Source organism: Polypterus senegalus, chromosome 1 (assembly GCF_016835505.1).
Source record: "Polypterus senegalus isolate Bchr_013 chromosome 1, ASM1683550v1, whole genome shotgun sequence".
NCBI classification, from domain to species: Eukaryota; Metazoa; Chordata; class Cladistia; order Polypteriformes; family Polypteridae; genus Polypterus; species Polypterus senegalus.
In genome coordinates, this window is record NC_053154.1 from 197,310,175 (window position 1) to 197,382,263 (window position 72,089).

At 37.8% G+C, this 72,089-nt stretch overlaps 1 protein-coding gene across 1 annotated transcript; it reads left to right on the top strand.

Annotated features, from left to right (window-relative positions):
• Positions 1 to 3,976: 3,976 nt before the first annotated feature.
• eif2b5 (eukaryotic translation initiation factor 2B, subunit 5 epsilon) lies at positions 3,977 to 49,364 on the top strand. Its single transcript, XM_039766454.1, has 16 exons — positions 3,977 to 4,177; positions 8,951 to 9,075; positions 15,287 to 15,472; positions 23,519 to 23,696; positions 24,653 to 24,733; positions 26,539 to 26,616; positions 27,479 to 27,791; positions 27,962 to 28,107; positions 32,550 to 32,694; positions 35,143 to 35,244; positions 35,539 to 35,646; positions 41,498 to 41,588; positions 41,909 to 42,032; positions 47,455 to 47,580; positions 47,903 to 48,013; positions 48,994 to 49,364. Exons 1-16 carry the CDS (start codon positions 4,013 to 4,015, stop codon positions 49,054 to 49,056), a joined length of 2,142 nt encoding a protein of 713 aa, XP_039622388.1. The 5' UTR covers positions 3,977 to 4,012; the 3' UTR covers positions 49,057 to 49,364.
• Positions 49,365 to 72,089: the final 22,725 nt, after the last annotated feature.

Genomic DNA, 72,089 nt, shown 5'->3' on the forward strand with positions numbered 1-72,089 from the left:
TAGTCGCATGTGCATGACAATATTTAAAAATGTCCGATGGATATGCCTGGAGATCATGACCAGAATCCCAAGGGTTGATTTCTAGACCCCTAAAAAAAGGCCTGCACATAGTCAATTGACTCTCTTACCAGGGAAACTGCATTAACTGATGTCGGACATGCAGCAAATGTGTGGCAGAAATTTTACTTTGAATGTCCAATGAATATGAGCCCATGAATACTTGTGTTTGGTGGTTAATGGGTGTAACATCCCCAAGAGCTATCAGGAGGAAATGTTTCCTGAAAAGTGACCTCCCCAGGAAAAAAGTATAAATGGCAGGTCACTGGAAAGGGAAAGAGGGTAATCTGCTGTCCATGCTCCTTGGCAAAATAATTGTATAGTATGACCCAGGAGGAGCATCCAATAACTTTGTTTTTGTCTTTATTTCTATTTTAGTAAAATTGTTTTCCTATAATAAAAACATTATTTTTATATAACTATTGATCTAACATATTTGGCTTATAATCCTACACCTTTCCAGGAGGTGGTGCTGTGCCAATAAAGTACACTCAGAACAAAGTACTGAATAATGATGCATGTTTGCATTTGATATCTTTTGATCAAGAAAAGACTCAATGGAAATTCCACATCAGATCAATGCATTTTAAAAATAGTCAGGTGAGTTAGGTATTTTGTTAAATTTGTTATTTGCCAGGTGTCACTAGGATTTTGAAATTATTGGTTTTGCCTTCCCTCAGTAAATCAAGCAAATTGAAGTATTTGGAGAGACTCCATATATTTTAAGGAGTTGTGTGAAAAATCTATCTCTACTGTAGCCAGCAGCTACACCACTTGCACTTTAGAACAGGTCATCCACCTGAAGTGAAGCATTGTCAGGACAGACCAGCTGTGAAAACCTAAGGTTACTGCTGGAAGAAGTACTTGTGAGGCCATCAGGGATTGCTCTTCTTGTGGTCTGTGTGTGGATCCCAATGCCCCAGTGCAGTGATGGGGAAACTGTGCTGTAAATATGGCGCCAACCTTTAGAAGAGACGACACCAAGGTCCTGACTCTGTGTGTTCATTAAAGATCCCAGGGTGACTCTCTGTGGTCATTAACGATCCCATATATCTTTTGAAAAGACTAACGTTTATCCTGATGTCATGGCTAAATTGCCCAGTACAGCCTTTTCCATTTTGGCCCACTTGGCACCCTCACCCCCCTTCCCCCATTGCCAAACTTTGTCTCTCACCCCTTCACCATCTATTAGTGTGGTAAGCATACTGAAACAATAATGTCCGCAGTTGCATCATCCAGGTGGGTGCTACTTACTCATTGGTGGTGTTTGAAGTGGTTCCCCTCTCTCTGTGAAGGGCTTTGAGTAGCAAGACAAGTCCCTGATTTTCTCACCCTTTTTGTAGAAGTGTCCACTTCCTATTTTGTGTTCACATAGTAAGTCATAACGGAGCAAGTGTTCACTCATATGTCTGGGTCTGCTGAAAGGTGTGCTCAAAATAAAGTTAAAGAAAAAAATACTTCTGCCTGGTTATAAATATCTATCGTATGCAAGAAATTAGGTAAAGAGTAATGAGGTAATGAGATGCTGAAAAAGGAAAGATATTTTGTCACCATATCTACTGTAGATTTATAACCTCATCAGTATTTGCCCTGTTATGATTAGTTTTATTTTATCACATTCGTTTCAGCCCTTATTACTTAAAATGTTAGCATAATATTTTAATGTTCTGCATATTACTGAATAAGACCTCTACTTTGTTAATTGTTCCATGGGATTTCATTGTAATTTAATTTTCAAAAATAAAAACAAACATTTTCAAGTATTTTCATTCATTTATAATTTTTCAAGAAGCCAGTATAGATTCTTAAAAACAAATAAATTATAGGCAAACAGAAAATGTGTCTTGTTTTTTCTTCGAGTAAAGGTTTAATGTCATAGCAAATCATGCAAAAGAAGGCCTACAGCCATAAAACAGAAGAAAAAGCAACAATAATCAGTTTAACTTTGTTCTTTTGTAAATCAAGAAGAGTTAAATGAACATCTTCAAGGACAATAATTATTCTACATCACCACAACACAGTTAATGATTAAACAATGTCAGAAATAGTTTACACAGCAATATTTCTTAAATAGTCAGCACCAAATTTACATACGATTTGAGCTTTCCACTTAGTTTTTATTTTAGGCACTTTTTGGTTCATGATAGTACTTCATTCCTATAAAAACACAGCATGTTATTTGGATTATTTGTCTGCATCTGCAGTGTCCTCTAATAAAATTCATTGTTAAAAAATGTTAAAACTAAACATGTAATTCCTTTATCCTGCATTTGCAAAAGCAGTAATTTGAAATTTACATTCATTAGAAATTTTTGCCAACATTTTAAGTTCTCAACTATTTCAATTTGTAATTGTTTTTTTTTTCTGTGGAGTTTGTGCCTTTAATTGTATTTGAAAAGAGAAAATCTACAAATTTTGGAAATATCTTAAATGGCAGAATGAGAACATTAACGCTTTACAGCATGAAGACTCTGGTATGTGTCCTGAGTGCCCCCTGTGCAGAGTTTACATGTTTTCCTCGTGTTCACGTGGGTTTCCTTCGGGTGCTCCAGTTTACTTCCACAGTTCAAAGACATGACAGTCAGGTGGACTGGTGTTGCTAAATTGTCCAAGTGTGTGTGTGTTCACCCTGTGATGGACTGTCAGGTGTTGGTCCTGCGTTGTGTCCAGTGATTATTAGGATATGCTCCAGCTGCCCTGTGACCCTGCCCTTGATAAGCGGGTTGTGAAGATGGAAGATGGGTGGATGGAGAATATTAATAAGCCATCCAACTAAATAATGGGATTCTTTACCAATGAGAAGTGGCTTCTAATTAAGCTGGGTGTGGCAAAATGGCAGCCCACTAGGTACTGAGTTTGGGGATTCTGAGTTAGGTCATCTGTTAACCTCACTTTGCATCTGGCTACTTTTTAAGTAAAAATTTTGGATTGTAAATCTTTCAATCAAGTAATTCCAATTAAGGCAATAAATGATGTTCAGGTATCAGCAGAATTTGGATACTATATGAAGAAACTGGCTGGAAAAAAATCCTGTAGCTCTCTAGAATCTGAGTTTGACATCCTTGCTGCTGAACATCTTTTCAAAGCATCAGGTTTGCTGATGAAATTTAATAAGAATGAAGTTTTTCGATTGTGAGTTTACATTTGGGGATTGTTTTTTCCCCTCAATAAATATTGTTTGCCCCTATAATTGAGAAGATTTAAAGGTAATTGAACTTGTGGATCCGGAGAGATTTGACCATACAATGCAGAATTCTGGTAACTAAAGCAGAGCATTTCAACTCTTACCCATTCAGCATTACCATTTGATGTCAGTTATTTAGTTATTAATATTTACAAGACGATATATAATTTTGTTTAGAAGAATGAAGCTCATTTTAACAAAATTGACCAAATGAGTTTAAGGGTTTAATTTTCTTGATTTTGGTACACTTAAAATTACATTTAAGTATACAAATCTTGATTATGTCATTTATTTGTAATTCAACGTGTCAATTGAATTATACACTAAACCACATTTTTTCGAAAGATCTGATGTTTGATTACTTTGCAAATATTATATCAACACAATTCCTGTCAACGTTATCCTGCATTTATAAATAATTTTTGCATCGTAATTTTCTCCTCCCATGCATCTGGTATAAAATATTGGGTCAGTAAAATTTTTAATTCAGAAGAATGGGGCTGAGTTTTTTTTTGTTTCACATTGTCAGAAAACGTTGTCTCAATTTCCATTTCAGCAAAATTAGAATGCTACAAAAGATCACATTGTCAGAAAACATCGTCTCAATATCCAGTTCAGCAAAATTAGAATGCTACGAAAGCTTCGAATCGTGAGTTTCTAGTTCTCGCTTTAGAATTAGTCCCTTCTCGCATGCCGTAGCAGGTCGTGCTAGTACGCATGCTCACTCGACGAATATTCGCGCACACACATAGTAACACATAGTGTGTGAATATGGCTGCTAGAGCGGCTAAGTCCAACCGTCCAACTCCCGGTGCGGGAGCTGCGTCAAAGCGGGGTATAGGTGGTCAGGAAGAAGAGGAACAGACTGTGCAAGCGGTTCTCATCGCTGACAGCTTCAACCGCAGGTTTTTCCCGATATCTAAGGACCAACCGAGGGTTAGTTGCGTTGAGAATACTAATGTGCTGGTTGACAGCAGTTAAAGACAAGGGATCTAGTGAACATGTGGCTTATTACATCAGAGCATCTAACTTGTTACATTCGTTGACTTTGGCATGTAAGCGTATCTTTAGGTTTGAAGATGTTTTCTAGATGTAATGTCCGTTTGGCCAAGCAGACTATTTTATGGGTAGATTTGGCGTTAAGTAACGATTGCAGGCTGATGTTTTCTGATTAGAACTATGGGGTAGTCCACGAAGCGCGCTTAGCAAGTAAGATTCGCATAAATCGACAAGCCGGATTGACTTTTGTCGGTTTTCAGAGCTACCAAAGAGGATTATAGCATGTCGTGCTCGATAGCCGATTCAGCTGAGTTCCATCTATTGCCTGCACCGTACCAAGTTAAAGATTATTAAAGTTTTAACTATCAATATATCATGTTCGTTAGGCTTCTCAGGCATCAGTCATGTCCGAGTGACGGCACCAACACGCACATTAGAGGTTGACTTTTCAAAATACATATCGTTCCATAACATTAGTAGACAGAAGTGTTTTAAATGACATTAACATGTGTCGGTTGTATTGATCAGTTTTTGGACCCCTTCCCAGAGGCAGAATTCTAGTAATTCTGAAGTATGCTGCTGTATATAATTTTCACTTGTTTTAAAGTGTGACATTCACAATTTAATTTACAAATACACTGAGCAATTAAAATTAATATTTTTAAAATTTCAATAATGCTAACGTTTAATTCAAATGCAGTTCACAAATTCAGAACAATAATGTATTTGTCTTATACAGAAATGGCTGCAGGAGTTACCATGGACAAACATATTCTAAAATGTGCAGATGACTCTGTCTTTAGAAGTCTTCTACAAGATAAGAAGGATAGCTAGCCTTGATGAGTTTGTTCAATGGTGTGATCCTTTCCTTTTTACAGCTAAATATCACTAAGACAAAGGATATTGCTTTAGATCTTAGGTGCCCCCTCCCACAGTATCAACATCAATTAAAGCAGAGACAACAGACATGGCGAAGCACTACAAATATCCAATGGTATTCATTTATAACAGGCTACACATTGATCTTAAAATAGATCTAGTTTTTAAAGGGGGCAGAAATAGAAAAACGGTTCTGAAGCAAAGTCATCATCCATCTTCTGCTGCAGGGGCAGCTCCCTGAGGAAAGATGTTCAGAAGTCCTTTTTCCCTGCACCCTCCTTCAGCTCCTCTGCTGAGATACCACAGCATCAACATGACTGCTGATTATATCTCTCAGTTGTCTCTTAGTTCTGCTCCAAGATTTTCCCTTGGTTAGACATACTTAAAACACCTCCCCAGTGGCCGTGTCCAGGAAATATCCTAATCAGGTGCTGGAAAAACATCCAAGTGAAGCAATTTTGTTTTTAATTAAAAAAAAAAGACCTTCATGTTCTTCTGATTTAAAATGGAGGTGATGTGACTGGGGCCCAGTCGTGAAAACAAAAAACCTTAAACCTTACTAAATACAACCATTTGTTTTAAGAAAGTGGACCTTTCCTCATTTATGAGTCATGCTTGTGATGATAAAAGGGTACTGGAAGTAATACATTTTATCACATTTTCTTGGTAGTATTTTCTTAAGGTCAGGATACATCTTTTCCAGTTTATGTTTCTGATTGCAGTGGCCATTGTGGGTGGAGTTTTGAAATATCCCACAGGTGCACAACCAATTTGCCAAATTTGCATAGCTTCAGGCTGCATATTTTATTTCATTTGTCTGTGCAGTTCTGTGTCTTCAAAAGTTATTTCTCTTATGACTTGTCACAAATGATGCGCAGCTCAAAAGTGTGACAAGTATCTGATACAGTGGCAGATCTGTCATAAATGCCAGTGGTACACTATATGCACACTCGAATCCTATTATTTTTGAATGAATCATATTTTTTATAAGCAATTTTGGCACACATACAGTATCCCATGCAGATACTGATTTAAGCACATGAAAACTTGTTTTCATAAATGGAGCCTACTTTTTGACACATCACATTTTGGTTTGTTATTTTACATAGCCTATGTAGCAATATTCCTGCTGAGTTAAAGCATGGTGCATGCTGGTGAAGCGTACACTTAACAGTAACTACTCGCACTGCACTACATTGCATTTTTATCACAGCTGCAGATTTTTTGAAAAAGCCCAAGCCACCTGCATGTCAACATGAAATTCACAGGGCCATTCAACACTCACCACCACTATGTGCTTTCTGTGATGTGTGTACATTAAATAAAAAAAGGATAAAAAGGATGGTTATGCAATGCAGCCAAACCACAATGAAATAAATTAAAGCACCACGAAACAATTCCTGAATTTTATTGATGATCGTGAGCACCCCTTGCTAAGAATACAGTAAATAAAAGAACTGAGGACAACATTTATGGGTAATTAAGTATAATTAGTACTCTTCACAGTTTCTTCTTGGTAGACATTTACTGAAGGCCATTATATGATGAAATAGTTCTTTGTAGCAATTGTAAATCCACTTTTAATTAATATTGTCACATGTAGTGAAGACTGTGTATGATTGCAAGTGTAAAATGTATTTTCAGTGTTCATTGTATATTTGTCTATGGAACAAAGACAGCAGCTCACATGTAGGCATCAACATTCAATAACGTCAGTAACAGTGCCTGGAGATGACTTTTCAAAGTGAAATCATGCACCTGGTGTTGACAATTTGCAAGGAAGATGACCGGCAGATAGGTGAAGTGCTCTGCCAGTCTCCTTTTAAATAGGCATAATCTCTCAAATATGTTCGTCATTTTACGTTTTTCTTCCTAAAATGGCCTCATACGTGCTGTTTTGTAATGTGTATAATGTCCAGAAGCAAATGAGTACACTCTTGATTTGAAAAATTCATGCTTTGTGTACATTTTAAGGGTTTGAACCCCTGCTCCATCACCCCCATTTTAAAATGTAAGAACTGGCTAGGTTTTTTTAATTTATTAAAATTCTTCCCTTTAAAACACAATTTTATGTGGCAAATTAATATATATCATGATTGAGAAGAAATAATGTCAACTTAAAAAATTCCAACCTTATGTTTAAATGTACTAAAGGATACATCTGTAGATGTTGTACTCTGCTCTGTAGTTTTTGAATCATGACAGGTATTTACAGCCATCGTTTCTTGTAACTGCTTAAATATCACAAGTGCACAAATGATCATGAATTCCGTTAGCGTGTGTTGGGTCGAAGAATATAACTTTGTGTTTGTGGAACAATTTAATCCTCGATTGTAGGACAGGTCTTATTCAGGCAGGACTTGCTTGGCTAACTCTTTAATGAGCATTTAATGAGCATGCTTTGTGGAATTCCCTCCTGATCTTTGCTGCCACATATGTTCATAGGGTCAATATTCATTGTTCACGACTTTTTATTTATAACTAAGTTAATAGCAAGAGCAGATGAAGATCAATATAACTTGTCAATTCCTATTCACTCAGGGGTTCTTAAATCCAGTCAGCATTTGAAATTTCCTAAAATTTTAATTTCAGCCACATTATTATTAGTACCATTTACTATATTTATTTTTTATCAGAATTTTTTATGTGTGTATATGTATAAATATATATAATATGTGAGTGTATCAGATTTTTTCTTCCTGCTTCCTCTCACTGAGCTTCTTTTTTGCCTGCTTCTCCAGGTAACGCAGTGCAGTCATTCCAGCTTCACAATGTCTAGGTCTGCTTGAGTTTTACATGTTTGTCCCATATTTTTAGAAATCGATTGGTATGAGTAAGTTTCAGTGTATTTTCTCAATCAAAAACATGTGTCCTAAGTTCTTTTATGAACATGTCCTCGGCAAGAGTGACTCATCTGCATTTAAGAGTCAATAATTGGTTTGTGGTGCTTCAGTCTGCTTCTATATTGCACCTTTTGCCACTTTTCATTTTTATAGTATTTTTGTTTTAATTCAACATGTATGCAATACACCACAGAAGCTACAATGTGTGGGTGGCTCAGCTCTTTCAAAATTCTAAGACTTATTATAAATACAATGCAGAGTAATCAGTTCACTTTAAATTAACTGTTTTTTGTACAAAGTACGATAAAATGATGGATGATCATGTTAGCAGCAATTAGGTCCTTTTATGTTTTAAATCAAAATTTTCTGTATTAATCATAGGCCATATTTGATTACCTGAATGAGATAATTTGAGAGCAAAACAATGAAATCAGTTTTACATTAATTCTGACATAAATGATGTTAAAGAAAGGGAGGATTTTCAGAAAATATAAGTTTTACTGAACTGATTATTCAGCTAATGTTTCCTGCGTTGGAAAAGTTGTGTTAGAAAAGCAGCTTTAAAGAGTTGTTTCAAAAGAAATCTCCCGAGTAATCAGATTTTACTGAATCACATGACTTTGATACTATTGATTCATCATTTGTTTCAAGAAAAAGTCATTTTTTGGAAAAGTTCACACAATAAGATAAATTAAGCAGTCTGTGATGATCAGTACACCATTCTTTTAAAATCTGTGCTGAAATACCCTATCAATCAAAGTTTATGAATCCAATACATTTTGTTCTGTTATTTTAGGGTGGAGGGGTATGGTCTGCTAGTTTTCTCTCTATGGTCTTAAAACCTTGGAAAGAAAATTTTCAGTATCCATCCGTAAAATGTTTTACAGAAGGAAGCCGAAATCTGTAATTTAGTACAAGAACACAAGTAATTTAATACAAGTTTAAAGCAACTTGTAGTGAAAGTTTATTTTTGACCTCTATTTCCCAGGCACTTCTTCCTTTGGCTAATGTGGCAATGATTGATTATACCCTGGAGTTCCTGACAGCCACTGGTGTACAGGAGACCTTTGTATTTTGTTGTTGGATGTCCAATAAGATTAAAGAGCACTTACAGTAAGTAGTGATTTTTTTTTATTTTTTAACCAGGGTCACTAATAGTTATAGGTCCTTTATTGTCTAACCTCTCTTTAAATTACATCAGTTCAGTTCAGTAGCACACAAGCATGACTCATCCCCGCGACCTTATAACTACAAAATTAATTCTGACAGTGGATGGCGGGATATGTCTTTGTTAATGTCCCATGTCATTTTGCACATGTGAATTGCTGTTTAGCAGTTCTGCAGAGTAATGTGGATGATTTGCTGTTTGATCTTCACAAAAAACATTGAAACATTAGCTCATCATTCTTATTATCTTTTGGGGAAAAAGTAGCTAAATATATTAAGTGTGTAATGCATTGCTCCACATTCAGTTTCAATTTCACCAGAAAAAAATTAAAGATTTAAACATACAGTGTTGCAGGTAAACCCTTGTGCCTCTTCTTCAGTATATTGCATGTTTGCCCGATTACTGATCAAGCTTTGTCAGTCTTCTCTTTTAACCTTCACTGTTTATTAATTGATACACTAGCTTTACTTGCCTGGAGTGATGTGACAATGGGTGGTATTATTTTAAGGAAAAAAATAAATAAAAAGCCAGTAGTGAGATGCCCGTTTCAGGAAAATCCTATACACATTTTATAAAGGAATGTTCTCTATATTGAAAGAGAAGAAATAGAGATTTTTTCCTTGAAAAAGACATCCGAGAAACATTATGTAGATGGAGATCACACTTCAATATACTTAAAGAATAATTTCAGTGTTTTTCAAGTTGAAGTTATTTCTGTGGAATAAGTGGATAATTAAGTGGATATAGTACTTTGGGTGTACTTCAAGATCACCTCCGATGCATCTCCTAGCTGGTAGAGTCATTCGATCTTGATGCATAGCTGGGGGGAAGAGTTGCATACGTGTAGCCTCTGACCTCAAGTGCGTGGAGTGAGGTGGAGCTGGGTGGCGTGCATGAGTGGGCAGAAGTGCAAAGCAGCTAATAGTGCACTGAAATTCTGAAATATTTTTTTGCTTTACTGAAGCTTATAAGCGATCGTATGTGTGACTTTTTCTGTTACTATTGCCTAGTTGTCTAAAGAACACAGAAATCAATTCACATATGTACATTAGCATTCAGTAATGAGCTCTTGGTGATGATGTTTCAAGATGAATCCACCCCCTTGGCCCAGAAAGATGCTGCAGAGAAAGACAATTAACAGAGAAAAATGCACAGGTGATCTCCTCCTAACATTTTGCTTTGTGATTAGTTTTTTCCTTCTTAGGAACAATATACAGTGGTGTGAAAAACTATTTGCCCGCTTCCTGATTTCATTTCATTTCATATTGTCACACAAAATGTTTCTGATCATCAAACACATTTAACCATTAGTCAAATATAACACAAGTAAACATAAAATGCAGTTTTTAAATGATGGTTTTTATTATTTAGGGAGAAAAAAAATCCAAACCTACATGGCCCTGTGTGAAAAAGTAATTGCCCCCTTGTTAAAAAATAACAATAAGTATCACACCTGAGTTCAATTTCCGTAGCCACCCCTAGGCCTGATTACTGCCACACCTGTTTCAATCAAGAAATCACTTAAATAGGAGCTGCCTGACACAGAGAAGTAGACCAAAAGCACCTCAAAAGCTAGACATCATGCCAAGATCCAAAGAAATTCAGGAACAAATGAGAACAGAAGTAATTGAGATCTATCAGTCTGGTAAAGGTTATAAAGCCATTTCTAAAGCTTTGGGACTCCAGCGAACCACAGTGAGAGCCATTATCCACAAATGGCAAAAACATGGAACAGTGGTGAACCTTCCCAGGAGTGGCCGGCCGACCAAAATTACCCCAAGAGCGCAGAGATGACTCATTCGAGAGGTCACAAAAGACCCCAGGACAACGTCTAAAGAACTGCAGGCCTCACTTGCCTCAATTAAGGTCAGTGTTCACGACTCCACCATAAGAAAGAGACTGGGCAAAACGGCCTGCATGGCAGATTCCAAGACGCAAACCACTGTTAAGCAAAAAGAACATTAGGGCTCGTCGCAATTTTGCTAAGAAACATCTCAATGATTGCCAAAACTTTTGGGAAAATACCTTGTGGACTGATGAGACAAAAGTTGAACTTTTGGGAAGGCAAATGTCCCGTTACATATGGCGTAAAAGGAACACAGCATTTCAGAAAAAGAACATCATACCAACAGTAAAATATGGTGGTGGTAGTGTGATGGTCTGAGGTTGTTTTGCTGCTTCAGGACCTGGAAGGCTTGCTGTGATAGATGGAACCATGAATTCTACTGTCTACCAAAAAATCCTGAAGGAGAATGTCCGGCCATCTGTTCGTCAACTCAAGCTGAAGCGATCTTGGGTGCTGCAACAGGACAATGACCCAAAACACACCAGCAAATCCACCTCTAAATGGCTGAAGAAAAACAAAATGAAGACTTTGAAGTGGCCTAGTCAAAGTCCTGACCTGAATCCAATTGAGATGCTATGGCATGACCTTAAAAAGGCGGTTCATGCTAGAAAACCCTCAAATAAAGCTGAATTACAACAATTCTGCAAAGATGAGTGTGCCAAAATTCCTCCAGAGCGCTGTAAAAGACTCATTGCAAGTTATCACAAACGCTTGATTGCAGTTATTGCTGCTAAGGGTGGCCCAACCAGTTATTAGGTTCAGGGGGCAATTACTTATTAATTACTTCACTTTATGTGAATTTCCCCTTGGGATTAATAAAGTATCTATCTATCTATCTATCTATCTATCTATCTATCTATCTATCTATCTATCTATCTATCTATCTATCTATCTATCTATCTATTTTTTCACACAGGGCCATGTAGGTTTGGATTTTTTTTTTCTCCCTAAATAATAAAAACCATCATTTAAAAACTGCATTTTGTGATTACTTGTGTTATATTTGACTAATGGTTAAATGTGTTTGATGATCAGAAACATTTTGTGTGACAAACATGCAAAAGAATAAGAAATCAGGATGGGGACAAATAGTTTTTCACAACACTGTAGATATACTTCTTTTGCAATGTGTATGTAATCTGAAGATGTGGATCAATCCTTGATAATATTTTTACCTTGAAAAATGGCTGTATTCAGTCAATTTTAAAGGCTTTTCTATTACCTATGGACCCATATACCCTAAAGCCCCATTATAAACTGCATGAACAGACAAGGCATTTATAAAACATATTAAAAATGCTTCAGCTTAGAACATAATTTCAAGTGGCAAAATAAGGTTATATTTGAATATAGCAATTTTAGCCATTTAAAAGAACAATGACAAGAGGCTTCGCAGTAAGCCGTTCATCTATCATACTAGTTTTTGATAAGAAACAGTTCACCATCTGGTGGATAATTTTAGAACTACAAATAAATATTTGAAAAAATAGAAGCCAAGACTTTTGGGTAGGGGCAGTGGTGGTTATGTGTTGCTTTGGTTTAAGAGGACTTCATAAATTAATTTAAAAAATATAAAAAATTGCGTAACTTTCTCCAAATTGTTTATGGGAAGGCCTCCATTTCAGATCTTAACAGTTTTTTTTAATTAGCCAATCCTTGCCCTCAATGAAACATATTACAATACTTAATTTTATGACTAATTGTTTTAATTTTTCTAAATTGTTTTAACTTGAACTGAGAAAAGTCATTATTTATTTACAAATAAATGTCATCAGCCTGAACAACTGGATTTCTTTATGTTTAGAAAATATTCAACGTAAGGATTAGATATACTCTTGTACTCTGTGACTTATTCTGTGACTCACTGACCAGAGACAACAAATGCACATTTATGCAAATGCATATTTTGGAACCATTAAAGTGATGTAAACAATAAAAAACACACAAATATTACAACCTGTGATTCGTGAGGTGATGAATTAACATATAGTGGAAACTGAAAATTTAATAAGAGAGACATAACATAAAAATGGCTGAAAAAACATATTGTCTATGAAAATTATTTTGATGAGTGGCTGTTTTTGAAATTGTTTTGGGGGCAAAAACCTTTACTTTGATAATATTTAATATTATTAATGAGAAAATATACTAGGTTTATTGTATATATTGTGCTTCAGTCTTTAAGGCACTTTGAGAAGATATTAAGATGTATTGTAATGTGTGGGTCATAGACTAGCAAAGAGAGAAGAAGGTCAGTCCAGATTTCTTAAGAAAGATCAGTTTTATTGTCATATCAGGAGCCGTCTCTTCAGCACTCTTAGAAACCCCAGTATGTATGCAGTGGGGCTGTCGTTATCTTGCAGTTGCTCCCTTCCTAGATTAAATGAGTAGATGGACTTGAAGCACAATTGAAAAAACAGCAAGTGAACACTTTGCCAAGTCAGCGGCCGGTTTTAAATGTTCTCCACATCAACTAACTTGAGACATACGTGTTACACGGCAAGCCTCTGAACTTGAAGTTGTGGCAGTCAGGCAGTCCCTGCCTATGTTAACAGAGTTTTGGCGCACAGAGCAGTTTAGGGGTTGTTGGGGCCTCAAAAATCTCACAATATTGAATGCTGCAGTTTTGTTTAAAATAATTGAAGTATCCTTCAAGTCCTTATCGCTCAGCCCAAGGTCAAATTCATTTTAAGGAGCATTTAACCATTCTGAAGAATAAGTCTTTTATTTTTTCCTTAGATGAAAGGAGTTACTGTTTTTGTTCTTTCATTTACAAGGAGAGGAGTAGTGAAATACTGTTTCTTAAAGGAAAAATGTTTACTGCAAATAAGCTACTGTACAATACTCTGTCCTGCCTTATTTTTACATTTGCTTTCAAACTACATGGTTGCTCGCCAGATGTTCTGGCCATTGTAGTCTGAAAGTAGCTTGGTCTGTGATGGTTGTTTAGTACCCTTTTTATATCTTCAGCTTAATGTGCATTATTATTATTTTTGATGAGATGGAGTCATTTAGTCTCTGCTCAGTAAAAAAAAAAGCACTGATTCAATACAGTCCTCTTTATCAACCTGGATTGAACAGACAATACAATAATTACATGTAACTGGTATAGTCATGTGCTCCATTGTTGGTTTGCAAGTTGGTTGTGGAGGGTCAGCTGAGCCAGTGTTTATCAACAACTGGGTCACAACCCAGGTTGCTGCCGATTGATCTCGAATTGCTCTTGTTGGATAATGAGTGGATTGTGGTGGATCCCCTTAGCAATCGGTAGCGCTGCAAGAAATGTTTCCCTGTTTCTAAGTGAGCTTATTTCATAAATGGGGTCCCCAGTCGTGCTTGTTTCAGCAAGCAGGTGCTTTTCAGTTGCTGCTAGTTGGTTGTCTGTGAACTTAAAAAGGCAAACCTGGGTCACAGGACCATAAAGATTGAGAAACACTGGTGTAAGGGAGGGCATTTTGGGCTGACTACCACGTGGAGCGGCGCTGATCAAAACAAACCTTAAAGGGCCCCTCCAAGAGTCAGAAACCTTGCGAGACACTGTGAAATAATATTGATAATAACAAAAAACATACTACTGCGGCTGGTGTTGGTATTATTAATAAACTTTTTTCTATGGGCCTTGCCATAAATACAAATTGCATTATCTCATTTGGATTTACAGTATATTGGTGCATGACTGTATTTGGTTTCAAAAAAATTAACCTCTTTTTTTATAGTTCTGTTTAGAAACATTAATTTTTCAGATTAGTTATTCTAGTGTTCATTGCTTTAGATACAGAATATAATTAGTAATTAGTATTAAAATAAAAAAAACAATTTTAAGTATATTCTCCAGCTTGCAAACCTACTAGCTCTGCTTTATGTATAATACATTATAGATATTTTTTTTCAAGCTGTGTGGCATGCTTTCAACATTGCTTACCTCCTTCCACATATCTGTGACTCCATATTAGAATGTTTTTAAAATACTGGCATATACAATATTTGTGATGCTGAGTGAGGTTTTCTTCTGTCGTAATTTAACTTGATAAAGCTAAAAATCACATTCTGTTTCCTTTAAGGTTTACTCACTGTTTAAGTCGTAAAGGTAGCCTCATTTTTTTATGAATTTTAATTGTACTTTAGTTGCCACAAGCCTAGACATACTTTAAGCAACTATTTTTTTTATGAATTTTAATTGTACTTTAGTTGTCTCAAGCCTAGACATACTTTGAGCAACTAATTTTTTTATGAATTTTAATTGTACTTTAGTTGTCTCAAGCCTAGACATACTGTTTATGTATTTTTTTTTACATTTTTGTTTTAAACAGGAAATCAAAATGGTGTCGGCCTACCTCCCCGAACACAGTGCATATTATTACATCTGATATGTATAGGTCTCTGGGCGATGTGCTACGTGATGTTGATGCTAAAGCTCTCGTTCGTTCTGATTTTCTCCTTGTCTATGGAGATGTTGTATCAAATATTGATATCACACAAGCTCTTAATGAACACAGGTGAGTCTTTTAGTCTTCATTTAAGAAGTCCTATTTATGTAAGTTTAATTAGAAAGCATTTAGAGAATACTTTCTATATTAGAAGTCTTTACCTGTACTTCCTGATGATTATGCTTTGTCTTCCACTAGCAGGCCAGATCAGCATCGCCACTGATGTGTGACTTCAGTATTTTAAAGTATCAACAAAAATATCCCCTGTAAATTCCTAATATGATTTAAACATTACTGCCCATCCCTGAGTGTTCATTAACTTAAGCTGTGAATATTAAATTACCTGCTGTAAATATTTCCTCATAACTTGTACCCCATAGTTATGGCATACGTTTAGTAGCTATTTTCTTTACTTTTTTCAGTCATTCTATTGTAATATGAAGAACATACCTGTACACTGTATTTAAAATTAGCCTCACAGGTGGGCTGTACTGCTCATAGGCTGTGTTATACATCATAATAGTAGGTGCTTGCATTAGCGTGGATGCAACCTAAACATAAGATAAAAAGGCTTCTCTTGGAAATGTTGTGTGAACATAAAATGTGGAACTACAACCCAATTCCAGATAATTTAGGGTAGCATTGAAAATGGTAATAAAAACTAAAAGGAGTGATTTGTAAATTCTGTTCACCTTGTACTATATTGAAAACACTACAGCTACACATTACTGATGTTTTACCTTGTGAATTTAATTGTGTTTTGAAAATATACACTCATATCAAAGCTGACTACAACAAGCTTCAAAAAAGTTGAGACAGTCAAGCGTTTATCAATGTGCATTAGGGATGCCACAAGAACTGATATTTCAGTACTAATTTGGTACCAAAGTTGTGAAAACAGTTACCAGCTCTTTTACAATATCAATCGTATTGAGAATGTTGCTAATGTACTCATGCATGACTGCAAGTAAACAAACTGCTTCGGAAAGCACAGAAAAATCTGAGGAAAAACTGCATAATGTATAAAAAATATCTCACAGTAGTAATGCTACAGCACCACATGTTGAAAAGAAAAACAACAGTGCAGGAGAAATTCAAGCATTTCAGTGCAGGAATTGTACTTGTAACTGGAAAAAAAGCAAAACATACACACAGAGGCTCACATTATTGCCACTTTAACCCCATTATGGAATTAGTTCAGAAACAGGTTAGTGCTTGCTTTGAGAGTGACATGACATTACCGATCAAATGAGGTGTAATTGTTTAACTTATACTGTCATGCATTTGTAAGAGGAGATGAAAAAATAACAAGATTAATCGATTTTAATAGTGTCCTGTGCGGTTCCAATGTCTGAACAGAGGCTTTACATTCATTATGTGATTGTAATGAGCTTATCCATCCATTTTGTAGCCAATACAGTTCAGGGTTGCTGAGGAGAGAGACCGCACACACATCCACAGTCACATATGTAGAGAAATTTGGGATATGGGAGCATTGGCAGCACTTAACATTTGTTACAAGTAAACACTGAGGCAAGACTCAAACGAAGTGGCTACTTGGCTTGCCTACACTGGCGGTGACATAAGTTTCTCCATCTGTTAATACTAAAACAAAATTTACTTAGTGTTTCAATGCTTTGAAGGAAGAGAAACATCTCTATTAATATGGCATGTACTTAAAATCCCTGCTTTCTAAGAGCCAACACACCATGTCCTACAGATAGTGTCTGTCTTACATGGCTGCTGGTTTCACACATAATCCCTGAAACAATGAGATATAATAAAAATATCCAGGCCCCCTGCATTAAAGTATTTCTGCATCTATAAAGGAGAAAAAAGTAGACAGATTTGTGTGTATCCTGACTTGACGCTGTTACGATCCGGTAAGCTATATAGAAGCCGCCTTTCTGGGTAAGCCTACAGCTGTTTATTGGCTTTTTATTCTGAATACTGTGATATTAACTTTACCCTGCTGCTGTCCATTAGGCACCTCCAGAATAATGAAACAAGCCCACCTTTGATCAGCCTGCCTCTTGCCTGCTTTTTATTTTACCTCACTCCCATATCCCAACCTGTTGTGGTCTTACTAACTGACCTGTATTCCCAGTGATCCTTGTTAGGACAGTCAGCTATAAAAGCAGCCGTGAAAAAGAACATATGCTCTTACATGAGATGTGTGCTGGCACCACGCTGTGCTGTATTGAGTACTTATTTGTTCTTTTTCACTTGTGACACCTCTGCAAATCACAGAGGGTTCATACCAGTATTGTGTGGGTCTTGTAGAACTCAGCTGGAGACCCTGAGCTGCAAACGTATAGTGACATGTATTTACACAGCAGTTGCCTGAATACTGCAAGGGTTTTATTTTTAGTCGGTATAATGTGTTCTTGCTCTGTGACCATTCCTTTAGTAATAAAATATAAAGAAAAAAATGTACATGTATAATACATATAATCATTGGTTCAGTGGCAATTGGGTGACAGTCAACTTGGCGAAAGACAATTCGTCGAAGATACAATTTGGTGAAATACAACTCGCCGACATCCTTTACCAGTTAGGTAATAGTTAGGTTCAAAGAGAATTTTTAATTATATTTAAGTGACAACATGATTTAAAATGTTGAAAATAAATTTATATAATTGACGAACAAGCTTTATTCTGCATATGGAGCAAACTGTATCTTGTATTATCTTCTGCAACCCGAACTGCTAATCCTTTATATAAATTGTATTGATTGTAATAGTATGATAACATTATTTAGAATACAAAAGGTGACCTGCGAGTATGGCTTAAGGAATATCTTTACTCTCAACGTATTGGGTCTCTCATAAAGCAGGTGATTCTGTGGATTTTCTGTCACCCTACGTTGTCATTTAAATATCATTAAAAAAGCACATGATCTCTATGTCAGCACTACAAGTAGAACTAAAGTATTTGTCTATTTGAGTGAGCAGTTTTTTGGTGGAGATTTGCACATTTTAACTTTTACTGGGCACTACTTAAAATATTTAACTATAGTGTAATTTGGTGAATGTTTTTATTACAATGTCTGCAAATATTAAGATTGTTTTAAAGAATAGTTTATTTCCAGAATGAAAATTTGCTTTTATTTACTTTATGAATTATGGTTTTTTGGTTGGTTAAATTTTGAAATACTGGTGAAATTTTGAAAGTTTGCAATATAGTAGACCCCCTTGAAGACGTGGTTCCTGGTTTGCGGCCTCAGTTGTTTGCAGATTTTTCCTTAGAACCTAACTAATAATTGTTAGCGGAAACCGCAAATATCCTCTGCAATTTTTTGTAGCTTTTTTCATGGCACTGCACTGTAGAGAGAACAGGAAGCAACCGTAGAGGAAAACACGGCTTGGGATGGTGAAAGTAGCCAATCTGAGAGCGCACTCTACTAGAATTTGAAACTGTAACTCCCAGTAGTCCCTGCAGTGGCTCCGATTGATCTTCTGCTGAGGGTTCAGGGGCTGTTGGGGTCAAAGGATGTCAGTGTTGCTTTTAAAAAGGGGACCAGTGACCAAAAGAAAAAAAAAGATTTTGTAATTTGTGTTTCCTGTTCTCTCCCTGCCTTCTGTTGGGTTACCTGTACTTATTCATTTTGTCCTGGATTGTTTCATGGTTGGGGTTCGGATTGTAAGTGGATTCATTGCTATCTTGCACAGAAAGGATCGCTCCTGAACCTGTCCACCCGTCTTTACCATTTCAGGAACTACCGGTAGGACTTTCTTTACATTCCCATTCAACATGCGGATCTCTGGACTGTCTATCTTCATCATTACATTTCATCCGTCACTGTTTTTCATGGACTTTACTGTGTGTGTTTTGTTTGTGCTTTGTTGTATTTAATGTATAATCGCTGTAAGGGGAACAGTGGCGGTATCGTTGTTTTCATTACATTCTTTATTTGCTGTTTGGTTACCGGATTGCTTTGTTTTTGTCTCTGTTTGTGAATGTGCGCAGGTCGGGTCAAGGCTGGGTGTGTCCCTGGATTCTCCACCATAAAAATAAATCAATCATCGTCTTCTCGACGGTGTGAATCTTAGTGGCACTGAATCACTACAGCGTTATTCATTTCTCCTTGCTGCTGATTGACTGCTGTGACGCATCTCCAGCTGAGTGTTCTCCTGTTTTCTGTTTTGTTCTTCTTAATCCTTAAACCGCCACAACCGGCTATAGTTTTTTCCCAGTGCCATTTGCCAGCACGTAGGAGCCGAGTATATTCGGCGACATATATTCATTGAACGCTACAACCGCCTATTGTCGGTTCCCAGTGCAATTTACCAGCCCGCCGGAGCTGATCAGTCAGTGATATATATTCGTTGAGCAGTCACCTCATGAGCACTGCCGGCCCCTGCGGCCTCACTGTCTCTGGGATTGAGCCGCTGCACTAGACTAGCCTGCAATCATCAGTGTTTACCTCTGTGTGCTTGTGTGCAGCCAATAATCAAGCGCAGTTTGCTTGATGATTTACTGCATTTCATCAATGGCATCAGTTGCACCTTGTACATATTGTTCCGGTAGTTCTTTATATACTTTTTACAGTTCATTAGAAGTGTGTAAAATGATCAATATTGCAGTAATTGTGATGCTCTTTGCATGAAAAAAATGTGTTCCATTAAAATTTCACTTTTTCTTTGTGAATTGTGACTTTTACTTAATAAGTGCAGCAAAAACGTATTTGGCGTCCAGGGGTGCATTAACCCCTAAGTATGTGGCGGTTTAAGGGTTAAAGCCCAAAGATGCCTTTGAAACGCCCTGCACCTTATAAGGCTTCTGGCAATTAAATGCACGTTCATGAATTAGAGTACATATAGCGGTAACATCGGTATTTTACATTCTAGCACGGCAGGTGACATATCAGTGCAGTACTGTACAGTATACGGGTTTACCTTTACATTCTTTTTTTAGGTAATGTATTAAGCTTAGGTTGAAATGAAATTAAAGTGTTTTGGGGGCATGTTTAGGGTTTAAACTATAAAAATAGGCATTTTTTTAACCACATCCATAATTCGCGGTTTTTCACAATTTGTGGGTGCTCTAGGAATGTAACCCCCGCGAATTTTGGGGGTGTACTGTATACCTTTTTGAAATAGTTTACTGATGGCTAGGGAAGCACAATATTATTATCTTTATTAACATATATTTAAATATTGATGAATAGTGTTATATCTATTGTGGAACTTGACACAGACAGGCAGACACGTTAGAATCACCCCACACACATTTATTTTGGTGCTCCATATTTACAAATAGTGATCTCAAGTCCCCAAATTCCTGGCCAACACAACACAATGCCTTCTTCCTTCAGGCCGCCTTGTTGCCTCCTCCCAGACCTCGTCTCTCACTCTCCCGACTCCAGTCATCTTACTAAGGGAGGCGGCCCCTTTTATTGCCACCCGGATGTGCTCCAGGTGCTTTCCGGCAATCTCCCACCAAGACTTCCCAGTGTGGCGGAAGTGCCGGCTGCGTACCCGGAAGCACTCTGGGTGTCCCCAGTCTTCTCCCACCACCCAAGCACTTCTGGGTGTGGCGGAAGTGCTGAGGTCCAGGGCTCCAAAGGCCTAGGTGCGCCCCCTGGTGGTGACCACGGGCCCCTACAGGGTTTAACTTCCAAGTTCCCTACCTGTGGTCCCCAAAGCAACCAAGGCGGTCACCCCCACATGGTCTGGGGAAGGTGCAAGCCCTCCTTCGGTCCTCCTGGGCGTCTCCGTCACTATATAACTATTGTGATACTGAATTTTGTCAGTTTCACACGGCACTAGGGACAGATTAGGAAAATTTAAGCACCATGAGTTTCTGCCATTTGCATTTTGAATTAAAGTGACTCATCTGTTCAATATTACTCTTTAGTAACATTAATTAACCAGCTAATGATACAAATATAAAATCATGCGAAAAAAAATGTTACAAACCTAATGGACTGTCTCACTGACAGACCAGATTGTAAAATCATGTTGTTACAGAAAAAAGTACTTTAAATAGTTTGTTTAAATGGAAACATCCAGATTTATCTTTGAAGTCGCTTATTCAACATACAGATATACTAATGGTTGAATTTTAATATTTAGTATGGGGTTTAGGCAGAGAATACATTTAAAATGTGCACATGCTAAGAACATATTAAATTCAAGCCTTGCATTTTATTTTGATATTTATGAATGTCAATACTTGTTTACTTTAGTAATAGTTGTAGTAATTACTTGAAGGATATAGCAGTATTTTAACACTGTTGTGAGTGTTAAATTGTATATATTTTGTGTTGTATTACAGAAAAAGGCACTATTTTCCTGACAGAATTAACCATTTATGCATTGTTGGCAATTGGTCTTTGCAGTACTCCTTTGCTGCACTCAGATATTTAAACCAAGTTTAAGATAATAGTGGCTATGCTGCATTTCGTTTCATTTGATAGGACACACTCACAGTGTGATGTATACCATAACATAAGAATTTGTACTTAGTCCATTCCCTTATGTAATGAACAGTCAATAAGATTTTTAAGCAGTTTTCATGGATGAGTAGGAAATTAGATAAATAGAGATTTGGTTTATGGCCTAAATTATTTCAGAAAATTGCTTGACTGGCATCTGGGTTCTTTTCTGTGTTTACTCTTGTTTTGGGGACACAATTTTAGAAATAAATATTTATATATGTATCGTATTCAGGTAAGAATCTATTTTTAAAATTGCTAGATCAATATAAAAAAATAACACAAGCTAGATTCATGAAAATCAGCACGCATGTAAAAATCATTATCCCAAGTGTGGATGAGCACACTATATGTGAATTGCAAGCAATATCACAAGTGTTAAAACAAAGGTTGTCAAGGATGCAAACTGTATTGTAGTAATAAGTGTGTTATCTTGAAGATAAGGGGTGCAGACTAGTAAATTGACAGTGAATTGACTAAGCGTTACACCAATTTGTGCATTCCACTAATCCCTGGAACATTACATTTTGCAAGCTCAGAAGGGTTTTCAAAGACAGGTGGAGATTCTTAGGGCTTTGGATAAATAGAGCATCAAAGAAGATAAGGAAGGGTTATAAAGAGAGGCAGGCTATGGCAAAGTGGAAGACGACTGGGACACTGGAAGAATTGATGCAAAATTCACAAACAGTACAAGAATAGCAGTAGGTAGTTTCTGTAACTGTTGATTTATGAGGTGTTTCCTGTGGTTATAACAGTAAAAAGGTGATTCATCTGAAGATAAGGCTGAGGATTATCCATTGATTTTTTTAAAAATCACTTTATCCTGAGCAGGGTCATGGGGAAGCAGGTGCTTATCATAGCAAGCATTGGGCACAATGCAGGAACATTATCTAGAGTGTTTATTGTTAAATAAACACGCCTAATTTTGTGCTCATCTATCATTTGGTCAGTGTGTGTATGTTGGTCTTCATTACAGTATTATTCTTGATGTTTTTGCAGAATGGCAACTTTTACTTGCAGCTTAGAACAATATCCTACATTATAAAGTTTCCTTCTTCTTCTGCTGCTGCTTTGAATATTATTGTTATATTTGTGGTGCAGCTTAGCTTTAGTATAAAAAAACTACAAAACACCATCATGAGTAACAATTTGTATCACAGGTATTGTGAAGTCATGACATCTTTTATTATCAAACAGGAACTCTCACTCCTAGCTGGGAATAAGTGTAGGACACTTCCTAAATACTTCCTATGTAGGACAAAGTCTTATCTTAATGTTTTTAGTGCAGTTCCTTGGAGTGATTTTGAGACACTTGTTAAAAATTGGTCCCAGGTCTTTAAAATTCTAAAAGGCACTGATAAAGTAGATCCAGCAGAATTCTTCTAATGTAAAGATGAATCATGAACCCGAGAAGACCAGAGAAAATTAAAAAGAGGTACATTTGGGACTTAAGCCAGGAATTACTTTTTTTCTCAAAGAGTTATGGGAATCTGGAACAAACTACATTCAGTTGAAGCAGAAACCTTGACAACCTTTAAGAGGTATCTGGATGAGATATTGTGATCACTTAGCTATTCGTTAAACAAATGAGCCTGGTGGACATAACTGTTTTCTCTTGTTTGTCAGATTTTGTATCCTTTTTCTTTATACCCAGTTGACTCCCCTCTGTCTTGTAGGATGCGACGAAAAAATGAAAAGAATGTCTCCGTTATGACAATGATCTTTAAGGAGTCTGCACCAGGTCATAAGTCTCGATGTCAAGAAGATGATACCATCATTGCTGTAGATAGCAAGACCAAACGGGTTCTTCACTATCAGAAGACACATGGTCTGAAAAAGCTTAAATTTCCAATGGTAAGCATTCATTTAAGAGTTAACATTTGTAGTAAATATATCATATGTTATATGACTACCTGTACCATGTTAAACTCTTTGCATCTTTTGCTATTGCTAATTATTTTAATTGGCTCTCTTGTGTGTCTGTATATACTTGGGTTAAAATTGCACTATAGCCACTGTACAGTAATCCCTCGCTATATCGCGCTTCGACTTTCGCGGCTTCACTCTATCGCGGATTTTAAATGTAAGCACATCTAAATATATATCACGGATTTTTCGCTGGTTCGCCGCTTTCTGCGGACAATGTGTCTTTTAATTTATACTACATGCTTCCTCAGTTTGTTAGCCCAGTTGATTTCATACAAGAGACGCTATTGGCGGATGGCTTAGAAGCTACCCAATCAGAGCATGTATTACATATTAACTAAAACTCCTCAATGCTAAAAGATATGCTTCCCGAGTGGCGCTTGTTTTGTTTGCTTCTCTCTGTCTCTCTCACTCTCTCTGCCTGACGGAGGGGGTGTGAGCAGAGGGGGCTGTTTACACAGTAGCTGTTTGCCTAGAAGATAGGACGCTCCTCTACAAAATGCCGCTTTATCGTGGTGCTTCTGTATACTTAAAAGTACGTATTGATTTTTTGATTGTGCTCCTTTGAAGATAAGATATGTTTGCATTCTTTTAATTGTGAGAAAGAACTGCCATCTCTGTCTTGTAATGAAGCACAGTTTAAACGTTTGACTAAAGGGTGTTATTTCATGTCTAGAGGGCTCTAATAATGTTAACAGTGTGGGAGAGTTTACAAGGGCTTAAAATATATAAAAATAACCATACAAACATATGGTTTCTACTTCGCGGAAATTCATTTATTGTGGCAGAGTCTGGAACGGATTAACCGCGATAAACGAGGGTCGACTGTACTGGCCTTTGGATTTCAGCTGACTTGTTTTCTTCTGCTGTGTCCTCAATTTTAGAACATTTTCCACGGTGGAAGCCAAGAGATTGAAATTCGTCATGATCTTCTTGACTGCCACATCAGTATCTGTTCTCCACAGGTGGGTTCAAGTTTTGATTTATGTTGCTGATGTGTGGTTCTGCCAATGCATGTGATTTTTCAGTATGGTCAAGTGTACATATGCAGAACCATTATGTTGCATTGAATTAATTTAAATTGATATTTACACTACCCAGAATAGCATCACTTTAGCTGAGTAAAATCAGGGGTGTGGAAATCAAATTTTTTCTACTTGTCCACGGACAAGTAAATTTAGAAAATCCACTTGTCCGGCAGTTAAATTCACTTGCCCATAAACAAATAACAAAAGTGAAAAATAGTTTATTTTTTCTGATCTCTTTTATTGATGCCAAAACTGCCTTCCATTTTAAAAAAGTTCTTTCAGGGAGTAGTATTTTGCCACCTTGCTCTAGAACATTATATAAATGATTCCCTTATCAATTTAACTCACTAATAAACAATGCCTTCATTATAGCTACACTAGTTCTGTTTCACATATTACAGTTACATAACAGAACACTGTCCTGATTAATTTTCTGCCATGTTCTTCAGCTTTTGTCTTGCATCATCTCCCCCAAGAATCTTTACCATCTCAGACAGCATGGGCTGAATGCTGCTCATTTCTGCTTGTGCTGAACTGCATGGTTCCTGGTACTGATACTGACGGCAAATTTGGCAAAAAACGGAGTCAGCGTCGTCAGCATTTACCCACTGAAACTCTTTGAGCCATTGGGATTGAATAGACCGTTTTTTATCATACTCACGGTCCCTTTCAGCTTTTGTATTTCTTTTCTTGTCCTCATTGTCAGTTTTTTCAGGACCTGTTTTGCCAGTTTTAATTAAGAAACAATCCATTTCTCATCCGAGATGCTACTTGCTTCAGTTTCAGCAACATGCAAATAGCGAGAAGAACGTGCTTATCATTATCATTATGAGTTACACAGGTAATTGTAATGACATATTCGAAATTCCGCAAGATGGTACATTTCCAAAGAAGTAAATATTACCGATGTTGTCAGCAAAACATAATTGCGTCTAAGTGAAGATTTTTATAGATATTTCATAACATTTGGAAACCGTTAGAATGTTTTCTTCTTTACTTTTAATAAACTGACAGTGCGAAACCAACTTGTTTTATATGAAAAATTCTCTAATCAAAAACGATCTATAGACAGCTCATCAGAATTGTTGTCATGCAATAAATTTCTTAACTCCTCAATATATCACAACCTACGTGAAATCACAAATTTCAGGAAAGATTAACTGCCTAACAAGCTTTGTTATCTGGTGAAAACATTTGCATTGTAAGTAAAATGACCGCATTTTATGTAGAAACTGAATTTTATCAATAATATATAAAAGTTATCGATTATAATGAAAAAATCATCAGATTATATCGTAATGTCGGCATGAAAAAAAATGACCGCATCTCCAAGCGTGTAAATAGTAGGGTAAAATACTTATGTAAGACCCTAAGAGTGCTTCTCCTTTGAAAAATCAGCCGTCATTTTGTAAACAATATTGAAGACCAATCTGAGACATGAAGAACATACCTAAGTAGACTGTTTCCGCATGAAGTTCGTAGCCTACCCAAATGTTTAACATTTGAAAGTAGTGGTAAAAATGTGCCCTGCACAGCACATATAATTGTTTTTTCTCCAGAAAATTGCACTTGTCCGCGGACAACTGAAACCAGAAAAACACGCTTGTCCGACGGTCAATTTACCCGTGTCGGACGAGTCGGGCGTTGGATTTCCGCACCCCTGAAAATAATAGGCTACAAGTTGTTTTCTTCAGTCATCTCATTTATTCCGATAAAAATGTTCATAACTGATTTTTTTTTAGGTTGCCCAGCTGTTTACTGATAATTTTGACTACCAGACCAGAAATGACTTTGTCCGAGGATTACTAGTTAATGAAGAGGTAGGTGTTGTGTTTTAATTTTCCCTCTTCCATTTTCTTTATTTCCTCTCTATGAGAACCTTGGCATGTACAAATTTAAACTGGTACCTTTCAACCACATTGCAACTCTTTATAATGTTATTTTTTTTTTATGTGGTTGATATACTGTATGTAGCCATGCAAATGCATATACTGTACCCTATTTCACGAGACTCTATATTAAACAAAAATCACAGCTTCCTGTTAATAAAATAGATACACCATTGTGCAGTTGGGTGTGTGATCCAGTGGGACAGTTTTTTTTTTTCTCTTTCAAAACAGTCCTACAAAATTATTGTAAATCTAGTCTAATTAATTATAAATTAGCAAGGAGCCACATGACACTTTGCAATAGTAGATGATTCCTATTAAACCATTCTAGATAAAGATTTTCATTTTAAAAAGTCTAGTTTAAACACTTATTTCCAATAGGATTACATTTTATCCACCACAGTGCACTTCTTTTTCTGTACATGGATTTCTCAGCAATAGTAGTATAGTTCAGACCAGATGTACTAAATAAAACAATAATCAGGGTCTGTTTACCTTTTTCATTATTCATTTTTTCACCACCTGCCGTCTGAGTTGTTGATAATAACTTGGTTTATGTACTTTATAGAAATATTTGCCCATCTACTTGAATGGCTTGTTAGGGAATTCACAGGTGAGTGAGGAACGAGGCTTTTGTTAGAAGCAGGTCAATTTCATACATGTACTGCATTATATTACAGTCATTTTTGATTTATGACTGTCTTTTCATTCAACTTTATATTGAAAAGCTAAACACCAATGCTGGTTTCCTTGTTCATTTTTGTGATTATTAAGTTTTTCACTTCTTTTTTAGATACTTGGAAATCAAATTCACCTTTATGTTTCTGGGGATGAATATGGAGCCAGAGTCTCCAACTTACTCATGTATGATGCTGTGTCAGCTGATATTGTGCGCCGGTGGGTGTACCCACTCACCCCAGAAATGAACTTCACAGATCAAGAAGGAGAGGCTTGTACTCACTCACGCCATAATGTCTATCGCGGGGAAGGAGTCAGCCTTGGTCATGGCAGCCAAATGGAAGAGAATGTGTTGATTGGCCAGGGTACTGTCATTGGCTCCAAGTGCCACATATCGAACAGTGTGATTGGGAAAAACTGCAATATTGGTATGTTTCCCTTTAATTGCCGGGTCTGAATAGGATCTGTGAATCTTTAACATAGATCAAAAATCATTTGCAAAATGTTGCTTTGCACCCTTGTAAACTATAGCACTAGTTATTATGCTGAAACAGTCCTTGAAGTGTTTTCTAAATAATAACCTTTTTCTCTTTTGCAGGTGATAATGTGATTTTGGACAGGGCCTATATCTGGAATAATGTTTGCATTGCTAATGACTCCCAAATTACACAGTCCATTCTGTGTGACAATGTGGAGGTGAAGGTGGGGGTAGTCTTGGAAAAGCATTGTGTCCTTGCATTCAATGTAAGTGTCTGATCTCTTAATAATTGTCATTTTGCGCCTGAGGCCATCTTTAGTAAAGTATACCATACAATAGTGGGGAAGCATTAAATCATTTTGTCATTCATCCATCCATCCATCCATTATCCAACCCGCTATACCCTAACCACAGGGTCAAAGGGGGTCTGCTGGAGCCAATCCCAGCCAACACAGGGCGCAAGGCAGAAAACAAACCCCGGGCAGGGCACACACACACACACACACACACCATGCACACACTAGGGACAATTTAGAATCGCCAATGCATGTCTTTGGACTGTGAGAGGAAACTCACACAGACACGGGGAGAACACGCAAACTCCACGCATGGAGGACCCGGGAAGCAAACCCGGGTCTCCTAACTGCGAGGCAGCAGCACTACCCACTGCGCCACCATGCCGCCCCTCATTATGTAAGAATATGCATTATAGCTATTTGCATGGAAGATATATTTTTGGTTGCATTCTGTGCCTATGAAAAGGCTCCTCTACATTCTGTATGCCTTTTCAGAATGATCACATTTTAACTGGGCAGCTTTTATTTGGGACAAATGCAACTGAATTTTTGTTTCTTTTTTTGCAAATTGTTACACACAAGCCAAAATAAATGAAAGGAGATTTTAAGAAAAAAAAAAAAAAGGAAAAATTTGATGTGTTTACAAACAATTAATCTAGCTTGGTGAAAACACTATTTACTTAAGTTCACAGCCTAATTTGTAATTATGTTCTGTTTGATGCCAAGATTTGACACTGTTTGCCCATTCTTTTTTCAAAAATATTTAAACTTACTCAAAGTGCAAGTTAACCATTGATGCACTGCACCTTAATTCATTTAGATCATTGAATTATTTTACGTCAGAAAAACTGTTAATTTTTATCTATCTATCTATCTATCTATCTATCTATCTATCTATCTATCTATCTATCTATCTATCTATCTATCTATCGTCAATCTGTTGTTGGATTGTTCTGACAGTTAAGTTAAAAGATATGTTTTCTTTAACTAGTTTTATATTTTTAACTAAGGAACTTTTTTGTCCATTTTGCTTCACTCACTTTTCCCCTTTTTCATTTGCAGTGCTATATAGTAGACCATTACCCCTTAGTACAATATTATACCCTTACTTGGGCCATGATATGATAATAAAGTGTTTTTTTAAAATATTTTCAGCATAATATACATTGTAATTACTGTAAAGGTTTCATTATATTGCAGTTTATTTGCCACATTTTGACTAAAGATTAAATGTCAAATGTTACCAGATGTCCTAATAGGTAACAATATCAGTTTGTTTCACCTAATCAAAAACCTCATCCATCTTGCATTTTTTTTAATAGGGAGAGTAGTTTTTAAGTATCTCATCAATTTGTACAGTAGTGTAGGGAATGTTCAGTTACAGTTCATATCATACATAGACAATGAATACACACAGGTTCATTATCAGAACTTTGGGCTAGTTGAGTCCTTGTGAGATACGCCATTATATTTATTGTAGGACAATAAACTTGTAATTTTGTGAAAATATTTGAAAGAATAAAAAATGACAGAAAAATGCACTTTTGGTGAATATTACTAATGTACATAGATTTTTTTTATTACTATAATAGCAATTTTTATAAATAAAAGTTCATAGCATTATGATTTTTTGAGGATTTTAAAGATCATTTTAAAGGGGTCCTGTGACTCCTCTTAATCATAAGCAAATGGTTTGCTTATAACAAATTGATAGATGATGTATTTTGTTATTTGTTCTGACACTGGTGTTATATTGACTTGTGGACGTGGACATATTTGTTGGAACCCATACAGCTCATTGAAAAAGTGCTGTAAATCTCCTGAAAAGCGATTAAATGAAAAGCATTTGTCCCATGTATACCTGCACGATATGTCATTGAGTAAAGCAAGTATGAAAAGAGATAAAATATTGCTTATTCTACAAAGAAATTCTAAATTGGCCTGGACATATTTGTTGGTATCCCTAGAAAAGATCATAAAAAATAGGATTAGACTGATTTTTCAAATTAGCTGTTTCCTTTAATTAGGATCACACGTCTCCAGTCGTTTAAATGAAGAAAAGTAAAACTATCAAGGCATTAAGTAATGAATGCACTACCCAGTGTCAGAAAGCTCAGTTTAAGTCACAGGTCATGGATCCTTAAACAGGATAATAATGACCCAAAGCACACAGCTAAAAACAAGAACAAGATGGCTAAGAAAAAAAGACATTGGACAATTCTGGAGTGGCCTTTTATGAGCCCTGATTTATTTCCTATCGAACATTTATGGAAAGAATTGAAACATGCAGTCCAGAGAAGCCCCACTTCAAACAAAACAAAAATTTGCTTAGGAAGAGTGTGCCAAACTACCTGTTGATAAGTGCAGATATCTCCTTGAGAACTGCAGGAATTGCTTGTTTGCAGTGATTGCCTCTAAAGGTTGTGCAACAAGCAAGCAAAATGACACCCTTTACTAGCTAGCTTAACAGATTACAGTATGCAGGCCAATAAAAGGTGTAATTTGATTAATATCTGATTACATCCATTATGGCTAACATGGTGCAACACCCTACTACTACAGACATACAAGGTTGTGCAACAAAATTTTAGGTTATGGGTCCCATCATTTTTGTCTTAGCCGTTTTCTTTTGTGTAGTTATTTGAAATATTCCTTTGAATCAAAATTTTAAAACAAAGTCAGATTTTTGTTAAATAAACAATAATATGTGCCATCTATGGAGTTTGCATGTTCTCCCCATGTATGCGTGGGTTTCCTCCGGGTGCTCCTGTTTCTTCCCACAGTCCAAAGACATGCAGGTTAGGTGCGTTGGCGATTCTAAATTGTCCCTCGTGTGTCGTTGGTGTGTGGGGATTGTGTGTGTGGGCGCCCTTCCCGGAGTTTGTTTCCTGCCTTGCGCCCTATGTTGGCTGGGATTGGCTCCAGCAGACCCTCGTGACCCTGCAGTTAGTATATAGTGGGTTGGATAATGGATGGATGGATGTGCCATCTACTTTTGTCACTTTCAAGTTACCTCGAGAGGCAATTCAGGTTCTTCTTTTTTCAGTGGAGGGGTACCAACAAATTTGTTGAAGTCTGTACATCTTACTAGCATTCGAATGCTATTCTAAAGGTGAAAATTTGTAATGCTTAATTTCTAATGCAGTTTTACCAAGTTGAGAGCATTCAGTAATACAAACATTAACAACTCTGCATTAGTTATTCTCTGTATATATGTGCTTTGTGTAATACACTTCTGATATATGTATTTGTATCATTATTTCTTGTGCATCTGAGTTGTATTATAATAATAATGATTTAATTTATCTTTATTATGCTGCGTGGCACTTTGCAGTTTCCTCTAAGTCCAAAGGTTTAGTCCAGAATACCATTTTGAGATATGTTGAGAGGCACAATTTAACCACTCCAAACCAGCTGCAGGTCCATCGGTGATAACACTGTATTTTTAATGGATGGGATGATTGGCTGTAGTAACTTTCATCTATCCTATTTTGAGAAATTTCTTAATCTAGACAAGGTTCTAATTGACTTCCAAGGAAGGATTTTATCTGATATGTGCTTTTTTTTTTATCAAAAATTAACTTGAAAGCTTCTTTTTGCCCAAAGTTGACTCTACAGTACTTTGATTTGCATTGCATTAGAAATGAGATGTACAAGTTTTATTATGAAGTAATAATAATTAACACTAGAATCACTGAAGCCTATGAATAAAGTCATAATCTTAAATTCCTTTGCACCTCTCCATCATGTCTTTGTTTTGCAAATATGTTAATCAGCACAAGCAGCCTACTGTCCTGTCATCCTACATTTACCCTGATTGTTGTAGACACGGAACACACATGAAATGCATGTATTCCAAATAAAGATATATTATTTACTCTATACAAATCCAGGCACCTCACACCCAGATAAGCAGACTTAAGGTGGGAGAAATACAGCTGCGTCAGTTTGGGGGAGAGGGAGATAGGATAGCAGTCTGCTTGCTACTTGTGCTGATTGACACATTTGCAATACAAAGACGCTGATGAGGAGGTGTGAAGCAATTTAAGGTGGCTCAGGATTATGACTTTTTTGTAGGCTTCAGGGATTCTAGTGTTAATGCAATTAAAATGGAATGTTTTACTGATAAAGCAGTTAGTCACACCAGGGGTAATTTATAGTTGGTGGTGTTTAGTCATGTGTATAGTTATGTTTTTCATCTTGGTATTTAGTATTCACTTATTAGAGTATCTAGCTTTCACATTTTTGATATGTGTTACATTGTATAGTGGTAAAATAAATCTAATTTTATATTTATTTGTGCCATGCTGTTAATGTAGAAATAAACAAAAATGTTTTCAGACGTTCCATTTGTACATGTTGAAAATATCCTTTAGAAAAAGGTAATATTTATTGTTTTTCTAATTTTGTAGGTAGTTGTGGGTCCAAATATTAAACTTCAAGAAGGCACAGTGATCTCCATGCATTACCCAGATGAGGAAACTGAGGAGGATGAAGATGAGTTCCTGAGTGATGATGCAGGGAACAACAGTCATCCAACAAAAGCCAAAATAAAAGGCAGGTTATTCAAAGCCTATGGCTTTAAAAGTGGATGATTGTTTTTAGTCTTTAGTATAAAGTTGAAAAGGCTTAGAGGATATAAATGTAATAGTTAGCATTTCTGTCTTAAAGTTCCAAGGATCTGGGGCCTCCTGTATAAATGGTTCATATGCACAAAAATATTGCATACACCCGTTTCTTCACACTTTGAGATGTACAAAAAGTAAACTTGCCGTAAAGTCACGCACATTTTCACGGTAGCCAACTACCTTACGTACACACGTTTCTGCTTAGTTTTCCAAACTTGCGGCACCAATTGTGAAAGCAGTGCTACTGTTTCTGTGTCATTTACCATTCTTTTTCATATTTGCATCAATGATGTGGGATTTATCAAATACACCGAAATTAATTTCATATTATTTACAAATTACATTAATTTGATTGTAATCATTTGTTACAATATAATGGTTCATGGAATGGCCAAACTGTTTCAACTACCATAGCTTCAGAAGACATTGCAAATGGAAGAATTAGAAGAGTGTGCATATTTATACAGTAGATGATGAAAATGACTGGCTTCTAAGTCGATTTTGATTTCCAGGAGCTATCCTCTTGGAGCTTTGTGCTGAACTGGTGCTGTCTTTACAAAGGCAGACTTTGAGAAATTGTGCTGTACCTGCTCCTTTGAAGGTCCTGTCCACTTGTGGGTTTTTAACCACAGGAGCTTTTCAATGTGAGCTTGCTGATTGATTGGATATTTCACAAATGTCACCGAGTCGTGCCATGCCAGCTGTATAGGATGTTCTTATCCGCTTGTCATCCAGATTTATAAGATTTCTTTACACTGTGGTTGAACTGTGAAACATCAAAGTGCAATTTGGAGCGGTCAGCTGCACGCCTTTTTGTTATTGCGACGGCACTGGACAAGTTACATCAGCCAGGGTTGAATCACCAAAAGAATGATCTGGCATTACATCATATATAGCCGGAGAACCTATAAAAATGGAAGCTCCATACAATCACAGGTGCTTTTTCCAGCTAGTGTGGCAAAAAGCAAGCAGTTCTTCTAAAGATTAGAGTCACCTCAAATAACCATGTAAAGAGAAGAGAATCGATCAGTTGTGTCACTCAGAGCCAATGCTGCACTATAAAGACACCTTCAGAGAATGAATTTGCTTATGTAAATAGAATGCATTTCCACTCTATTAATGTGCTGCTTTATAGTCTACAGAAAGTTTGTCACATTGTGCAGGCATGTGTTGTCCTGCATAATGTGCCACACTATCTTGGCTTGCCAGTACCTGAAGAGATATGGTATGAAGAACCTAACCCACCAAATGATCAGCCAAATCGGACAGCGTTACAACTTCATTTGCATGTAATAAGCAAAATGTAAAAACAGGTAATCAGATGCAGCATTTATTTTTTAACCAATTTGTTTAAATTGTGGTCAATATCACATAGTACAGCTCTTATATTCATTAGTTCATTGGCCACATCTTTTACAGTATCCACTGTTGCATTTTGTGACTCCAGAATATTGTCCGTCAGCACACAGCCAGATGATCGTCCAGTGATTTCCTAAGCAGAGGTGTGTGTAAAGCCAGCATCTGAAGATGTGCTGGACGCAGCAGCACTATCACCACATGGAGTTGTGTCCTCCGCACAGGGGTCAGTGTTTGTAATGTTGTCTGAAACAGAATAAAGACGGTGGGCTGCAACTCACCTTTTCACGTCAACTTTGATAGCTGACTGCTTCTTTTTTATTTCAAGAACTGTGCAACTTGAACTTTTTAGTGTCTCCACCATGCTGTATCACTCCATAACTTCCTTTTCATGCTTATACCACTACTTAAGCCAACAAATAGTAAATTTTTCTTTGCCTCCAATTCGCACTCACTGAAAGTTTTCTTTTTTCTACGTGATTTTTTTTCTATAATAAAAAACTGAATGGAAGGTGATACTTGTATTGGTTTGAATATTAAAATATGTAGAATTCTTGGAGGAGTTGGGGTTCAGCTGTATGCACGTGTTATGTGCATTAAATTTCACATTCATTTGGATTTATAAAGAAGAAGTGTGTGGAACTTGGTATATGCACAGTTTTATGCATCTGGATTTTTTTGTCTATATGCCATGTTTTAGTGTGAACTCTACGAACGGCGTTATACATGAGGCACCTGGTCGTGTATTTCCTTAGTAATTTCCCTAATTATCTTCTGTGTGAAGTTCACACTTTATTTTTTATTTTGTGCTTTTATTTTTGTCTTTCTTGTTTCTTTGGATTTGCTCCATATAGTAAAAATGTGAATGATAGCTTAATTAGCTTATGCAAATTAGTTAGTTTTCTGTAAATACTATGATATTTAATAGTAAAAACTTGTATAGAAAGTAAAGTTATGAATGAGTGTACAGTACTGCATATTGCATTCTGTACTTAAGTTTTTTTTCTTCTTCTTCTTCAAGGTTACAGTGTATATGAAGTAGGAACTGAAGGTAAAGGTTTTGTTTGGAGAGTATCTAACGTTTCACAATCTGAGGAAGATGAACTGTCCCAGTCTTTGTGGGGTGAGAAATATTTTTTGGCTTCAAATATAGAAAAAAAAAATAAGTCAACAATAAAGTAATTTCATCCACCCAGCTCTCCCCATTGGCATCACAGCTGATTCCTCCTTCTGCTGTTTTGCATGTGGTTACATTTCTTATCCTGTTAGGGAACATCTGCAATCTGTAAAGAGAAGCAACAGCAACCAATGTTAGAAAAATACCTACAGTTGTATTCTGTAGTCATTTATTGGCCTTATGTTATATAGTTCAAGAGGAAACTATAAATTAAAGTTCATTTTTTTTATGATGTTATAGGTCTGGTGTTAAACCCTGATCCAGAGAGCGAAAGTGAAAGTGATAAGAGTGAATGTTCTGAAGAGTCAGATAACAGGGGACTGTCACCTGAACTTGATGATGTGAAAGGTAACAGATTAATAATGTCTTTGTAGTAGTGGTAGTTCAAGGTGTGTACTTGGTATGTAGTAGAACTGATTTCTGTGTGTTTGTCTTGAAAAATGCAATGTTATGCAACATTAGGGACATCCTACAAAGATGTTTTTTTGTATTAAATGTAATAAGGGGAGTTGTAAAATTTGTAAATTTATAAACTGTTACACTGTTAACTTGTTGTTTTGTAGTCTAAGGTAATATCATCAAAGAAAACCTTGTATACAAACTGCTATTTCTCCATCTATAACCAGGCCAAATATCTTTCTCCTCTAAATCCCATACATGCTACAAGTTGCAGTTCATAACATGAATGAAATATGGTCAGCAAATTTGCTGGTAATGTTTTGTTGCCTAAAGTTTCCAAGTAATCTAGTGCTTGTTTCCATGGCCGGGAATAATATGTTTGTTTAAGATAGTAGTGTCATTGAGTATTTTGGCAGGGAAACGTTAAGTAAATCAGAATGGAAGAGTAAGAGTGCATGTAAAGCATTGTCTGGATTTAACTGCTAAGACCAGTGAGTTGTCTGATGCAGTAACAGGTATAGCATTTGAAAGCATTGATGTTCAGTAGCTAAAAGCTCAGCTTTCTGATCTAGTTTTATTTTCCTGTGTAATTTTTCAAAGACCTGCATCTTGCTGCCTTAGAGGGCACGCTAGAATCTACAAACCGGATTCCAAAAAAGTTGGGACACTAAACAAATTGTGAATAAAAACTGAATGCAATGATGTGGAGATGGCAAATGTCAATATTTTATTTGTAATTGAACGTAGATGACAGATCAAACGTTTAATCCGAGTAAGTGTATAATTTTAAAGGAAAAATATGTTGATTCAAAATTTCACGGTGTCAACAAATCCCAAAAAAAGTTGGGACAAGTAGCAATAAGAGGCAAGTGCCTGGTGGCTGGACCTTTGACCACAGGGCCCAGCCGGGCTTAGCCCGAAGCAGCAAAGTGGTTCCGCTCTCTTGAGGACCCACCACCTGCAAGAGAGGCCATAGGGGTCGGGTGCAATGTGATATGGGTTATGGCCGAAGGGTGGAACTCTGGCGTTCTGACCCTTGGTTGCCGAAACTGGCTCTTGGGACATGGAATATTACCTCTCTGGCAGGGAAGGAGCCTGAATTGGTGTGAGAGGTTGAGAGGTACCGCTAGATATAGTCGGGCTGACCTCTACGCATAGTCTGGGCTCTGGAATGACTCCTCTTGAAAGAGGCTGGACTTTGTTCCACTCTGGAGTTGCTGTGGGTGAAAGGCATTGGGCAGGGGTGGGCTTGCTTATGGCCCCCTGGCTCAAGGCCTACACATTGGGGTTCTCCTTGTTGGACGAGAGTGCACCTGGGGGGAAGGACTCTGACTATTATTTGCGCTTACGCTGCCAAAAGGCAGTTCAGACTACCCAGCCTTCTTGGAGTCCCTGGAAGAAGCGCTGCGAGGTGCAGCTCCTGGGGACTCTATCGTCCTGCTGGGAGACTTAAATGCTCACATTGGCAATGACAGTGAAACCTGGAGAGGTATGATTGGGAGGATTGGCCTCCCTGATCTAAACTCGAGTGGTGTTCAGTTGTTGCACTTCTATGCTGGCCATGGATTGTTCATAACGAACACCATGTTCGAGCATAAGGGTGTCCATAAGTGCACTTTGCGCCAGGATGCCCGAGGTCGCATACTTGATGATCGACTGTGTAATTGTGTCATCGGATCTGCAACCTTATGTCTTGGACACTTGGGTGAAGAGAGGGGCTGAGCTGTCAACTGATCACCACCTTGTGGTAAGTTGGATCAGATGGTGGGAGACCAGGCAGACCCAAACGTATAATTAGGGTCTGCTGGGAACGTCTGGCAGAGAAACTGGTCAGAAAGATATTTAACTACCACCTCCGGCTGAACTTCAACCTCATTCTGAGGGAGGCGAAGGACTTTGAGTGTGAATGGGCCATGTTCTGAGCCTCCATTGTCAAAGCAGCAGAACGGAGCTCTGGCCGCAAGGTTGTTGGTTCCCTTTTGTGGCGGCAATCCACAAACCTGGTTGTGGACACCTAAGGTTTGAGAGGCTGTCAAGTTAAAGAAAGAGTCCTATCGGGTCTGGTTGACCAGTGGGACTCCAGAGGCAGCTGAGGGTACCGGCTGTTGCAGAGGCAAAAACTTGGGCATGGGAGGAGTTTGGGGAAGCCATGGAAAATGACTTTCGGTCGGTATGAGAAGGTTCTGGCAAACCGTGAAGTGCCTCAGGAGGGGAAAGCGGTGCTCCACCAGCACTGTGTACAGTGGAGATGAGGCCCTGCCGACAGATGTTATTGACCGGTGTAAGGAATACTTCGAGGATCTTTTCAATCCCACCAGCATGTCTTCCTTAGAGGAAGCAGAGCTGGAGGACTCTGGCCGTCCATATCAGGGGCCAAGGTCACTGAGGTAGTTAAAAAGCTCTGAGGTGGTGGGGCTCCTAGGATGGACGTGGTTCAAGACTCTGGATGTTGTGGGGCTGTCCTGGTTGACACGTCTCTGCAATATTGCATGGACATCGGGGGGCAGTGCCTCTGGATTGGCAAACCGGAGTGGTGGTCCCCTTTTTGAGAAGGGTGACCGGAGGGTGTGCTCCAACTTTAGGGGTTTTCAGCTTCCCCGGTAAGGTCTATTCAGGGGTGCTAGAGAAGAGAGTTTGGTGGATGGTCAAATCTCAGATTCAAGAGGAACAATGTGGATTCTGTCCCAGCCTTGGAACATTGGACCAGCTCTACACCTTGGGCAGGATCCTGGAGGGGGCATGGGAGTTTGCCCAACCAGTCCACAAGTGTTTTGTGGATTTGGAGAAGGCATTCGACCGTGTCCCTCGAAGCATCCTGTGGGGTGTGCTCCAAGAGTATGGGGTACAAGGCTCATTGATACAAGCCATTCACTCACTTTACAGGAGGAGCAGGAGCTTGGTCCGCATTGCCGGTAATAAGTCAAACTTGTTTCCTGTTGAGGTTGGACTCTGCCAGGGCTGCCCTTTGTCACTGATTCTGTTCATAAGTTTTATAGACAGAATTTCTAGGTGCAGCCAGGAAGTGGAGGGGGTCTGGTTTGGTGACCTCAGAATCTCATCTCTGCTATTTGCGGATGACGTGGTTCTGTTGGCTTCATTGGACTGTGACCTCCAGCTCTCACTGGAGCGGTTCACAGCCGAGTGTGAAGCAGCGGGGATGAGAGTCAGCACCTCTAAATCTGAGGCCATGGTTCTCTGCCGGAAAAGGGTGGAATGATCTTTCCGGGTTTGGGACACATTACTGCCTCAAATAGAGGAGTTCAAGTATCTCGGTGCCTTGTTCACGAGTGAGGGAAGAATGGAGCGGGAGGTTGACAGACGGATTGGTACGGCTACTGCGGGCTCTGCAACGGTCCGTCGTGGTGAAAAAAAGAGCTGAGCCAAAAGGCGAGACTGTCGATTTACCAGTCGATCTACGTTCCTACCCTCACCTATGGCCACGATCTTTAGGGAGTGACCGAAAGAGCAAGATCGCGGATACAAGTGGCCAAAGTGAGTTTTCTCCGCAGGGTGACTGGACTGTCCCTTAGAGGTAGGGTGAGGAGTTCAGTTATCCAGGAGAGACTCGGAGTAGAGTCGCTGCTCCTCCGCATTGAGAGGAGTCAGTTGAGGTGGTTCGGGCATCTGGACGCCTCCCAGGGGGGTGTTCTGGGCATGTCCCACTGGGAGAAGGCCACGGGGCAGACACAGGACACACTGGAGGGATTATATCTCCCGGCTGGTCTGGGAATGCCTCGGGGTCCCCCCAGAGGAGCTGGAGAAGGTGGCTGGGGAGAGGGAGGTCTGGGCTTCCCTGCTTAGGCTGCTGCCCCCACAACCCGACCTTGGATAAGCGGTGGACAGTGGATGGATGGATGGATGGATGGTTTTGAAATTGACACCAATCTGAGGTGAAAGTCAGTACAAAGCGTCTAGTCAACTTTTCTTCTGTCTAGTATTTTAATTCTTTTGTGTTTATTGGCAAACTGGTCAACACAATTTACAGCCTGTTATCTTTCACATTACTGGCAGTTTCTCTGTTGAACCAAAATGCCATATGAAACAAAGGCACGCCTGTAATCAAAGCTGAGAAACATTCAGGAAACAGAGTGCTAAAGACTGGTATTGGTTGTAAGCAGGTTCAGAAATTATACAGAATAATAGTTAAAATTAAAGAATCAAATATTGTAAGTCCACATCATCTTATTTTCCTGGAATCCATGAATTCGGCTGTATACATTGTTAAGCTGTTTAGAGCTGAACTGAAAATGTAATTGTTTAATAATAGAACATTTTCAACCAGTAAATTAAACAACATAACATTTTCCATTGAAATCCACTAGTTTTTATACACTGTTCACTCACCATAACATTAAAACCACTTGCATAATATTATGAGGGTTCTCTTCGTTCTGTCAGAACAGCTGTAACCCATTAAGGCATTAGTAGAAGATCCTTTAAGTCCTGTAAGTTGTGAGGTGGGTTTTCCATGGATTGTGCTTGTTTTTCCAGCACAACTCCCAGATGCACATTTGGATTGAGGTCTGGTAAATTTGAGGGCCAAATTTATAGATTTTCTTTGTCATGTACTCACACCATTTCTGAACAAATTTGTGTATTGTGGTAGGAAGCATTATTCTGCTGAAAGAGGCCACACCCATTAGGTAATACTATTGCCATGAAGGAATGTTCATTGTCTTCAGTAATCTTTAGGTATGTGGTACATGTCAGAGTAACATCCACAGCCCCGTACACAGGAAGCTGTGATGCACTGTGTGTTTTGACACCTTTCTCATGGCTAGCATTCATTTTTGTAGCAACTTACTCCCCACACTCATCAATGAGCCTTGGGCGGCCATGCCCATGTTGTGGGTTCGCTGGTTGTCCTTTATTGACTGTTTTTGGTAGATACTAACCACTGCATACCAAAAACACTCCACATTCCTTCCACATTTAGAGATGCTTTCCCCTATCTTCTAGCTATCACAATATGGCCGTGGTCAAAGTTGCTCAGATCCCTACGCTTGCCCATTTTTTCTACCTCATGCAAACTACCTTCAAGAACTGACTGTTGAATTGCTGCCTAATATATTTATTCCACCTCTTGATAGGCACCATTGTAATAAGATAATCAGTGTTATTCTCTTCACCTGTCATTGGTTTCAATGTTGTGGCTGATCGGTGTATAAAAGATATTTTTTAAGGAAGCCGTCAAATTTAAACAGCACTTGTATTACCCTTCTGTACCTCCTATTCCGTGGAAAGAAGTGAAGGTGTATGTTTTATGATAACAGATTTAAATTTTAACAACCAAAGTCCAAAGCAGACTGCTGTAAGGAAAAACTCCTTAAAAAATACAAAGATCAGGTGCAGGAAATAAACAGTTTAATGTTTTGAGTATTTTTACACATTCACTAAATTCTGCACAATGTTTGTTGAAAATTTTAAGGTTTCAGAGGAATAATAAAATTATTTTTTAAGCTCTTTGTGATGCATAATATCTGTGATCTCACTGCAAACATTAATAGTACAAGATTTTGTAATGTACTGCACAAAAAAGGACATCTAGCTTAAAGCAGATTTTTTAAGTTTACTAAAGGAAAATTAAATATAAGTTGAAGTGGGGAAAAAAAAAACATTTGTGTTTGTGTACTTCAAACTTAACCTTACGTGGAGTGAATTGTTTTAGAAAATGTATCCAATGTTAATGCTTGTTTCTTAGTAACAGATTCCAAATGTAATATTTAGGAGTTTGTTGTCTGAATTCCAATGGCATTTCTTTTATTTTAAAAATTCTGACACAACTTTTTGATCTTTTCAGTATTCCAGGTGGAGGTTATGGGAACCTTGCAGAGAGGGATGGAAGAAAACATAGGCTGTGATAATCTTGTCCTAGAGATCAATTCTTTAAAGTAAGAAGACATTAGAGCGTAGTATGGAAGTTTAGTGTTGAATTTGCATCTTAAAGGGAGGAAATGTACTTTATCAGTCTTCATGCTCACTTGTTTTGGTTTATTTGAGGTTGTTGCAGTATAAGCCATATTCCAAAATCTACAGTAAAGCAATCAGATGCTAAAAAATACCCCAGATGTTCATGTCCAGTTTGTAAAGCATACAATGAATAAGATTTTTTTTGAAAGGTTGTAAATTACAGATTTTAGTCGATGGGTTTAAATTGTTAATTCAAAGTGTAATTGTAAAGAAGCACTTATGTTATTTTTTGCATTTACAGATATGCCTACAACATATCTCTGAAAGAGGTAATGCAAGTTATCAGTAAAGTGGTGCTGGAATTTCCCATACAACAGCAGGGATGCAGCTTGTCTGCAGCACAGTACAGTTCACTGATCATTCCTGTAAGTCACACATTCCAATGAAACTTAAATATATTTAGTATTCTATTTGTAGCTGCATTTTCCCAAAATTACCAAAGTTCTGCAGCTTTAATTTGCTTCATGGGATTCTAGCAATAGCCTGATATGTTGAAATGATTCCACAGGCAAAATATCTTCATTTTTAAAAGCTTTAGTAAAGTAAAACAGTTCACACAAAAATAGGGAAAAAATGGGCATTTGCAAAGTAAAGAAAAGTTCTATTATAGCTTATGTCTTGTTTCTTTCTTTACGTTCTCTCATACAGCTGAACCATTTCTATATGGTCAGAAAACTGTATGCCTATCCCATTCACAAACTGAAAATGGCCGTATCAGTCCATGCTAGCAACGAGACTAATTCCAGACACACACTGACTCAATTTACACACTGTATTACTGATATAGCAAGAAGGTTCTATCACATATTAACATACGGGGGAGAAAGACTATACCATAAGCTGTAAATATGAAAAAAATTGTATTCTATTCTACTTAAGCAAACAAAATTATGCGTTTAGCTTAACACTAGAATTACCAAAGCCTACGAAAAAACTCAGAGATCTGTCCCACCTTAAATCCCTTCACACCACTCCGCCAGCGTCTTTTGTCCTGTAAATGTATTGATAATGTACAAACAGCCTACTATCACATCCCCCCACCGCTGCACAGTTTTCTCAGCTCAAGTCTGTTTACCTGCGTGTCAGTTGCTTAGAGTTGTATAGAGTGAGAAGTCAAGCAAAATGACACCTTTTATAAATACTATATCGTTATTTGGAGCACTTGCATTTCATGTGTGTTCTGTGTCTACAACAATCTATGTAAAGACATTGTTAAAACAGAAACGTTTTTCTTGTTTTAGTAATAATTAACAAAATGTAGACATGTGTGAAGCCAGAAGTACAAATATCATATCACAAAAGGTACAAATATAACAGAACAAGAGCGCTTCTATTCAAGAATATAACTGCAGTAAAAGAACCTGCATTAGGGTGCGACATTCACACCCCTTTGATACGACCGCTTCGGTGGCGCAACGGTATCAACTGTTGACTGGTAATCAAAACTTCACGGGTTCGACCCCGGACGAGTCCGTTTTAAGAAATGAACTGCTCTTATTCTTACTATTGTAGAATAATAACATATGTTTGATTTGAGTCTGTAACAGCCGGTGTAAATTTATGATACTTGTAAAGGTTAGCTTTGGTTTTTTTATTCAGTTTTATTTTCTCAGTCGCGTTCATGATCCTACACCCCTGATCTGACACTCCTTTTTTCACATAAAGACTCACTATAACAGAGGAGAACTCAGATGATGACGACAGTTCTACATCGGAGAAAGAATGCACGTTACACTTTTGCCGTCGCTGTACTTTGTATATGTACACGGGAAGCTCTGCAGTCTACTTGTGACTTTACGCTGTAGGAAAATAATTAAATAAATCAAGGAAAATAGGTAAATAACATTCGATCTGGCTGTTATATACAAATTAAAGCGACAGCAGCTTCCACCTTCAGCTATAGACTCTTCAGTATGCTAACGACTCTCCATGCTAGTGTTTAGATCAAAGGGGTGTGAATTTCACACCCTAACGCAGGTTCTTTTTCTGCATTTATATTCTTGAATAGAAGTGCACTTGTTCTGTTATATTTGTACCTTTTGTGAAAGTGTTTATTTGATATTTGGACTTCAGGTTTAACACATTTTACACTTCATGTCTACATTTTGTCAATTACTAAAACATGAAAAACGTTTCTATTTTAACGATGTGTTTATATAGATTGTTGTAGACACTGAACACACATGAAATGCTTGTGTTCCAAATAACGATATAATATTTATAAAAGGTGTCATTTTGCTTGACTTCTCACTCTATACAACTCTAAGCAACTGACATGCAGGTAAACAGACTTGAGCTGAGAAAACTGTGCGGCAGTGGGGGGATGTGATAGTAGGTTGCTTGCTGCTTATTGACACATTTACAGGACAAAAGATGCTGGCAGAGAGGTGCGAAGGGATTTAAGGTGGGACGGATATAGTTTTTTTGTAGGCTTTGGTAATTTTAGTGTTAAAGCTTTATCCTTCTAAGATTGGCTCTTACACTACTGTTAATTGAATGTGTGTGATTGCATATCTATCAATATGCAATACTTATTGCATCTGAAATGTTCTATTTGTCCCTGCTAAATACACCATTACTATATTATATATTTCAGTGTTATTTCCGTTGTTTGAAATGTTTGCCATTAATGGAAAAATCCCTGTTTCATTCATTGCTTTTTCAATTACTTGTTGTAAAGTCAATGAATGTCAAATTCCAGACAGTTTGTTACACATTTTAGAATTATCATGTACTAGCAAAATACCCACACTTTGCAGCGGCGAAGTACTGCCTTAAAATTTTAATTAAGAAGAAAAGTTAACCTTTTTAAACTGTGGGAAAATATACCAATAATTTTTTGTTAAGGATCTCTTTGTATACCACGTTGTCAGTTCGGCCGTCCGGTTGTAATATGACCAAGCTGTGCGCTGAGCTTACTCTTGAGCATGCAACATACAGTTGGCCATGTGAAAAGCAATCTTGCCTCAAATCTCACAGCTTGGATTGCTGCTGTCATAATCGGTTTGAGTTTCATGGTTTGTTTCAATAACGACAGTATTTGTAGGACTTGTTGTGTTGAAGTGACATTCGGCATCTGTCAAACGTTGTAAGCATGAAACCGGTTTCATCGATAACTTTGCATCCAGCTTTTGAGAGTTTAAACATTAATAAACATCAAAGTGTCCACTACTAAAATCGTCACCTGTGAATCTAAGACGTTTAAGAGGCGTTAGCGGTTGTCCAAAGGTGTAAAATATTTGGCCATTTTGGTACACTTGAAAGCGACAACCGAGCAATTCAGCGGCAGCCATCAACTCACAAGCAGAACCATAGGTGAACGGCTTAAGCATTTCACTCTTATAGTGCTCCTGTGTAGTATAATTATCTCCTGTACCGTCATCAGTCCACACCTTGAACCTGTCCCAGTCATTCAATACATAAGACACAATGTTCCTCTGGATATCAAGAGTGAGCTTGATATGGCTGTGCAATATGTAACACAGAAAATTTATAAAAGGCAGGTGCTATCTCCGGGCATGGAAACCACTCGGTAAGTGACAGTTCTTTGATCGACGGTGATCACCTCGATAGACATGTTAATGGGGGTACGGTTGGAACGATAAAGGAAATGGGTACTTGAACAATGTAAAGTAAGTCTAAATTACCTACACAATAACTATAATCGTAATAAACGAACAATACAACAGTGGAGAAGCCGTGGATTAAATAAAAAGGCTGCAGTTACCAGCAGGGAGATGTGAATCCCATGGTGAAGCAAGGAAGGGAATGAAGAGACCGGAGCGACAGACAGCCTTATATAGGCAGGCAGCCAGCCAACAACATGGGAGGCGTTGGGATGGGGGACCCAATGGCGCCTCACATGGTGACCGAGCTGCAGGCTAAGGACGTATATATGTACGTAAGTAGGATTCAGTGAGTGCTGGGAACCTGCGTACCAAATTTCTTGAAGATGGGCCCATAAGTAACAAAGGCCGTTGGAAAGTTCAATATGGCAGCCGACAGTGGCGTCATACTACCGAAATAAGTACATACATCGGTTTCAGTTAGCGCAGGGAAGCCGCCTACCAAATTTTCGTGAAGATGGGGCCATAAATAAGAAAGTTCAACATGGTGGACGTTGTCGACCGTTATGACCGTTACACGTAGAATTTCGAAATGAAACCTGCTTAACATTTGTAAGTAAGCTGTAAGGAATGAGCCTGCCAAATTTCAGCGTTCTACCTACACGGGAAGGTGGAGAATTAGTGACGTTGGAAAGTTTAATATGGCGGCCGACAGTGGCATTATACCAGCGAAATAAGTACGTACATCGGTTTTACCTGCCGAATTTTGTGAAGATGGGCCATAAATAAGAAAGTTTAACATGGCGGACGTTGTCGACCGTTATGCGTAGAATTTCGAAATGAAACCTACTTAACTTTTGTAAGCAAGCTGTAAGGAATGAGCCTGCCAAATTTCAGCCTTCTGCCTACACGGGAAGTTGGAGAATTAGTGATGAGTGAGTGAGTCAGTCATTGAGGGCTTTGCCTTTTATTAGTATAGATGTAAAGCATCGGCCTATAGAACAAGTATTGACAGTGTCTTATTGAAATGTAAACATCTTCCTCACCTACACAGTAAGAAGAGGCTCAACTGATTTTTTGAGTGGCATGCATGATCAGATTAAAAAAGTATTTACAGTTTTAGGCTTTTAACCACACATTATACATTTTATTTCTAAAGATAAAATAGTATGGATTTGTTATACCTTGTTTATTTTCTCACAGTTTGCCAATAAACCTTTTGTTCCAATTATTTAATTCCATAGAATACAAATGTTTGTCAAATAATCTATACTACCCTAATGAGGTCCTTTGAGACCACTGGAGTCATTTTGGTGGCAACGACTTTTATTTCAAAAATTTTGTGTAGATCCATTACATTATTTTTGTATTATTATGTATACATAACACCCACAGATTTGTACTATTTATAGTTCATCCTGTATTCCACCTTTTTGCCAGCTGGTGATTTATAGTCCAGCTAGCCAAGTTAGCAGAATGTTAATTTAATAAAAATAAAATATCTCAACAAGCAAGCACACCAATATAGCTTTTAATATTTTGGCTATTTTTTTTGTCAGGTTTATACAATTTTTCTTCTACGCTGTTATTCTCAAGCAAATATTTTAACTTAATGTAATATGATTTTTATTTCAAAGTATAGTGCTAACTCTACTTATTTAGCTACTTTCACATATAAGTTGTATCCATTTTCAAGAGCAACATCAGTCTATTCATGAAGTTGAAAAGAGACCGAATACTGCTCAGAAAAAGATTGCCATGTCATGCCTTGACAGATCAGTGATTGGATGCATTTTTGTGTAAAATTTTGCCAAACATTTGTCATATCTTCATCTGCTTCTTTTTCTGAAGTGCCTGCACTGCTTTTAAAATTCTTCATATCAGATGTTATGGTGTAAAAGAGCATTATTTTTATTTAAAATGAGCTGCGTCTTTGCTATTCAAAAAGTCTGACGGTGCTCTTTTGCTTTTTATTCATGATGAATATATTTTACCATTGTTAAGTAAACAGTTCAACACATGTAATGCCAAAATCATTCCTATTGCGCCAACATTCCACAGGCATGTCTACTGCCTCATGTTCTGCCTTTGCTCCTTAGTATGCTTTACTTTGTGTATTTTTGACAGTAACTGTAATATAGCTGTTTCTAGTATAGATTCTAAACAGTCATTAACAACAATGACAAATTATTTTTTGTTGATATACTCTTATTTTCTTTAGTTGTTGAAGAGATGGACCCCTGTATTTAAAAATTATATTCGAAGGGCCCAGGACCATCTAGATTGTTTGGCAGCGATTGAAGAGTTTTTTCTTGAACATGATTCTCTTTGGACTGCAATGGTCAAGGTAAATACAAAGTCTGGTGATTTTTTTTTTATCTGTAATTTTCAGCAAGTGACGGCTGTATAACACTTGGTCCCATGACACTTAACTTAGTTTGTTGTCATATATTATCGCTCAAATTTAAAAAAGCATATTAATAATTTGTATGTTCAGAAATAATAAAAACATATTTACTAAGCTTGCAACATTACTTGTGAAACAAACTATTATATGTATACATGTCCTATTCCAATAGGTAAATCACTTTAATTTTAGTAAGTTAGAACTGTGATCTTTTTGATGAATTAGTGCTTTTGTGTGTTCATTTTATAAGTATTCTTCCTAGGTTTTAATGACATCATACCAACAAGATATTTTGGCAGAGGAAGCCATTCTGCGCTGGTTTTCACAAGGGGCAACTACAGAGAAAGCCAAGCAGCTGCGAAAAAATCAGGGGGTAAGCTGGTAGTGGGACAGGAAAAATAATGTGGATGGGTTATGTTAGCTGGATTTAATTATGGGTAGCACATTGGATTTTGCTGTACTGTACTTTCAGCTCCAGAGACTTGATTTAATTTCCTGGCCTGGTCACTGTCATTGTTTGCACTAGGACAGACAAAGTAGCTTTTAAAGCTAGTTCGATGGTTGGATTTAACTATCTAGATAGTTAAAGAGGAATGTACATTCAGTAAATAAAACTTTTCTCTTCAGCTTGTCCTGAACTTCTGATTAATAAGCCAAACAATTTTTAGGCTGCGCAGCATCTCTGTAAATGACACTTCTCAAATTAAACACTATACAGATTTAAAAGAGGGTCTGATAAAGGGGGAAAAATTGAAAGAAGAGTGACTGGATACATGATAATGAGAGAGTTCAACTGCCTGTGGAATCAGGTCCAGAGTCTTAAGGAACCAAGGACTGTCCTGGTATGGTAGCATTGTGTATGAGAGAGGATACTTCATGGTTAGGATTCTGGTCCATTTTAAGACGTGCATAAATGCCTTTCCACACGTGCACAACCACATCATCAAAAAAAGAGTATATTAGAGCGATAATATTACAATGTCACAAAAAGGTGTGTTTTCAGAGCTTTTCAAAGAGCAGGTGCAACCTTTCTAAGTAACATTCACTGGTAATATTCCATCTTTGACATCTCAGAATAATTGTAATAGCAGTGCTGGTGGATCATTGATGTTGCTTTGTTTTTATATGAGGAAAACCACCAAAGATGTATGGCATATTTACTCATAAGACATAAGTCAGGGATCTGGCTGAAATATATTATGCACAAACTGTTATTTGTTAGTGGTTTAGAAAGATAGGCTGTAAACAAGCAGATCTGGTTCTGGCTAAGTGCAAAAGGCTCATTTGCTTCTAGTGAATTAAACAACACTGACTTCATATTTCCATTAACTGTATCTTTCTTGGACTTTGTAGCTCCAGAAGTTAATACAGTGGCTTGAAGAAGCAGAAGAATCATCAGAGGAAGATGGTGAATGAAACCAGCTCCCAGTAACTAGTCAGGACCTTCATGCAGATGAGAAAAGCACCTACTAAGATGCAAGATGCCTGTGCCTTGGTAATCTAGACATTACAGTGGTCTCCAGCTTTGGTTAGGCTCTACAGCAGAAATGTGGAGGAGATGTAATTCAGAGTCAGGCTGTTCCTGAAAGCTTTCAATTAAAAATCTATATATTTCAACATAATTCATTTATTGAACTGCATATCGATGGTGTACTGTACATATGTTCTCCAGTACATCTGCTATTTATTTAAAGGGAATAAAACTTCTCTGCAAGTGAAAAGCATATATATGTGTGATGTTTTTCTTTATATTAAATGAAAAAGGCTGAGTTGGGGAAAGAACACTTACTTTGGTATTTGGCTTGATATTAAACATTTATCCAAAGTTTGATGTGAATAACAATCTTTTTCTGTTTGTGTCTCTCTGTGTTAAAGTTTATGCCATTTCTGAGAAATTAGTTGAAAAACTGCAGTGCCATCATCCTCTAGCCTTTTATTTCAAATAGATAAGGACAATGTGAGCATGTATCTGCAAATTTAAGGAACAGATAAAAGTTAATTCCATGCATAAAGTTACAAATGGCATTGTGGACTGTTAAGTCTTTGTTGCCGCAATGTTTGTAACATTTTATTCTTTGTTATTTAATCTTTTTTGTATAAACTTGTCAGATTTTTCCAGTATGCACGATTGGATAGTAGTAAATTATGTTAAATGTGATGCCCAAATGAGCTGCTCCATATGTTTGTTTTTATCAATATTCTTCCAAAAATTTTAATAAGTAATCTAATGTGCTGTCTTGGTCTTTCTCCTGTTCTTTGTAAATGAATTAATGTGTGCTGGTAACTGAATGTAAATGTTGATGTTTATAAAGCAGATGAAGGTGTAATGTTGAAATGAACTAACAATGGTGAGGTCAGTGTTGATTGAGAGACTAGCCTAAATATATTAAAGCAGCAGCACACATTTTTCAGAATACAACTGAGGGGGATATACCTAAAAAAAATTTGTATGTCTATGTGTCATAGACTATCCAGTTTAAGGTCATAAGGTACATTTACTGCATATTTAGTAGATCAATTACTTACCAACCAGAGGATGGCCATTTTTTGGAAATGATTCTAAAGAATCCCCTTTTGTAGATTGTGAAAATATGCCTTTTAATGTTGTTGACTTACATAATTAAATTCAGTATTTCAATAGTTTTTTTTTTTAGGTGTTAAGGATTCTTGGCAATTTGTAGGGGTCAGAATAAAATTATGTCTTTAGTCTTAATGTTATCATTTTTGATACTGTGTTGCATTGCTAGGCCATAATGTAGTATTATTTATACATCGATGCTATACAATCTTGACAGCTGTGAAAATTGGTAATGTATTTTGACAATGCAAGGATTTCAAATAGAAGAAATAGATATGTTAAAGTTGTAAGTTCTTATATCCAGGAAAAAATTCATTTTCATCATTTCAGATATATAAAACTGCAGTCTCTCTCTTCAGTCATTTTTTTTGTTTGGGCTGTCTACTGTTCTCAAATTTTACGCTTGTGTCTTTTTGGCAGCCAAGTGTAATCACTGAACAGAAGGGGATAATAATGAACTAAATGACAAGTAGTGTTACTAATAAACTACATTGATCATCAGACATATCTCAGCTCCAACCCCTTGGCATACACTTTCTATTTTTCTTTAATTGTTACAAGTTGGGTCCTTTGTCCCTGCTGGCCAAAGGATAATAGGGCCCTGACCTCTGATGAAACTAACTTGAAACTCAAGGTTATCGAGGTAACTAGTGCCCCATGATTAACTTTTTAACTGAAGCTGTAATGTCAAAAGTCAAAACTGTAGTTCAGCATTTAAATATCATAAAATGATGCCTGCAAAACAGCAATCCAGGTAAAAGGTTGAGAATACCCACAATAATGTAAAATAATACACCAAGATGAAAAACATGAGGGGAAAAATGAAGAGTTCCAAAAATCTCAACATGTAAAGTCTCGTTAAAATTTTACCCTGAATAGAAAGCAGAGTCGAAGAGATTGCTAACAGTGTCAAACACATTCCAGTTTATCGGGTCAAGTTGATGATGAAATATGGAAAATGCCAAGTGAACAGCCCTCCATAACAGTGTTACCTTAATGTCTAATGGTGACCTGCACTGGAAGGAGCAAGCCCTGCATAATGACAACTCCAAACACAGAAAATCAAACTAACAAACCAGATAATGAACAAAGTGCATAACTATAATTCCTGTGGGTAATAATGAGATTGCAATCCAGAAAGAAAGTGCATGGAAAATGATTAGCTAGGGCCGTGAAAAACAACTGAAAAAAATGAGACCCTTCAGTTCAAACCAACATTTATCCAAATCCAACATCTTCACAGACCTTGTCTCCTGGTGCAGTGATCCCATAGGTTGACCAAAGATCAAGTCCTTATCAGGTAGCACTCAACTTGGATTAAAACATCAACCGTGAACACTGATACAGAAAAGCCATGTCATTAATCATATCATTAGCTACCAATCCTATTATTTGGACAACTGAAACAGATGTCCAGGCCCAGTATAGTCATCATATCAGTTAGTAATATGCTTAAAGTGTACTTTACAAGGACTGAGTAGCTGCAATGGAGTTAGTGATTTCACAATTGCACACTGAATTGGACCTTCATGGGCTTTAGTGACACTCCTTTAGCTTGGTAATGTTTGTTGCTCAGATTTTAATTCAAGCTGACTCATGAGTTTAAGTTAAATATGTGTAAATAATATTTTAGGGGAGCTTTTTCTTCTGTTCTTGCTGAGATTACTCAGACATTTCAAAATGATGGCAGCGTGCTGGTGTATTGGTTACAGCTGCTCTTGCTGTCTCCTTGTGCCTGTGAGGTTTTTCCTCCCAGTGATGCTGGCTTCCTTTATGTGTTAGGTTGACTGGCAGTTTTTAATCTGCCCTACGATTCTGAGTATGGGTGGGCCTGGCATCCCAGCCACAATTGGGTTCCTTCATCAGCCATAGTGCTGTCAGGATAGGCACCTACCACATACAACTCTGAATTTCATTAAACAGGATTTGAATATTACTTCATTTCAGTAGAAATAAAAGATAAGAAATTCTTATACAAGTAGCAAATAACCCCTGCTTAGAATTTCTGACTTTTAAAGGCTGAAACCAGAAAATGGTAAGGAGCGTAACTAAAATAGGAGTTCAGTTCATAGAAGGAACTGGTTAGAATGAAAACACTCAAATGTAGAAAAGTTGCCAGATGTTTTCACATTGCTTGTGTTTATTAAGTTATTTATGTATATGTTTAACATTGAACTTACAAAATCAAATTACCAATATTCATGAAGCAAAAGAATTAAATATTTTCTGTGCCTATCCCAATTCTTTGCTTGAGCAATTGTTTCCTGAAAACAAGATTTGCATGCAAATGAAAGCTGCACAAAATGGCACACAGAAGTTTTTTTGTTTTATTGTTAATACTGTTCATTTTTTTAATACTCTTCCCAGAAGTTGATGCTCATTACTGCACTTAAAAGTCTTCCAAGCATGTACATTGGCTGCATTCTTAAGGTTGAATGACAGCAGAACAATTGAAATGAAAATGGTACTTGTACTGTTTATGTACACTACGTGGCCATAAGTATGCGGATACCCCTTTAAATTTTTTTCAGCCACACCCTGGCCATGTAGTCAAACACTGGCAGTAAAGTGGGTCATAATGAAGAGCTCAGTGACTTTCAAAGTGGCAATATTATAGGATGCCACCTTTCCAACAAGCCAGTTAGTCAAGTTTCTATGCCGGTAGAGCTGCTCCAGTGCACTTTACATGCTGTTATTACTGCAGACCTGTGGAATGATCTCCTTTTATCTATTTGAACTGCACCCAATTTACTTGTGTTTAGGTGTTTTTTGTTTGAAAATGCACTTTTTATTACATGTTTTGGATCTGCTTAGTTTCTCTCCTACAGAATTGCTGCTGCCACAAAGAGTTTAGAATACTTTTGTGCTAGTCTCTCTGCAGGTATACTGTAATTATGTTGTAGTTCTACTTCCTTGTGCTCATTTTTTTTATCCTGTTCTCTGTTGCCTTTGATGCTTGCAGCTTTTAGTCATTCTTGTATGTCATATCATTTGCTTTGTGGGTTATCCTGGACTGCTAAATAAATAATAACGTGAGAATATCTAGAAGAAAGAACTGCTGAGCCTTGAAGCTGTAGGCCACACATTCTCAAAGAACTGGACCACCAAGTGCTTGACTGCAACACCCACTGCAAAGTTCCAGACTGCCCCTGAAAATGACATTAGCACAAAAGTGGTTCTTTGGGAGTTTCATGAAATGGATTTCCATGGCTAAGAATCTGCACTTAAGCCTCCGGTCACCATGTGCTATGCCAAGCATCAGCCTGAGTGGTGTAACAATTGGGTTGGAACAAAAAGATCTGCAGGCACTATGGCCCTCCAGGACCAACCTTGCAGACCTCTGATCTAGATTGATGAATCCCGATCATGGCAGTCTGGCAGACAAATCTATGGCTCAGTGTACATATTAAAGTCCATATAGAAATGGCTTATTGAGATTGGTGTGGTAGTATCTGACTGGCCTGCTCTGAGCCCTGAACTCAACCCCATCAAACTCCTTTGAGCCAAGCTCTATTACTCAACTAATGTCCAACCTCACTAATGCTCTTCTTGCTGAATAAAAGCAAACCCCCCCACAGCTATGTTCCAAAATTTAGTGGGAAGGCAGATGTAATGTTTGGGTGGGGTTGGTGGCCAATGTAGTATAGATAAATTTGTAATGATATCCAAAAATAGGTTCCTTTAAAATAATAAATATATTACAGATGTTAGAACTCTAGAAACTTATGAAACAGTATTTCATCATTTTTATTTGGTGATGCTTGTAAATCTATGTTTATGCTAAATTGATCTGTGAGCCTGACAACACGTGAAATCATGTGAATTTACTTCAATTATGACGGATTAAACTTTTATAATGAAAAACATGTTTAAACACTAAGCTAATGGAAGTGAAGCAGTAATTCTTTCCACTGCCTCTTCTATTCCGCTTGTATATGTTTCAAGCTTTTCCTAAAATGTATGTAAAGACTAAGAGGAGGGCCAGCGCAGTAGTGCTTTGATTAATGAGCACTTCTAGCTTAAGGGATCTGGGTTCAATTCAAGGCTTGACCATTTCCTGTCTGATGTTTCCATGTTATTCCTGGACTGCATGGGGATTTCTTCTGATATTTGAGTTTAACCCTACAGATGTTCATGTTAGGTATGATGGTGACCATAACTTGTACAGAGGCATGTAAAAGTATCCTCCGTGTTGGAGAGTCATCTTCTGCAGATTCGATTCCTACCTTAATGAGCACCTGTAGCCAAAGGTCTGAAGTGTGTCACTGTGATTTGTAAGGTTCATCCCATAATCAATGATTTTACTCAAAACTAAGGCCATGAATTACACACTGTTGAAAACATCAGGAAACCAGAGAAGACAGGGAGAGAACGTTACTGCCATGTAAGCAACCTGACAGGGAAGTGGGGTGAGACAAGTGGAGACAACTGAGGCCTGATATTAAAAGAGAGAAGATGTATGCCATGGTCTGATGGTCAGTTTATGTTACTATGTGCTATTTCCATGTACCTTATGGCCATGTTTGGCAACTGCATGTTCTTATTTTGATAACAAAAACTATAAGAAAAGTATAAATCTCTGGCAACTGCCCTGAACATTAGAGCTCACCTGTGGAGAGATGGAAGATATCTCTCCTGCCCGTACCTGGGAAACATGTCTCCAATACTCTCCCAGAGCCAAATGCAGGAAACCCATGACTGCACGTTTTTGCCAGTAGCTCTCCTTTGAAAATTGTATCATTGTTAGTGTCCAGTCAATATTAAAGCAAGATAAGTGAATCTTTTCTTTAGTGTTATTTTTACTTTCATTGACATAGAATCAGTAGGGAAGGAGATAACATTTTATTGTATTCATATATATATTTATGTAGGGTTTTGGTTTAGTTGGTGTACAAGGACGTATTCCAAAGGAGCATGTGCCCCCTGCTGGATGCAGTTACTTGTAGTAAAATGGAAAGGAGGTAAAAAAAAAATAAAGAATGACTCATAAAGAATTACTCATACCTTAATGAAAAACACAAAACATGTAAATAAAATAATTTTTAATATACAGGAGACTGGTAGACTTGCTAAGTTAAAGCAAAAGAAAAATGGCAGTAAATACAGAGAAAAATAATTTTCATATAATTTACCATATTATATTCTATGTTGAAAAGTAAAAATTGATTGATTTTGATTTATTTTATGTAGCAGATTTACAATTATCAAGCTAAAAGGATTGCACACATTTACAAATACTGAAAAAATAACATCCTATTTAATATTGTGGCGAATGGCTGGGGATCCTGCCCAGCCAGGACACCTGGAAGGACCGGGATAAAGACAATACCTTCCCCAGGCCATGAGAGGGCAGTCGCCTTGGTCCACATCAGAGGTTAGAAGCTCAACCCTGTTGGGGCCTGTGGCCACTGCCAGGAGATGCCCAGATGATTATAGAGCCTTGGACTGCAGCACAGTGCTGCCAGCAGAAATTCCAGGCACACCCGGAGTGCTTCCAGGTACTTGTGCAGCACTTCCGCCACACCAGGAAGTGCCGCCCGAAGATTGTCACAAAGCACTTGGAGCACTTTTAGGGCATTGTAAAAAGGGCCGCCTCACTCCATTAGGGGAGGAAGAGGACAGAGCTTACGAGTATTGGAGTGAGGGCGTCAGAAGAATAGAGGAAAGAGAAAAGAAAGAAGGGACTGAGTATTTGTGGCTGATTTATGCATTGTGGGGTGTTGTATAAAGAACAAAATATTAAACGTGTGTGATTTTTGGACATTTGGTGTCTGTCTGTCTGTGTTGGGGGGCTGAACTTCCACAATATATACATAAAAATAAATATGATATTAAAATGAACATACAGTGAAATAAATAATAAAATAAGACCAATTACAAATTATTGACAGAGTAAAAAAAATTCTGGAAGGAATCATCTGGATGGTGTAAGTCATCTTTTCTTTTCAATCACAATGGCCGTTAATGGCTTCCTTACATTTTGTTTAAACACACAAAGCTATTAACCACACACTTTCCCAACCTCACAGACAAAGTGAAACAAATAATAAAACAAACCCACGGACATGGATAGGCTTAGATTGACTGTTCTGTGCTGTGTCGTCAGCAGGTCATTCTCATTGGCTACATATTGATGAATTGTGCATGGCTGGATTTGTTATTTATAAAAAGCTCCTCTGTAGCAGATGAATGTTATGATGTATCACTGAGTAGTTGCTAAGCTGGACCAAGAATGTTTGCGTTGATACCCGAGATGTAGTTCATACTGGAGGTGCGTCTGGGGTAAGCAAAGAGTCAATAAAGAGGTCCTGTTGTGCTTTGTAAGTGCAAGTGATGGCAGCACAATCAAGTCTTACCTGCAGGCTTCCATTGAACTAACTCACTTCTAAGAGTGAAGCAGAAAGAAGCACTGCTTTTAGTTTCAGTGGTGTCTGTGCACCTGCTCACACTTGTCTTGCCGATCTTTTTTTAACAGTAACCGAAGGGCTGACACAGGATACCCATTCTTGAACCTGAAAGAAAAACAAAATTATTGGTATACTGAGGCATGGTTACATTTTATCAGTCAGGCTTTTATGGTATATATTTATAAAGTTTTTAATGTAAGGAGGGTGACAAAAACACGGAGAGATCATAAAGGCGTTGGGGCAACAGATAGTGATCCCGATATATAATTGAAAGAAGAAGTTCACAAAGGCTGTGGTGGGCTGGCGCCCTTCCCGGGGTTTGTTCCTGCCTTGCGCCCTGTGCTGGCTGGGATTGGCTCCAGCAGACCCCCGTTACCCTGTGTTAGGATATAGCGGGTTGGTGAATGACTGACTGACTGACTGACTGTTTACAAAGGAAAAAAGCAATTGTTGAAGAGAAGTCTTTCCAGAATTTACTGAAGAAAAGAGGCTGGTTATAAGGAAGGGGAGGAGGAAGCGGTAGGTTCAAGTGACTGGAAACAGCAAGTGGCATCAGATGTCTCGGTGCTGTCAGTCTTTTGGTCTGCAGGTCGAGGAAGAGGAGAGGCCAACCGCCAGCTCAGAGTGGAATTACTATTTGATGATATCTGCTGTGGACTCCCAAGTGCATGTGTGTGACAGGAGAATTATGCTAAGGCCGGGCAAACAAGGTATGACTAAAATGACATAAGAACAAATCGTGGGTGTGCAAATCTGGACTGTTGGCACAAAGTGTAATATTCTTCTCATTATGCCACAGTAAGTTCATTGGTCCATCACAACTGGTATCCATCGATCTGTGACTTTTATCAGTCTTTGGATGTTTCTTTCCCAGTATTTCAAAAATTACAAAATGTCTAAATTGAATCAGTATGCAAAAATTGAATAACAGGTCACTGAAGGCCATTACTGGATGAAAATTGGAAGATGGTTTTGATTAAACATGGTGCATATATCTTATTTCTTTACATGTTGGATGATTCATCTTTTGTGGTTTATTTATAAATATTGTGTGTCATGTTGAAAAAGATGAGAAGGTTAAGTGCCTCTGTGATATATTCCCCGTTTTTGCTGCCTGGTCAGCCACAATGATTTTAGATTACAGCCCATTAGGGCATTTAATGAAGGGATTGGGACAAGAAATGTTTGTTTGAAACTAGCAGGGTCCAAGACGAACATTTCTCCTAAACCAAAGTGCCAATTCCTAATTGTAAACCAGCCATTCTTAATCAAGACTAAAAGCAAGAGGTCTGTTATGATTTCCTGCCACAACAAAAGCACATAAATTGGTTTTGGCTTTGTGAAATGTCACCAAAAGCAGGCTAGATTCTTCAATTGCTGGCCCAGAAAAAACTCAACCAACACCCATCTAGTTCTCAAAAGCTAACTGAGGCTTTGGCCTAGGCTAGGCCCAAAACCGGGAACATTATTTTTTTAAAGTTTAACGAGGAACATTATTTTTTAAAAAATCTTAACAGAGGTAAGGAGGATCACGATCAAGCCTCAGGCCCACAATAACAAAACAAAGTGTTTTTTTATTAAAAAACATATTTAAATAATTCAAAATTCAAAAGGCAAAGCTGGGAAGAATGAGAAAATATATGTTTTGCCTAAAGGGCATAAGCTTCAGCAAACAAATTCTTCTTTTCCTTTCAGCTGCTCCCATTAGGGGTTGCCACAGCAGATGATCTTCTTCCATACCTTTCTGTATGTCCTCTCTCCCCACAGCCATAAACCTTCTCTTAGGCCTTCCTTTTTTTCTCTTGCCTGGCAGCTCTATCCTTAGCATCCTTCTCCCAATATACCCAGAATCTCTCCTCTGCGCATGCCCAAACCAACGTAATCTCGCCTCTCTGACTTTGTCTCCCAACCATCCAACTTGAGCTGACCCTCTAATGTACTCATTTCTAATCCTATCCATCCTTATCACACCCAGTGCAAATCTTAGCATCTTTAACTATGCTACCTCCAGCTCTGTCTCCTGCTTTCTGGTCAGTGCCACCGTCTCCAATCCATATAACATAGCTGATCTCACTACCGTCCTGTAGACCTTCTCTTTCATTCTTGCTGATATCTGAAACATTGCATCTATGGTGCTCTTTCTTGGCATGAAACCATACTGCTGCTCACTAATCATCACCTCACTTCTTAACCTAGCTTCCACTACTCTTTCCCATAACTTCATGCTGTGGCTCACCAGTTTTATCCCCCTGTAGTTACTACAGTCCTGCATATCCCCCTTATTCTTAAATACCGGCACCAGTACACTTCTTCTCCACTCCTCAGGCATCTTCTCACTTTCCAAGATTCCATTAAACAATGTGGTTAAAAACTCCACTCCCATCTCTCCTAGACACCTCCATGCTTCCATAGGCCTTTCCATTTTTCATTCTCTTCATAGCTGTCCTTACTTCCTCCTTGCTAATCTCTTTTTGATTCAGTATCTCCACATCATCCAACCTCTTCTCTCTCTCCTTCTCTTTATTCATTAGCCACTCAATGTACTCTTTCCATCTGCTCAACACACTCTCCTCACTTATGTTTCCATCTTTATCCTTTATCACCCTAACAAGCACATCCTTCCTAGCTCGTCCCTCAGTCTAGCCAATCGGTACAGGTCTTTTTCTCCCTCCTTAGTGTCCAACCTCTCATACAACTCATCATGTCCCTTTTCTTTAGCCTTCGCCATCTCTCTCTTCTTCTGTTTTTTTTCAGCAAACAAATCCAATATCACAAAACAAATATAGTACCTTAACATAGGAGCAGGAGACTAAATCCAGGAAATCAACAAGAACAGTGTAAGTCACAAAAACAGAATGTAGATCACAATCACAAAGCCATAGCTTCAGTGTAGCCGTTTATAGAGCTGGGGACACCCCTATGCTGCACCATCATGTGGGCCCACTTCTTTGGCTTCCATTTTAAGGAAGCAGGGTGGATAGTTTACCTAAGCCATTCATTATTAACATAATACTTGAAAATTTCTCTCATCATTTGTCTCCCATTTACACCTGAGATTTGAAGATTTTTTGTGAATTCCGCTTGCAAGGGCAGCTTAAAACAAAGGCACAGTGGACTGGTAAACACCTGCAGTGCTGCTAAAACTTATGTGTAATATTCTTAAACCCTGTTAATCCAGTTTATGGTGATTGGGGGCCAAATCAAGCAGGCAAAAAGCAAAAACTAGTATGAGAGAAAAATTTAAATGTAACAATAGTTAAGTAATTTGGTTTGCAGTGCACATTGAAATACATAAGCATTTGTTTTTGAAATGTTATGAAGAGAGCTACTGAAATGGTTAAGGAAATGTGCTAGAAGAAATACTGATGTCATACACAATATGTACTAAGAGACAACTAAGAGATTAGCAGATGTCCTGTAAACAAGAAGACTGGACAGTGGCCACATACACAGAGATTGTAAGGGTAACAGCTGAACATTATAGATGTGAGAAGAACAAGTGTGTGGTAGGACAGACTTTTATTTCAATAAGTCATTTGGGTGTAAACCAACAAATCAAACAGAGTAAATGTATGCATTCATCAGCACTGTTTTGTAAATTCTGTTGTTTTTAAAATGAACCTCTGGCCTTACTTTTTTGACCATTTTGTAACAGACTGCTGTGACGAATGCTCCCTCTTCAGCATTTGCTGTAAGAGTAAATAAAGGACGTAATGGACACGTTTTCTCCTGCCTGGCTTTCAGAGGTTTTATCAAACTTGTTCTTTCTTTAATTATTATATTAATTTCTGCCACACTAGTCCTCTAGATGGTGCCAGTTGGTCACAGGGTCCACTCAGGCACTCACTCACACTAGGCTAATTTGGAATATGCCAGTTAACCTAATGCCAGCATCTTTGGAGTACAGAAAAGGAAAAAAAATGCTCTCTCCACACAAAGATTAGGCATAGGATTTAAATGCAGGGCAGTGAATCTGGGAGGCAGCAGCTCTTACCACTATTGTGTTTTCACACATAATGTCTTGGCTTGTAGTTGATGACCCAATGCCACATTAAATGTGAACTAAATTTGGTCTGCTCATCTTAGTTTTTGGAGATTTCTAATTATGAAAAGTGACCCTCACGTGTGTGAAGAAGTCCTTCTATCTGTCTACTTAAGGTCCCTTCCACATCTATGTGTGTCTAATCCTGCTTTGGATGTGTTAGCCCTGCTGGAAGTGAACAAATTAAATCTATCAAAAAAAATTAAACTGTCGATATTGTATATTGTGACTAATTGTTTCTAAATGTTATATTTTTTAATTGTATTTATTAATTTATTTGAGTAGTCTGGTGTGGACCGAGTGAGTCAAATTCTCAGTTTGTGCGTCAAGAACCATGTTGGTATTAACATTTGAATGATATTTTTTAAAAATGTTGCTTACCCCATGTAAGTTTCAATTGCATGTTTTCATAAGGAACAGAAATAAATTTCTGATATAATAGACATCTATGGTGATGAACAGCAAACAATATCAAAAACATCCAATGAAAAAAATCTCACGTTACTCGTGTTGCATAACCTGCATGTCAAGTCATCCAATCATGCAGTATGCTCACAATGTCCGAAACACTTTGTGTTAGTGTTTCACTTGTAAATGCACAAACATAATGTTTTCACACACTTTTTTTAATCTTTCAAAAATATAAATAGGCGCAGTGGGTAGCGCTACTGCCTCTCAGTTAGGAGACCCGGGTTTGCTTGTTCTCCCCATGCCTGTGTGGGTTTCTTCCCACAGCCCAAAGACATGCAGGTTAGGTGCATTGGCGATCCTAAATTGTCCCTAGTGTGTGTTTGATGTGTGGGTGTGTGTGTGCCCTGCGGTGGGCTGGCACCCTGCCTGGGGTTTATTTCCTACCTTGCTCCCTGTGTTGGCTCCAGCAGACCCCCGTGACCCCGTGTTTGGGTATAGCAGGTTGGATAATGGATGGATGGATGGATAAATATAAATATAAATGTAATAGCATAAAGTGGGTCTACAATTTAAATGCTCTTTTGCATTTGAGTGTGTTCAATTTTCACTCACGGGAGAGTTTTCCAGAGACAGACTATTTTATAATTTTAACATAATTTTAGTGTAAATACATATATTTGGAACGTTGTCAGTGTATGATTGGATGACATGACACGTGGCTTATGTGACACAGGTAATGTGAGATTTTCTCATGGACAATTTTGATGTTGGTCACTATTGTCCAAAGTAGGTCACTGTAGGCTTTTGTTGTATCAGAAACTTTTTTATCTTCATTCTTCATAAAAACATGAGACTCAAAAATTATCTTGGCCATCATTACAAACTACATGGAGTTAGTAACATCTAAAAATATTGTATCCACGTTAAGTATTCCTTTAGGTTTGTTTCAATGTTTGGTAAACTGAAGACTCCACTTTTTTTTTCTTTTTCCTTTCACATAGACTCTCAAACAGGTCACTTTACCCATAAATAAGGAAGGCTCTTCCCCGTCTTCTCCCTTCCCTTAGTCCTCCATGCCTTTCCATACACTCACCTTTTGTAAAATGGCTGCTTCAACTTCATTACTGATCTTCTGTGAAGTAAGAACTGAGACCTGAAGATTTACAATGGTGAACTTGCCTGTAAAATAAAAGCATGAAAAATACATGGCTGAATTAAAATGTGATAATTTTACTGCAGCATTACCATTGCTAGCAATGATCTTTATGTTGCATTCCTGTATTATGATGGAATCGGGCTCACAGAACAACTCACTTTTATCTAATGGAAAAAACGAGAGCTGTGGTGCTCACCAGCCTTGTCTCATACAGTACAAGGTTAACTAAAACCAGGCAGTGATGTACCATCAGAAGTAACAACCCATTTGGAACATCTTACGCTATGTGAAGTTCTTTTCCCAATATAGAACCTATCCTAATATCACTGGGCTTAAAAGGCAGGAACTAATCCTGGACTGGATGCCATCCTTGGGCACTCAATAGCCTGGAACCAGTTAACCAGCGTGACTATGAAGTGGAGGCCAGATGGAAATGGGAAAAATGCTAAATCTGCACAGAAAGTGACCGGAGCTTCAATTATAAAACTTTGCGTGGATTAAAGTGTGAAAATATGTGCACGCCAAAAAGAGAGGAAAATGCATATGGCAAAAAAAAAAAAAAAAATAAAACAAAAGATTTATAAAAAGTGGCATATGCACATTTCTACACAAATTACCATTTATAAATCACAACCAATTTGTAAATAAGATTGGTTTCAAATGACGTCTCAACAGACTTCAGTCCAAAAATAGAACAACAACAATAGGCAAACATGCCAGTTTTAAAGGCGAACAGAGGAAGTGATGTCAGTTGGGCATGGCCTGGAACAGGAAGTGACATCCTTGTATCCAGGTGAAATTTCCCATGGTTGGTTGCCAATGAAATAGTGGAAGGATTAGTGCACTCTGCCACCACCTGGTCTGGAATGGACTTCAGCTGCCTCCCATGTGCACATTTGTGACAGTGTACATGAGCGCACTTTGAATGCCACCCCGAAATATCCATATATGAAGCATGCTAATCAGCCATATGCATATGCAATCACGATGCTACAGAAATTCATTGGTTGGTAGAGCAGCTCCCTTCTGACATATCGAGACCGTGTCAGCATTCAAGAGTATTTGGCTGTGCTCTGAGAGTACAAGATTGTGCCCAGCATTGTAGCATTTCTCCTCTGCACTTTGAGGCTCAGAGAATGGTGTAAGGCACCATCTGCTAAGCGGCTGCTCATTATCACTTGATACATATAACATGCTATTACAATGAATATTTACAGACCATAAGAAACACTGAGGGTTCAGTCAGTTACCTAACCAACAAGCCAGCCACCACATATACTACTGAGACACAACATTTGCCAGTCACATCTTGGATGACTTGTGTTTTAATGGAATGTAACTGTTTATGATTAACAAAAGCAGCTACATTCTTGCTAGGTGCCCTTATTGCAATATGAGTGCAGTTAAATTGTTCTATTTACATTAGGAGAACCAGACACTGCTGCAAATTGCCTTTGTATGTTGACAAAAACATGTTATGCCTACCCACACCAATGGTTGGTTAATGGCTTCCAGCATGGCAGGCAGAATGAAGTGAAGTTTGACTGAGCTATCCCTGACCTAACAGCCAGTTCCCTGAGAAGTGACGACTTTTAGCCAATATACCATATTTACGTGTGTACCATGCGCACATTTTTTCCCGAAAATTAGCATTAGAAAATCAGGTGCGTGTCATACACGAGGAAATGTAATTTTGCAATGTTTACTTCTTCTGCTTGGGCTCGCTCTCTCTCTCTCTCTCTAAACGCTTCCTATACAATCACAATGCGCGTCGTACATGGGGCAAAACGATTTTCGTGATTTTCTTTGTAAATATTAGGGTGCGCGTCTTAAATGAAGGAGCGTGGTACATGAGAAAAAACAGTAAACTCACATAAAACCAAAAGTTCTTTTGTGCAAATATGTAGCATTATACCCCTTAAAAGCGAAATAAAATAGTCTTTATATCATATTCACCACTTTTGAGATGTAATATGTTTCTCAAGTCAACACAGATAAAAATTATTATATCTATGGGCACGAATATTGTAATCATAAAAGGAAGAAGACGGACACAGGTTCAAAGTAGTAACTAACAGGTCCTTTACTAAGATCGTTCCCAGAGTACACGTTACACAGCTTTATTATTAGTCTCTACTTCCTAACAGCTCTCTAATACCCATAATCCCTTATTACTACGGAATCTCCAAAAGTCCAGACTTACAATATACTACAAAAATAGTAGCTTTGTGGTGTGAATTTAGCTGGTTTCCGGCATTTCCCTAGTTGATCAAGGGTGTAGTCTTTTCCCAGTTTCTTAAAAATGTTGCAAATGTATGGGTCAGAGTTGGCATAAATATATGCACATTTTCCCCCTTCAAGTTTTCTTTAATAAGAGCTGATGTTTTCATATGAAGTTGCATACACACATTTCAAGCCTCTTTTTGTTCATACATGAGCTTTATAAATGTGTCCCCTGGCCAGAAACTGAACCCAGGTCTGATGACTGGCTGCTATGGTGTCCATTGTGCTAAAGGCACACTAACATAACTTGAACATCAATTTTTGGGCTTTTCTGTAGGTCAGTTGATATCACCTTGTGTCCTGCATGTCTTAAAAGTGATTCATGGCATTGCTGAATCAAGTATTACATCTTTGCTTTTTCCATCTTATTTTAGATCAAAACTTTACAACACAATGCAATGCAATTAAACAAATAAGAGCATACAACAATATGCTTTAAAGTGAATCCATTAATCCATGTCTATTCATTGTTTTTGGCTAACATGGATGACACACTCAATAAAACTCTGCTAAAAGGAAGGCCCATAATATACTGTATTCAGTACATGGTGTCCTGGGTCATTTCTTAATTCAAACAGGTGAAAAAAGATGGCAAATGTGACAGGCACCCAAAATATAAAATGGTAAAATATTTGCTAGAGAAACAGAGAGAGAGAGATAGAAAGAGAAGGAAGAGAAAAATACAAGGAAGACTAAAAAAAATAAGAGGATAAAAGGCTAATGTACATTCTTTGACAACACCCACATCTTACAGAGAGCCACTTGTCCTGAGAATAACACAGCGTGTGTTGCACAACAAAGGCAGTTAAATTACTGCTTTGAGCTGACCTCCTTTTCAATTAAGATGCCATTCTATCAGAGTCACATGTATCACATGGCATGTAGTTACCTTCTTATAAGTAACTCTGAAAGGCAGGATTTAGTGTCAGAAGTTAGCCCTGCTGCCTAGCATCTTCTAGTCACATTTGGTGTCTCCTCATGGTCTGTTGGGGGGTCTACAGGCTTTTGCCATGTCTGCATGGGCTTTACTCTTGGTACACTAATGTCCCTTCCACATCCTGAAATTGGCTAAATGTCAAATCTAAATTGACCCCAGTCCGAGTAAGTGTGTCTTATGATGTTGTTTCCTTCCTTCTGCCTGGCATTGCTGGCATAGGCTGCAGCTCCTGGTGATACTCATTTGGATTAAGTGGGTTTGAGAATGCAGGTTTTTCAAATGTATTTTTTGATAATGAAGTAATTTACTCATTGTGATGGAGTGCGTAAAATGGCTGATCATTCCTCTGAGGCTGTAGGTCACTGCCAGAGTGGAGTCTGCGTGATTTCTCTGTGTGTCACAATAGTGTTGTCGCACATCCTCAGATACACGCAGGTTAGGTTAACTGGTTTTATAATGGACTGGTTTTCTATCCACAGTCAATTTTTGTGTTATACTGCATTATAAGTAAGATGTCTGCAAAACAGAGATACATGTTTTAAAATGAGGAGATGAAAAAGGGATGAATAAATCTTAATCAAAAATAGAGCCAGAAGTGAGAAAACATAGAAATGGAAAATTTAAGCAACAAAGCCAAACTACATTGTAAAATGTCTGAAGCAAGCTGCAATAAAAAATAACTTTAAAATCACCACATTTTGAACATATTTGGACTTCAGGCTTCACACCTTATACACATGTTGTAAATGTAGGAAGGACGGTCCTTGGGTGTGTGTGTGGGAACTGTTAACATTTGAATCTGATGATTGTATATCGCGCAGAACTGACCTCTCTGTACTATGCTGTTCTCTGCATCTCCTGGAGTTATAAAAGAAATACCAACATGCAGTAACATGAGAACACTGGCCAAGATTGAAAAAAAAAAACAAAAAACAAACGCGGTCACGTCATGAAGGTATGCAAATGAATATAATGTTGCATTAGTGCAATAATGCTTTCTGAAATGTACAATACAGGTCATAAAATGAATTATTCCAAATGTCATATATACCTAAGTCTCTCTTTTTTGTCAGTGTGGCTTTGACATCATGGATCAGAAGGTGCATACTAATTCAGTGTGAGCAGGAACACTAAAGAATAACTCTGAATAAAAAAAAATTGACATCCACAGTCAGTCACGCACACCACTCACATCCACGTCCACAGTTTTCCCAGTCTCGTTCACGCACAAGATCTGACATGGTTTTCAAATAAAGAGGGGGTGTAACAAAACAAGTTTATATCACATCTTTATCTGAAAACGTCATCAGATATTGTGGAAGCTTGAACGTGAGTGAGAGAGTAAAACTGAAAAAAAACTTTGACAAGTACTATAAATTGATAGGCGCAAATTAAATGTATGTTTTTATTGTATCATATTAACAATAAGAGGAGCTCACTACTCAAAATGGTAAATTTGGGAAGCAGCTGATATCGAAACTGCGACCTCTTGATTAGAAAGCAGCAGTTCTTAGCATTGCACCATGCAAGCTGTTGTATCAACTGCCTACCGTAACCTGCTTTCTTTTTTCTTTGGTTAAATTCTTGAATAAAAGTGTACTTGTTTTGTTATACTTGTACCTTTTGTGAAAGTGTTTATTTCATTTTTGCATTTCAGGCTTCACACATTATTCATTTCATGTCTACATTTTGTCAATTATTCCTAAAACATGAAAAACATTTCCGTGTTAACAACATTTTTACATAGATTGTTGATGACACAGAACACACATGAGTGAGTACCCATCTTGCACCCAAAAACAAGAAGCTGAGACTCAATACTTTAGCGACACCATTTTTATTCAGCTTAAAACAGGAACCATCCATCCATCCATTATCCAACCCGCTATATCCTAACTACAGGGCCATGGGGGTCTGCTGGAGTCAATCCCAGCCAACACAAGGCAACAAAGCAGGAAAAAAACCCCAGGCGGGGCACCAGCCCACAGCATGGTGCACACACACTAGGGACAATTTAGAACTGGCAATGCACCTAATCTGCATGTCTTTGGGAGGAAACCCACGCAGACACGGGAGAACATGCAAACTCCATGCAGGGAGGACCCGGGAAGCGAACCCGGGTCTCCTAACTGTGAGGCAGCAGCACTACCCACTGCGCCACCCTCAAGTAAATGTAACGGAGTAAATGTAACTCGTTACTACCCACCTCTGCCTGTGTCTGAGTGTGGAATCACAGCTCTACAGCAGCTGATTGGAAAAAGGATTATCGGGATATGCATCTAGAACATACTGCCTCGGCAATCAGATACAGTTGGATAAAATACTCTGAGTGATGCACTGAGAGTAATAACACTAAAGCAGCTATGGTATTTGGAATAGTTTGGCCATTCCGTGGACCATTATGTTGTTACAGGTTGATTGCAATCAGATGCCTTAAACTAATACAAGGTATGCAATTAATTTCAGTGTATTTCATAGGCCACGTCAGGGATGTGAATCTAAAAAATAAAGGGTAACTACAGATAAACCATCGCACTGCTTTGACGCTGGGTGCCTCCAGTTTGCAAAACTCAGCCAAAAACTTGACTACGCAATGGTTTGACCTTTCGTGAGAATGTGCGTGGCTTTACACCCAGTTTAGTTTTTATACATTGTGATGTAAGTGTGAAAATGGGTGTATGCAATATTTTTATGCATACACACTGTTTAGAAATGAGGACACAGGTCTCCAAATGAGGCAATTTATAGGAAAAGACAGGATTTCAATCAGAATTTGACCTAACTACTAAAGAAATGGAACAGTGACATCATTATTATGAACACAGAGAGAACGACAATAAGAACTTAGCCGAACAAATTCACAAGCAGGATGTCCGTAATGCAATAACAGCAGATACCAACACTAGGAGAGACAAAATTATCCATCCTTCCATTATCCAACTCGCTATATCCTAACTACAGGGTCACGGGGGTCTGCTGGAGCCAAATCCAGCCAAAACAGGGCGTAAACCCTGGGCAGGGCGCCAGCCCACCACAGAGACAAAATTATTCACCATAAAAATATAACTTACACATTAAGAGAGTACTATAAGTCCTTATATTCTACTCAATTTAAAGAAGATAAGACACATCTAATGACTACCCAGTGGAATTTTATAAAAAACAATTAATTAAGTTAGTTCCACTATTATTAGCAATGTTTATTGAAGCTAGAGACAGCAGAATTTTACCTGAACCTTTTCACCAAGCATTAATTACTCTCTTTCCTATGGAAAATGAGGACTAATACAATGTGCATCATACAGACCAATCTCATTCCTGAATAATGATGTTAAGATACTCTCCAAAGTTCTAGCCAGAAGGATTGAGAAAGTGCTTCCTTCTGTAATATCAAAAGACCAAATGGATTTATTAAAGACAAACACTTAACTTCTAACTTTTGACATTTATTTAATACTAGCAAAATACCCGCGCTTCGCAGCGGAGAAGTAGTGTGTTAAAGAAGCAATGAAAAAGAAAAGGAATCATTTGGAAAATAACGTAACATGATTGTCAATGTAATTGTTTTGTCACTGTTGTGAGTGATGAGTGTTGTTGTCATATATATATATTTACACACACACACATAAACATATATATATATATACATATCTATACATATACACATATATACATATATATATATCTACATATATACACATACATATACACACACACATAAATACATACACACATACATACATACACACACATATATACACACAAATACATATATATATATATACATACATACACACACACATATATAAACATATATATACATATACATACATATCTACATATATACACACACAGCTATTTCGTATCAGTGCAATACACTGCTTGTTAAAACGGATAACTCCCGATCTTACGTGCAAGTCTGCGTGGATATTATGAACTATCGTATTTGTTCAAGTTCTATTTAAATTTTAAATAGAAGGAATTTTTATTTAGTCGACAGAAATATCTTTGGTAGGAATGGTAAAAACAGACAGGAATATTATTCGTGAATAAATCAACTCAAACCTTAAACAACTTATAATATTTTGCTCTCCATAAAAATATATCCTGTCTAAATTATACAAGTTAGAAATAAAGTAAACGTTAAAAGAACAAACATTCAAATTTCTTTACTCTTATGTAATTTTATATAAAAAATAAACTTAGATTTTAAATATCCCAAAAGATTTTGCTCTCCATAAAATACATATATCCTGTCAAAATTATACAAATTCAAATATGAACATGCTGCATAACAAAACCTGGAAATATAAATAAAATGTGTTCCTTTCAGCAATAACAAATCAAATCATTCAGTTGTCTTTGCTCATATGTCATTTTAGAGCTGGACGCCTGGCATCTTTTTGGCCACAAGTTCGTTTCTGTTTGGTGTGAGGTTCTGTGTTGTGGAGATTCTCAGGATGGATTGCAGGTGCTCATCAGTGAGGTGACTCCTGTGTGCTGTTTTGTTAGTCTTTATCACTGAGAAGAGCTTCTCACACAGATATGTGCTACCAAACATGCACAAGGTTCGAGCCGCATGTAGACGGACTTTTTTTGTTCTTCAAAGTCACCAAAGCGCCGTGCAAGCTCAGTGCGCTCAGTTTATCAGCAAAGTGCGTATTTGGGAACACCGTAGTGACGACTTGGTTTAACATTACTTGGCAACAGGGAAAGTGGTGCATTTGTGTCTCCCATAAAAGCAGCTTCACTTGAAATCACTTTGTGATTGTGCACGGGTAAAAACGTCCGCTGAAGTGTCAGATTCTTATTTAATTATGCTGCTTTCTGTATCTTCTGCATTGCATTCAGGTTACCCTGATGTTTTGTCTCATAGTGCCGTCTTAGATTAAATTCTGTAATTACAGCCACATTAGCTCCACAAATGAGACACACGGGTTCAGTAAACATATACTCAGCCTCCCATCGGTTTTAAAGGCTCTATTTTCAGAATCAACTTTTCTCTTCAGCATCGTGTGAGCTAGCTTCGCAATAACTTGCAGCATCATAAGGTAGACTTGATTAACGCGGTAAGTGTTCGGCAAGGCACCTGAAGCGCTGCATTATGGGATCTGTAGTTTATTGTGTTACCAGCACTTCATATACCCGGGCTTTAATAACAATAATACAGTATATAAAATGATCTCGGGCGGATATAATTACACACGGGCGGATGTGGCCGCTGCCCTTGAGTTTGACACATATGGACTAAATAGAACTTGAAAAGATATATTTTTCAAATGTGATCGCAATTCAGATAGAGTTGACGCAGCACTACAGCCTGCATGCCTCAATAAGTCATCCTCCCTCGCTCTTACTTTTTTACCGTTCATCTAATGAATACACTGAGTATGGCTTTACCAAAACAATCATTGATGGCGAATAAAGTATCCATTATTCGAGTATGTAGATCGGGATATATATATATACATATATATATACCCACGTATCGCAGCGGAGAAGTAGTGTGTTAAAAAAGCTAGAACAAGAAAAGGGAACATTTTAAAAATAACGTAACATGACTGTCAATATACAGTATTTGTTTTGTGAGTGTTACTGAGTGTTGCTGTCATCAAGGATTTGATTATCATTATTTCTTTCAATCAGGTTCGTATTTGTAGGATGTGTTGTGTTCAAGTTACATTCCGTGTTTGTCAATCGTTGTAAAGATGACAGGTTTCATTCATCGATTCGTTTCTTACTGCATCAATAAACAGCTCGTCTTCTTCTTTATCTGAGACCTGACACACTGCATGCACGGGTTTTTTACACTGTCTTCCTTTAGCGGGACATTGACTTTTTCCAACGTGTGCTTTGTTTCCGCAGTAGCTGGATTTATGAATATGCTTGTATGTATCAGACGCTTCATATTTTTTGCTGCCTTTTCAATTGTGTAATTCGGTTTTGTTCAGCTCTTTGGAACTGTTGCTTTTATCTGTGCACTGCGTCAGTTCACGTGAGCCACTCGGTGTACATGCATCGAAGGTTCCCAGCTGTGCTGGTGCCATCTCGTGCTATGTCCATGGCTGTATTTAATGTTACCTTAGTCCTTTCTCTCGCAGTTTCGCTGAGTTTGTGTCAAACACCACCCTGACCATCTCATCTTCCTCTCCATAAGCACAGTCCTTCACCCGTGAATATTTACCCGTGGCAGTTTGCTATTGGATTGCCGCTGACGGACGGCCTTATATGGGCAGGCACTAAATTACAAACGCCAGCGCAGCCTGTCTATGAACTTAATTTAAAGTGTAGGTTTACATCGTGCTTTGTTTCCGAAGTAGCAGAACTCATGAATATGGTTGTATATGTCACTCGCTCGCTTCTTATTGTTTCGCTGCCTTCTCAATTATATATGTTTTCTTCAGCGCTTTTTTGAGGTCTTCCTGGTTTTCTATGTACTGCGTGATTACGTGGGAGGCGTGATGATGTCACACGAAACTCCGCCCCCACAGCGTTGAAGCTCATCTCCATTACAGTAAATGGAGAAAAACTGCTTCCAGTTATGACCATTACGCGTAGAATTTCGATATAAAACCTGCCCAACTTTTGTAAGGAAGCTGTAAGGAATGAACCTGCCAAATTTCAGCCTTCCACCC

Coding starts and splice junctions, on each gene's coding strand:
- eif2b5 (XM_039766454.1), top strand. CDS start 4,013: ATGGCTGCTAGAGCGGCTAAGTCCAACCGTCCAACTCCCGGTGCGGGA. Junction 4,178..8,950: donor TATCTAAGGACCAACCGAGG/GTTAGTTGCGTT, acceptor TCTATTTCCCAG/GCACTTCTTCCTTTGGCTAA. Junction 23,697..24,652: donor AAAAGCTTAAATTTCCAATG/GTAAGCATTCAT, acceptor CCTCAATTTTAG/AACATTTTCCACGGTGGAAG.